Here is a 72,089-nt window from a genome sequence, read left to right as displayed (position 1 = left end):
CAAGGAGCGTATTCGTAAGCTAGAGGTGAGCTAAAACATAATGAGTTATATTTTTTGGACATTTATTTTCATTCCGATAGTGGGATGACCTAAAATGCCGTAAGCCAGACCCAAGCGTGAACTTTTCGGAGGATGACGTGGCCATCAAGAAAGTTGCCAGTACCATACGAGACTAAAAGCTAACGACGGATCCGGAGTATGAACCGAATGAGGAAGAATTGGAAACTATGATGACCAAGTATCGTGATTTGCTGCGAGTGAGGAGGAGATGTTGTTGCACTGAGGGATAAAAACAGGAGAAACTTAAGCTACTGGAAATTAACGCAGAAATTATGGAAAATCAGCGAAAACTATTTTCGGCTGAGGTTACGATAAATCCGAGTGTAGACATCCCACACTCTCTGTTTATGATATCATATATTTCTAAATTTTCAAAGAAGAACAATAGTCACTTAGAACGGCAATCTGCTACATTAGAATCATTCAAAAAATCGTCAAGTTTCTATCGACAGTTACAGTTACTGTTACAGTTCAAAATCCAAGCATAATGTTATAAGAATTATCGACAAGAAAAATGTCATCAAGATAGCCTAATAAAACGTAATTTCTGCTCAACCTGAACATATAATTAGAGTGACCCCTGAAAATAGGATGTAGACGCAAATGACTTATTCTAGACACTTTGGGGCTGGTTGACACTTGTAATAAGGCCCTTTAAGAAGGTTTTTTTTTCCCATGATTTGTTTTTCCGTCGATCTTGTTTTCCGTACTGAGTACCAATACTACCGACGCCATGGAGGCAGCTCCCACACCCGGACCCTACCACCCCTATTCTGTATTTCGTTTCGAACGAAATTCTCATACAAAAAAGCCATCAACTCATTAACCAGGGACCAACGGCCTTACATCCCTTCCGAAGGAAGGCGTAATCAGCGGATTTTATGCCTCATTTTTTTGAACCCAGGGCCTTTGGAGTGATAGGCAGTCACGCTTACCACTACATCACCGGCGTCGCAGATTTTTTCATCCCATACGACTTTGAGACCATTGTGCATTGGAGTGAACTTTTGGCTTCGTCAGTTGATTGTCGGAGCCTCAGCCTATCATGAAACTTCCGTTTCCTATCAGATTCATTCTAAGGCTCTAGTTGTGACACATAATCCATGAAGATAATAAAGGACCTGGTGCCTAATTGGAAAAGTTGAAACCAAGCGTGTTTGGTATGAACGCTTGTACGAAAAAAAATCGTTTTGTCTTGGATACATAATGTAGCCCCTGGTCTTGTTCCAATATTCTGGAATAAAAAGAAAGGACATTTCCATTCTTCTGCGTTACTATTTTACGTTTGATTTAAATATGGAAGTACATTGCTTATACTGACCTAACCTATTTATATTCTGGATACTTGTTGCGGTAGTATTGAATACCACATCAATGTCCTACCTAACAAATATTAGCACGTCTTTTAATAAATTGTACTCAAATATACAGTCAAAAGCTGTTTTACATATAATATGTATAATCCTATCTGAATCTAAAATTTGGTGGATATAAGTAGAGTTCGTCTCTTATTTTTTTCACGGTGAAGTGATTGCCGTGTAAATCAAATGGGAATCACTTCACCGTGAGTGATAAGTTGTCACTTCATCGTGAAGTGACATCGGTAATAAGGGCCAGGAGCATTTGAATTATTGATTATTTCAGTGGGTCTTACAAACATACGACGAATATACCCACCTATATCAATTTGTATCTTCGCGCGCATCAACAAGTGGTTTGGCTGCCTGGGCCTACATCACCAAGATCATCAGCAGCATCATTATGATCACCATCTGATAGCGGTCGCGTCAACAACAGTGTCACAATTCGTCGTGTTATTTAAGTATATTACATCATAGCGCAGCCTCCACAGTCACGGTTCGGGGCGTGCACCACTCCGTCTCATGCTATTTTGTCACCCCGACTTGTGTATGTACTAGGATGGGTCATCATGATCGCTTTTTTCAGAATAATGTTTTTTTTTGGTTCCATTTGGGTCTCAAACAACTATGCAAAACTTGGGGGCGATTGGCTGTAACCCGGCTTTCCGAATTGCGTTTGAAATTTGTATGAAAATTAGTATGGGAAAACCTACTTTTTTGCATCTCTATTACTAGGGACCACAAGACACGCATCTAAATACGCTAAAGTATAGCTGTTTAAAGATCACTGTTTCGAATTAAATGCCAAAAATCCCTTTTTCTGCCAACACTACCGGTGTACTAATGAAAGTCAAACTCCAAACTGAAATAATTTCGAAATTGATTATTTTATCGGTTTGAAATGTTCAGATGAAATATTCATAAACAATAGATATATCTCAAATGCGAAGTCTGCGGTATGGGGGGGGGGGGGGCGGTCATGTCACTCATATCAATAGATATAAAGTTTCAAACTGAAATAACTTCGGAGTTTCTTATCTTATCGATTTGGTATGTTCATATGTATTATTCAAAAACAGTTTTTCAATCTCATAGGTATATTAAGAGATGAGGGGGGGGGGGGGTAATTATACCCCGCCCCCTTCACTCATATAAATGGCAGTAAAGCTTCAAACTGCAATAACTTCGGTGTTTTTGATCTCGTCAAGTTGGTATGTTCAGATGTATTCAAAAGCATATAATACATTTAATAGGCATAGTTAGATATGGGGGGGGGGGGGGGAGGAGCTTACTGTACCATTTCCGCCCCTCACTTATATCAATGAAAGTAAACATAAAGAATAAAATAAATTCGGAGTTTCCCATCTCTCGAGTTATTTTGATGGGCTATTCAACAACATTTTTGCTCAACACATTTGCTCAATCTCATAAGAACAGTTTGAAAGCGAGTGCCCCCATGCCCTTCCCTACTCTTTAGGTGCAGTATACAATGTCAGATATATTCACACAAATGTAATTGGATTGTAATGATTATATTTCATTTCATTCTATTCTACGATTTCTCTTTTCGATGCTGTTCCATCCCCTGAAGCAAATATTGCTGTTGAACAGAAATTAGTTTCACACCTCATTCAGCCATATCGTTGACAACCATCAAGGAAGCAACTCGTTGTATCGCATTGAAATAATCTGTATCATTACTCCACTCGTTTGCCGGTTTTTGCATGAAGCCGGTCGAAATTTCGAAAAGGAATCAGCACTGTTAGAAATGACGTTTGACTTGGGAGCCCAACTTAAACGTAGCCCATTTAAAGTTAGCCCAACAAGTGAAATCCGACTGTACCTGTGTCTGAGACGAAACTGGTGAAGACAGTTTTTCGTTTTCTACTATTTTTTGTTTTTGACGTACGACTACTTCTGTGTTTTCTATATGCGGGTGACTCGAATGGCAGTTTAATATTTCAAATAAAAGCTTTATACAGAAATAATATGGACTAATAATTCGAACAACATGTCCTCACTAACAAATGAACGGAAAAGTGGATATTAAATCTTTACACTACAACAATTTTCGTTTTAAAATTCCTTATAGAGCACCCCCCCCCCCCCCTCCGATTTCTAACTACACTTATGAGATTAAGCAAATAAGTTTAAAGAATTCATCCTGCACACTAAGATTATTTTACCGAAATCTGTGAAATTTTACCGAAATCTCAACAGCTGAACGTTCGGTAAGCAGTTCGGTGATTTTTTGCAGATTGTCTGCGATTTTTCGCAGATTTTAGTTGAAACATTAAAGGAAAACTGTGAAAAATCACCGAACTGTTTACCGAACGTTCAGCTGTTGAGATTTCGGTAAAATTTCACAGATTTCGGTAAAATAATCTTAGTGTGTGATCGATAAGATAAGATAAGATAAGAAACTCCGAAGTTATTTCAGTTAGAGACTTTACTTCTATTGATAAGAGTGAGGGGGTTGAGGTATATTATTAACCCCCCCCCCCCCTCTCAAACTACACATATGAGATAGAGCAATTGTTTTTGAATAATTCATAAGAAACTCCGAAAATATTTCAGTTTGGAATCTGACTCCCATTGGTACACCAGCAGTGTTGGCAGAAAAAGGGATTTTTGGTGTTTAATTCAAATCATAAATATTTGAATAGTTATAACTTTTTTTTAGATACTTTATAGCCTCAAACTTCCTTTGGCAAAGTTGTTAGGCACTTCCTGGAATATATTTATACATACTTAGTTGCACGGTTCATGCCAAATTGTGTTCTCTAGAGATAACAATGCAAAAAAGTTGATTTTTCCATACTAATCTCCATACAAATTTCAAACGCAATGCGGAATGCCGAGTTACAACCAATCGACCCCAAATTTTGCACAGTTGTTTGGGATCCCAAATGAAATCAAAAAAAGGTTGTTCTCGATTGGTGAGGTAAAGTTTGCGTTTTTCCATATAACGATGACCCACTCTAGTGTGTACTCTTTATACCCGTACGTACAAGCACAAACGAAGTGACAGACGGAGCGGCTCGAAAACTTTGGTCACTAACCTGCTATTTCAATTTTTCAGTGTACCACATGGCAACACCACTACTACTGGATTGTACCACATGGCAACACTACTACTGGATTGTACTAGCATTTTCACCATGGGGGTTATTCCGAGAGTCGAAGTGACATTTGTCACTAGTAAAGTGAGAAAAGTCACGTCGTGGTGACGTGACTCTCTGTGCAAATCAAATGGAGAGTCACGTCACCACGACGTGACTTTTCTCACTTCACTAGTGACAAAAGTCACTTCGACTCTCGGAATAACCATCCATATGTATTAGAATGTTTTGGTTCTATCTCTTTCACTCTACTCAAAACTGAAATGCATAAAAAAAATGACAAAATGATACACTCTTTGCACACTGTCAAAGAATCATTGTACACAAAATCAACTTTGTTCAAATCAAAACAAAAAAACTAACCCATCTGGTGGATGATGGCACAAGCTTCCAAGAAAATTCTATTACAGTGAACCACATTATTTTAATGGATTTCTTCGCCAGTTAGTCGTCTGTCACTTCAAGAGCAAATTTTCATTATGTCGTAAGTAACATTCGCACCGATCCGAGAAAAATAAAGTTTTGTTTTGATGACCGAAAAGTTATTCCTATTTCCAATTAAACACATATAATCTCATAGTGATAGCAATGTTTAACATATTTAGCCGGGTTTTAATCATACAAAGGCAAATCGCTAGCTTTCATGCTAAGAAATGCTGGTTTTTGAGTCAAAAGTTATTATACGTCGTTTGGTGGCCCCTATTGTTACTTAAGTCAAAGTGTATTTACCAGGATATTCGAGAGAATTATCAATTACGTCTCCTTACGTGCAGCCCATTCATCATTTTAGGACCACCGAAATCATCTTAGCAACAAACAATTCGATTTATTCACTTTAATAATGAGAAAGCAAAACGACGAAAGTACACTTTTCACGGGTTTCTCAGTGCTGTTACTTAAGGCAAACGGCATCTCCATAGAAATCGGGTGACTTAAGTAACATCGGGTGATCGAAAGGTGATTACGTCAAAAAGCAATTCGACTGGTAAATAAATTTAAAAATGGGATGTGATCCTATATTCGGACAGTATATAGTGTAATAGCAGAAGCATCGATTGACACTGATAGCTCGACTTTGTTTACCTTTGTTACATTCGACGTAATGAAAATTTGCTCTTGACTTCGTTTGTGGTACAAGCCAACAGGGAACTATGCAAGATGATGATGTAGTAGAGAAGGAACATTGTCGTTGCGCTCACTCAAACATGGATTTCCTGTGCACACAACCTGGTCTATACGAGGTGTGGAGATCTAGCCCTGGCGTATGTGTTGGTAGAGGGAAAAATGTAAACTTTGCGGGAGACGATGGTGACGACGTCATAACACTAGAAAGGAAATTTCCGAATTTAGAAGTAAAACAAATCCTAGCTATTTTTGCATGATGATTTTGCTTGATTGTATTATTTTGTAAAGTCGCCGCGAAATATCAGCTGGCAATTTTTATTTTATGATAACTCCTTACTTGAAAACAAGCAAAAATTCACAAACAGGCTGCTATTTAATGGTATACAATGTATACATTCATAAATTTTGGGAACATACATAGATAATATTATTCATATTAATTTTCCTATGCAAGCGCCGATCAAAACAAACGCTATGACGTCGCTACAAGGGTGATTGAGTGAACGAAAGAAACGAATCGTGCGAAGCGGAATGAAAGCCGAGTGAAAAACGAAGCGCACCAATACATTCAGGCCTCAATTTCCACACCTTGTGTAGACCAGGTTGCAGTGCATTGATTTATCAATGTCTCCGCATAAACTAAAACAACATGTTAAGAAATAGAAGTACAGAAGTAAAAATAGAATAGCCGACAATATATTTTAATATTCTTAAGGGGAGGTTTACTTGGATTTGGCTGAAAAACAGTTGAACTTTGGAATTTTTTTTCAGGAGAATGAAAAGACATACGAACTTCCGGTTTCGATAATTATATTTGTCCACTATTCCTGAATACTTGGAAATTTTTTGAAGGTAAAAAAACAAAATGGCGGCTCAAAATGGCGGCTCGCGTAGAGGAGTGTCAGTCAGGTTTTGCTGCAGAACTTCGAGTGCACACCCTCTGGTGGTGAACTGAAATGAAAATTTTTTGTTGTGGTTAAAGTTGATATTATTCCCTATGGCTTATACCTAACTAGAACGAAATCCGGCAAAAATTGACCAAATTATGGACATTTGAAAATTTAGTGCTTTTTTTACCCCTTTTTTTCTCACCTTGACCTTGCTTAAAAATAGTAACTAACAGGTATAAGCCATACAAAAAATAGTATCCTTCAAAGTGCAATTTTCCGATTGTAAATCGGATCATTTGTTCAAGCCCTATGCTCTAAGTTGTTATAAAAAATATGGTTTCGAGAAAAATGCGTTTAAAGTTTTTGTAGCGTCCCTCAGCGCGCATGACAAAGGTTCACTCAAAGCGCCATAACTCGCTAAATATGTTTCGGATCGTAAAATCCTTTTGGCCACATATTCTACACACTTGTAGCTTTCATTTTATGCAAAAAAAATCAAATTTTTTTTTTTGAAAAAATCCAAGTAAACCTCCCCTTAAGAAAAGAAAATTTGTATATGTATTTGTGATGTAGATCGATTAATGACAATAAATAAATAAACAGTTAGATACAAAAGGAGGAACTTCACTTCAGAAGTCCCGCTAGTCTGTCTCTCATCTTCTTCAATAACGCACGAAAAACGAATAGAATCGGTACAAAAGCAATTATTATTGTTTGCACTTCGTAAATTAGGCTGGACAAGATTACTTCTTCTGTGTTTTGAAGTACGGTGCATTAGACTGATGCAAAATTTGAAATTTTCGCTCCACAGTGCTCAAACGATTCCAAATTGGGTCCTGCTTAGCCTCCCAAAATTTGAACTAAGTAAGAAACTGGCTTGGCACAAACCATTTCAAGTTTACATGGGAATTACTATGGTAAAACTTATGTTTTTGTTTATATTTATCTAACAATTCACCACATCACTGTGCTTTTAAAAATGATAGCAGTGATTGTAGAAAATTTTCTCAGCTACAACTTTGTTGAAAACCACTTTTCAATCAAATGCAGGGAACAAAAGTTATTAATGATTCAAGTCACTGATGTCTTATGATTATGCTCATTCAACTGTTCAGCAGGCAACATTGGTGTTTCTGGTGAGAAGAATAGAGCACAAATATCACGGCTACTATGTCACACTGCAGAATACCGTGTTGCTAACAGAAAAGCTTAGAAAAATTCCCGTAAGAATAGTTATAGAACTTTTCGAAAAAGCAGTATGGAAAATGGGCAGAAGACCATGAACAAAAAGTTTGGTTTTCTCATAGTAATTTCCATATAAACTTCGAATGATTTGTGCTAAGACAGTTTCTTACCAAATGAGTTTAAATTTTGGGAGCCTAATCACTGTGGAGCGAAAATTTCAAATTTTGCATCAGTCTAACGGTGCATGCTCATCATCATTCAAACATTAAAAGGGCGTCGTTAATATGCAATGGTCTCATTTATAAACGATATCCTTTCGCATCGTATTGATTTTGTAGAACTCTTATCAAAATTAAATGTTTATGTACCTTCTCGACAACTGCGCAATCGGAATATTTTGTTTTTACAAACAACCATCATACAAATTATGCTAAATTTGGACCTTTAAATCAAGTTATAGCTACTTACAACAAACATTGCGAAACTATTGACTTAACAGTGACAGAAACCTAATTAAAACATCATTTCAATTTAAGTCGTAATTTTAACACGTAACAATAGAATTTTATTAAGGTAAACACTGCTGAATTTATTTTATGTCTGTATTTATTCATTATAATTTAAAAAAAAACATAGATTGTTGTATATTATTGTAAAAAACGATCTAAATCTAATTGACGCCAATAAATAAATAAATATACAAAACCTGACAACAAAGTTCTTTCGCACCGAATAGTAAAGACTGCTAGTGGCAGCGACGAGCGACCTTTTTCAATCAATATCATGCTCATTGTTCGCACAGGTATTTTATTGCACGCAATCTGATCTGCACTCCAGACGGCGCATTTATTACGTGCAAAATTTCTGCTGACGGACGTTTATAGTGACACTGGAATGTCATTTTTAAAATCATCTCCCACCGTTCCGCAAAGACTTCTCTTTTCTAACATCTTGCAAAATAGTTTATGAATAAGATCGGGATGTGCGCGAACGCACTTCCCGGCTACCAAAAATTACACACACGAGATATCCACTTGAGGGATATTCGCAGGGGTCAACCCAGCACGGATGTGCAATGGCCGGGTCTCAACCTGGGGGAACCGCCTTGTTGATCACGGTAACCCCTGTGCCAGGTAAGTATGCTTGTCGGTGGTGCGATGGAAGAACCTCTTTCATGAGGTAGTTGTTCTTCTAACGATTCATTTCCCTCCACCTGAGTGTGCTCAATGGTGCTCAGGTAAATTCCCTTGCATATACGTCCAGTTTTATTTGAGAAGCTCTTTCCCCTTCAATTTTAGCTAAAAATTAAACACTACAAATTCTCAGACTACACGTACAAATCGAAATCAAATGGGAAGTTCTGCACGTTTTATAAACTTCTTAACAGTGTGATTATTTTCTTATATGATCAACATTTCTTGATTTCTTGATCTTGATTTCTTATTGGCCATGAATGTCTTTTACTATGAAGCTTTCAATACATTATCCCTTCTTGCCATATTTCGATAATACAAACATCACCAAACTAACGTTCCCTTTACGATTGAAATCCTTACACCGCACTACCGAAAAGTATACTTACCTGGCACAGGGGTTACCGTGATCAACAAGGCGGTTCCCCCAGGTTGAGACCCGGCCATTGCACATCCGTGCTGGGTTGACTCCTGCGAATATCCCTCAAGTGGATATCTCGTGTGTGTTATTTTTGGTATTCGGGAAGTGCGTTCGCGCACATCCCGATCTTAATCATAAACAATTAAATTAAAGTCATGGGATTATGTGGTAGGGTTGCCAAATTGATATCAGTGTTTTCACTCAGAAAAATCTTTTCATCTTCGTTTGTTCTACAAAAAATCTTTGATAATATATGTATTAATGGTGTATGGAAGAAAACAAATAAATATATTCGTACAAAATTGAATAAGGGATTTTTTATTGCACTATGCTTCTAATAAACACAAAACAGAAAAAAATATGAATTTAATATTTACGTTGCAAAAGAGAATGCGTCTCAGACAGATTTCATACTCTCTTTTTATGCCAAGGCCAAGGGGGGAAGTGACTGTCAAATACGAACAATCGTCGCCTACCTCGCATAACTGGTTCCAAACGACAACAAGCCATAAGCAACGATGGTTTGTTGATGTTTGGAACCAAATTCACATATGGAAAATCAATGAGCGTAAACAGGCGAGGCCCAGTGAATTTATCGTCTCCTTCGTTCTCCGGCTGTTTAATCGGATGACGGAGTTGGACGTTACACTCGTATAACCTTTTAAAAAGCAGGAGAATGAAAGCAAATTAACTGCGCCTTACCTATCTACAAACCGTGGATGGATGAACAGTAGGTAGATTTCACAGCACATTCCGCCCCTGGCCAAGGCAAATAAAATCGTCACACTTAGAAATAACTAATTTTACACGTGACGAAATCTGTCTTTGACATAAAGAATTAGACGTAAACAAATATGCCATGTAAAATTAAGTGCTCCAAGACTGAAAAGTTCGTTGCTCGACGAAGAGTTTGTTTGATTGAGTTGAATTTCGCGTCTGTTATGACTCAATTTTATGTCAATATTGACGCTCGTGTATTTCAGTCTCAGTCTAGGTCTCCGAGCATATTTACATTATTTTTTCGAAGTGTGTTTATTATATATATAAAAATTAATTTTTGCCTGTCTGTCTGACCCTTATAAGCTCGGAAACTACTGAACGGATCGGTGTGAAAATTTGTATGCAGGGGTTTCGGGGCCGGTAAAGGTTCTTATGATGGATCGAGACCCCTCCTCCTCTGTAAGGATGGGCTGCCATACAAATGAAACAGAAAAATATAGCATGCTTTTTTGAATCGGCGCATAAACTCAAGCGAATATTGAATCCCCAGCAAGGCCGGGCACACTCAGCTAGTAGGTATATAAGCAAAGTTGGGTAATTTATCAAATCAGGCATTGCTTTTGGAATATTTAAGCCTAATTTAAAGCTGCAACTCAAAATTTTAATAAATATCTGTATAACCTGTTCTAAACCTAAAAATATGTGAACTGTGAATACATATTCTTGGCTAGGAAAACTCCGAAAAATCTATAGAAATACAGATTATTCGATAGTTCTGGCAACCCTGGTATGTGATAAAATGGGAAAAGGTAATAAATATTGTACACCATCCCTTTTCACGGTTCTTATGTCCAACTGCAGGTAATAAATGCCCTGTCTGGCAGACCTGTACGCTGGTCTTTTCATCGGTGGCGTAGAAACCATTTGACGTGGCGGCGTGACGCCGTTGACTTTGATCGGCGGCGGCGTGCATCGCCGTATCACTATGGTGATTGTCAAAATGTCATATTTTAAAGTTGAATTTAAACCAAAATATTGTATTACTGTATATGTGACAGATAACTCCATATTGAATTTGTTACTGAAAACATCATCAAAACATTCCGGAACAGTATCGGAACTATTTCCTAAGGTAGTTTCAGTAATTAAAATCATCCCGAATTAAATAGCATATCAGCATATGCAGTAGAGATGATCAGGTACGGGTATTTTTACCCGTAACCCGAACCATAACCGTTCTTGACGGAAAGGCAAATTAATAAATTTTCGCGGTCAGGTCGGATACGGGTAACAACAAACGTGGAATCTCGCGTGGAATAGTTGGGTACGGGTATTTCTTGCATCTTATCCTATTAAGAAAGTCATGATTTTGAGTATCAAAATAAGTTTTTTGTTGAATTTATTCAACAAATAACACATCATATGCCTTGGCAAAAACAGATACCTTAAAAAAAAGTGTTCATTGAATCAGAAACCATACCCGTACCCGTCGGGAATTTAGAAAACTAAATTTTCGAGTTCTGAACACGTACCACATTTCGGGTTCGGATCGGGCACTGGTTCTCGAAAATTTTATGAATCGGGTACGAGTCGGGTTTGGGTATTAAAATTACATACCCGACCATTCATATTATTCAGTTATGACTGTTTCACCAAACCGATGATGGTTGTTTAGTCAAGAAAATATTACTGGATTGAACTTTTTTCGACTTCCATGACCATAGAGTGGAAGTGCTTGAAACTCCGGTACCTGCGGAAACAATGAACCGATTAAAAAATCAGGTCTATAATAAGGAAATAATGTCCTTTTTAGTACCGTGGACCCCCGTTAACATGAACGACGCTACGTGCAAATTACCGGAGATAATTTTTAATTTGAAGTTCTAGTAACAGTAACCCTATGACCATCAGGGAAGGTAGTCTCTGGTAGCATTATTTGCTGTTTTGTTTTGTTTCTGCCTTCCGTTTAGCATAATTTCATTTCGTTTTTCTCCATTCCATCTGCTAGATCTGCAGATAAGTACTAAGATGAAAAACGGTCATTTTACCTGGAGTCCACGGTATTATTTTTTGAAGCTTTGACCTTGTTTGTGTTTTATTATTGGTTGGCGAGAAATGTGTCTTTCAATATTTAAAAGTTAAAAAACATTACATTGACCGCGTATCAAAAACCATCACTGCGGTGCGCCGACTCAAAATTGTCGGCGGCGGCGGCATGTGAAAAGTGCAGGTGACGGCGGTGGCGGCGTGGCGGCGTGGCGGCGTTCAGGACTAGTCTAGGGCTAGAATGCTTGAAAGAAAATAAAAATAAAATTGAGAACAATGAAAGTGCTATTGAAGAGAATATCATTGTCTCCATTAGAGCTACATGGAGATTTGTAGCTCAGTGTGTAACACTTGCTTCAGCACAAATGCTTCCACTGGTTTGGAATAGGTAATCCGTTTTGGAAAGAAAAGTGATAGAACAAAAGTTGTTTGATCTATAGTTTTGGTAAGAAGCAATAGCTTTTATTGTAAACTGTTTGAAGATGAATGACAGTTGTAACCGACACGTTGTTAATAATAATTTCACCATCACCTTTGGTAGCCTAGATAGGAAAGAGCGTTCCATTGGAAACTTGAAAATCAAGGAGACGCTTGGTTCTTATCTCGACCAAAGAGTTCAAGTTAAAATAGATACAGTCAGGAATCCTTATTGCCGGGGTAACGGGGGCGTGAATAAGGAACCGCGAATAAGGATACCCACAGCTTATGGGATTTTCACTAATGGGGGCTGTAGTGGATTATCTCATTTGTTTCAATACATAAAGCTATACTGTTTTGGACAAAGTTGCTGTACTGGGTTAGACCAACAAGCCTGTGCCATTGGATTCGGTGCCTCCTCCCGACGTTGGAATGGAATGTTTCTGTACCATGGTATCGAAGATGACCTCATAAATCTCATAAACGTGTGTGATGGTAATTTCAAGTTCATCTTTTTACATTGTCCGGAAGTCCGCCTTGCTCTTGGATCAGGAAAGTAACCCGAAACGACTGCCTAGATGAAGCTTCTGATCAACGAGCTGATATCCTTATTTAATGGCAACAACTAGGCAGTTTAGAACACCGAATATGCCAGAGTTCAAACGTATCTCATTGTGGAAATATGTGCTGTCGGATTTCATACGCTAGCGAAATCCACGGCTTCAACTGCAGATTGATTTGGTACTGCATGAACATGTTATACCTATTTCGGGCATTCAAAGTTGATAAGATTGTTAAACTGACGCAAACCGGATTGAACATTTCTTGTTGGGGGGCGTTGCTGCAGCAAAATAAGAATATCTCAACTACCAACCGGTCGGCACATTCTTTGTTTGTAAGTACGTATCTATCGCTTGTAGGGACGCAGATAGGACTGCCCGAAAACTCATGCTTCAATCATCTGAATGAAACAACAGGTGGCCAAAATCGATCGATATGTTACTAGCCATCAATATTCTCATCTTAGCAACCTTTGAAATGTGTTGGTTGATGACAGGCGGTAACAAGTCAATTCAAACTTTTCAAGTGGTACAAGCAAGTCAAGCATCTGTGAAAATAACTGAAAAATCAAGTTCGTCCTTCGGAAATACTAGAGTATGGGTAAGTTTACTCAATTTGAATAGTGGTTGAACTGTTTTGTAGCATAATTATTTTTCTCAGTTATTCTTAAGGTATATAAAACTGCAAGTCCTTTCTAACTTTGTAAAATCCGTTACCATTAGGTGAAGCCCAACCCCCCTCAATATTCAAACCAATCCAAATCCGGAGCAGTGCCACTTGACTTGATGGTGGGAGAGAAGGAAACCAATCCGCTGATCATTATCCACCAGCACCCGGATATGAGCGTCGTGAACATCCTGAAGAATAGAACCACCCCAACCGTACAGCCGGGTAGATTACAGTGCCGATGGAGAGCTACTGATCTCTCAGGAATGCGATCCAGACATGCTGACCGTGTGGAACTGGCGAGATGTGGCAATAATTCTACGATGCAAATCGTTTCACCGTCGGTTGCTGGGCAGCTCACGTCCTGCGGTAAGTACCACAAATCACACGTTACTTTCACGTGTACGCATAGTTAATTAATTTTTCTTAAAAATCACGTGAAATGTTCCTTCGATTTGGCAAGTAATGCTCTCTCCTTAAATTGATCTATTCCTTACTCGATGTCTCGAAAAATTGTATGCATCGCTTCTTCTAACTGCATCTGGATGTTTCTTCCGATGTAATTTGAAAGATTCTTCAGACTTGCCCGGAAGTACTTTCTTCTGATTTTTTCAAGAAGGCTCTTCCAATATTCCTCGCAAATATTCGCCATCTTTCCAAGGATCAGTTTTAATGGATCATTGGAATTCCAGGGTGGATTTTCATTTTGAAATTCCTAGTATTTTCCCGGTTCTGATTTCAGTTTTTATTATTCAGTAAAAACGGACGAATTTAATGATCACATTGCAACAAAACATGATCAAATACACATTTCGAAGTTTTGTGTGAGACAATTTTATTTAAAATAAGTAAAACTATAGAAAGTACCTTTTATAGTAGAAAGTAAAATGAATCAGTCAGTTCGACGTTTTAGTCAACTGGAAGTGATCCTTACTATTAAAAAAAAATGTTTTACAAACTCGTAGCGTAGACAATGATAAAGTCACGCAGAAAGTTCACACAGTTTGTTCCGCGGCAAGTGTTTGCAGTTTTTGTAAACAAAACAAATAACGTTCCCAAATCGTCTGATAATATTTCCACTTATCTCTGTATATAGGATTACTTATGCTGACTAGCTTTTGTTATACATTCTTTTGTTATGAAAAAAAAAAATCCAACAGAAGATTGAGGAAAACTATATTCGAATTTACAATTCTTATAATAATTTAAAAAAAATCGAATGCGTATTCCTGCAGTGCCACCGAGCCTAATGACGAACGAAAAATGCATCCTCTTTGAATTGACACCTAACTAAGCCTTTATGAGTTGCAGAGTAGTTTTTGAATAATTCACAAATCCCCACTTTCATAATGTTGTCCAGCCTAGTGTCCAGCATCTCCAGGGGAACCAGTTATTGAAAATAAACATTATTTTTCAATGTTTCCAATAAGGGTGCAAAGGTTAAATCACAGCGAATATCCAGTTCTAAATTGACCATGACTTCAGTGCTTCCACCTTTTCTCATACCTAAAACCGAAAAAAAATAAAAACCAAATCTATTTCCTCAGGTCTGGGCCACATCAAATTCTGGAAAATGGCCGAACAATTTACAGGTTTGAAGCTTCAAGGCGAGCTTGGTCGTTTTGAAAAAAAGCAAAATCTCCGAAATAATCGACATCCTACCGATGCCCGATAAAAAATTCTGTGCGAGTGCTAGTGTGGCAACGTTCTGGTTTGGGAAGGTGGCCTGATTAAAATAGAAATTTGTCGCAAAGGACGGAAACCGTGCCATCGAGATCCCATCACGCAGATTAGTGTCCCCGACGCTGAAGTCATAGCTTGCGGAATGAATTGATGGATTCATAAGGATCTGGTTTTGCTAGACGGTGAGCTGGCTGATCTCCCGGATGGTGCAGAATGAACCAATGATGGAGTACAGGATTGGCAATAAGCCCTTCATAGCGAGTTGATGTGTCTAATCAAGAAAGAAGAACCTAGATTTTCAATATGCGAAATGACGAAATTTGGATGTGCGATATATGAGGATCCGATTCCATGCACATCAGTTTCTATCTATTCGAGTAAACCGTACCCAAGGAGATTTCCGTGATTTGAATGAATTCTTTGAAAACTATCGCCCTATCGATAGAAAATTTTTCGTGAAGTAGGGTAAATGTTGGCTTCGGCACCCATTGACTGTTTTCGGCAACCAAAATTTAAGCGTTAATTTCACTATGTTTTCCCATCAACGCACTTCCCTGAATGTGTCCAAACGATTGTTTAGCCTTTCAGCTTCAATCTGATTATATTTGAACGATCGAGCAATCCAGTAATGCTACATTTTTCTTCAAATAAAGCATACGCACTACAAAATGGGGTTGATTTCGAGTTGCCGATAATAGAACAGCTGGTTAACACGCAGTTCTAATGGGAAGGTTGCCGAAGAAAAAGAGGCTGCCGACAATAGTCACACTCACCTGAGAAGTTTGGAGCGTTGTAAAAACGCTTTCAAAACGTTTTGAAAAATTCTGTCGATTGGAATGGATAGAGAAGCAAGCAGCAGATGAATGTAAACAAACAGACACATCATATATGTGCGTGACGCTGAGAAAATGCTAGTAGAAGTGCAGACGCTGCTTAGATTGACGAGAATACGTAAATTCCCCTATGTTGAGAAAATAATGTGTAAGTTATTTCTAAGGACAGGTATTAATATAATTTTTCATTACAGAATCCCAACTTCAGTCAAGTAATTTCGGATAAGTAAACTAAATGATGAGTACCATAAGACTGTTCTTGACTTGGAGCATCGAATTGAAGAAGAGGAAGCAAGACGTAGGTAATTTTTCAATTCCGATAATCATTTCAGTAGTATGATGAGATGAGATTTTTCTAATGAATCCAAATCATTTGACCAAGAGGGATCATGGAAATGTGTAAATCGCCTGTCGATTTAAGTGACATAACGTTATTAAAAAGCAAGAACGCATGAATATTGAGATTTTGTAAATATACTGTTTGTGTTCACTGTACTTCATATGCTTGTTGACTGAATAAGATTATAGTTTCCTTTAACCTGCAGTATTCAGTAGTTTGCAATATTTTTGTTGATTCGTATTGTAATGCTTCACGATTAGAAATAAGAAATAACTAATTTTACGCATGACTGAATTCATTTTTGCAGTATAGGGCTGAGGGATTGAAATAAAAATTGTATGCTGAACCAATGGCGTGCTTGTTGAGGCGAGAGGGGGTCCACCCCGGGTGTCACTCTTAGAGGGGTGACATCCGAGCGGAAAATGTGGTTCCAATAATAAATTTCATGTGAACTTTAACTTTTACAACAAAAATAATGAAAATTGCGAAGTTTCTTTTGACTTCCGAATACTTAAATGTTGCTGGAATTGTTTTACACCTTCGACCGCCATATTCTCCCGTAGTTTTGAAGAACTTTTCTCGGCAACTCATTAGCAACGAATCATTGAAAAAAGAAGCTTGAACATCAAATCCAGAGATTTCGCAAAATTTAAAATGCATGTTGCAGTAAACTATCACGGGCAGTTTACAAAACAGATGGCGGTAGTGTGTATACTAGAGGTGGGCAAAACATCTCATCTGGCTGAGTGGATCAAACCCATCCAGCTCACTAAAGGGAGTCCATTCTTTTGAATAGCTCTTCAGCTCACATTTAAATTATAGAAATTATAACACAAATTCAAAATCGGAAAATTAATTAGAGGTTTTAGGGCTTAAAACTGCATAAAATCGTAAAAGTAGTCTAAACCAATAAATCCGTACCTTACAACATGGCTTTACTTTTCAATGGAAAACGCTACTAACGCAACATCCAGGCATGGAAAATCATTTACATTCATTTCGTGCATTCATTTACATTCATTTGCCCCTAACTTTTTTTATCAACAGAATTCCGCAAAATGATGTATGGAGCTTTTGTAGGTTTTATTATTAACTACAATTTTTGTTAAGAACTCAAATCCGTATCTCTTATGCATGACGAACCAGAGCAAAAAGAATCCACTACTGTTTTTCAGTGAATGTATTTTACATTCACTGAAAAACAGTAACGAGTTCTGCCCGCTCTAATTCATGATGCATAAGGGATACAGATTTGAGTTTTTAACTAAAGTTGTAGCTAATAACAAAACCTACAAAACTTTTATGCATTATTTTGCGAAATGCTGTTGATGAAAAAAGTTAGAGGCAAATGAATGTAAACGAATGCATGAAATGATTGTAAATGATTTTCCATGCCTGGCAACATCTGATCAACCATCGTGTAAACCAAAATGCGCGCAAAATGTGCCAACAACGTAGCAGTAAAACAAAAAAATGTATGCGAGAGAGCTACACCTATGTCACACGCGATGATATGATTGCCAACGTGGCACACGATGTTACGCCTTTTCTCAAGCTATGCAATCCAGTCTAAATTCAAATTTTATATCTGATGTTAATTCTCCAGCAGAATTTCTCTCACTATTCTCGGCATCAGCTCCAGATCATCACATACGGATCCGGAGCTGAATCGTGAAGAATGGAGAGAGAAAAAAAAGATCCGAAGAGCTGGACGGGTCCGAGAGCTGTACGGGTTCGAGAATTGTCATCCTAAACAGCTCGCAGTGAATCATTCGAGTCGATGATTCGGATCCGGAGCTGAGCTGATAAGCTGGAGAGCTGCATTTCGCTTTTCGGTTATTTGCTTTTGTGTGAATCTTCCGCTCCCCCAGAGAATGATGGGAGGAGAAGTGAGAGCACATATGCTGGAGGAATAACATCAGCAATATGAGCCGGGTACATAAATAAATTGGATAATACCAGTAGAAAATTAAGATCGTGTAGCACATGTACATATTTCTCTCTCTCCCAAACAGCCGCTTGGAAGTTTGCTTTTACCGTTGGTGCTTTTGATCAGTAGGCACATGTTGTATTACGCGCGCGTCTTGGTTTACGCGGTAACTGTTCAATGCGTAAGTGAAGTAATGTCCTTTTTTTAAAGTTCTGCTACGAGTGATGGAATGTATGGTTTAGACCTGTTTAGACTTGTGATATCAGTGAGCTGATGAGCTGCGGTTCCTTAAAAATTAACCGCGGGTCATCAGCTTACTTTAAAGAATCGGGTCTATAGAACAGCTCGGGAGCGGATCGCCCATCTCTAGTGTATACATCAAACGTAAGGAAATTGATTATGAGCGCCTCAAGCAGCGATACTATTAACTTCGAGAAAAATATAGGACATACCAGACCATTCCATTTAGTGTGCTTCAAATATTTCAGCTCTGAATTCTGGTACCGGATATCGGCGACACGAATACGACTATTTGAAGCTGGACCGAAGCCTGTGAATTCAAGCCATCAGAACAATGTTGACTGCCAAACCAGAGCACCACTTATGTAATCGGGATCTTCATTAACGAAGGTACGTCTTTATCTACTATTACAGCGCAACAGCCAAAGGTGATACGCACATCTCCAATCTGGGTATAGTTATTTGTTTGAAAGGTATGACCTCAGACCTTCGTCCATCCTTTTCTTCACGTATGAGTTACGTGCACCAGGACGGTAACGTTAAACTAACGTGATTGGGTTGACGATTTTGTCAATAAGCTCAAACGAAGTTTGTTTTTGTAACTTGAAATAAACATTCAAATTTCATAGATATATTTGAAACTAATGTGTAGAGTCAGAATGGCATGAGATCTTAACTAGATATAGCGGCAATCCATGTTTATAATATTATTCAGGAAGAATCAGATCGAAAAATAAACCGAAATTACCTCCTCAACAAGACAGGGTCAAAAACTGACACACTTACCCCTCTTGTGCTAACGGCGGATCTTATCCTATTGAATCAAGTGATTACCAAATAGTAAAAACAATACTAGTTTGCGCCAGCATCAGTGGTTTAAAAATGCTTCGCGCTAATGGCATAGTTCCCCTGCCGAAGAGCATTCCATAATGGTGTCTTGGTTAGCTTTAGTTAGGCAATACTATTTGAAGTATTCATTGGTCAATAGGATCTTTTGAAGCCTTATACACTTAATTCAACAAAATTAAGCAACACCACTTAACTGATACACTGATTTGAACATTTGCATTCATACAAAAGATGGGATGGGATTATTTTTAACCCTGAAATGCACAAATTGACAACGAAAAATGTTGCAGATCATCTCAAATGTGAGACTGCTGATTAAATTCTTCTTCTGGTCCTGGTTTCACTCAAACTATCAACTTTCTCTGACCTGAAGTCGACTATATCCTGTGTTTAATGATGAAAGGAGCACATATGTGAGAAGCCCCGTTAAAGGTACTGAACAAATAATCCAGTACCTTGAAACTCCCGTCACATACCCTGCCAATCACATATGTGCTCCTGTCCTAGCTCCTAACTGATTAAAAACGTGTCTAACGGTGACATCACATTTCCCGGAGATTCATTTTCCAAAATGGACCAGTTACCATATGCAGTCAAAACGGATATATTTAGTCAAAATTTTGCTAATGGGAATATTGTCTTTTTTATTCAAAAATCGAATTCAATAAATAACAAAAACAAGCATGAATAAAAGATAAAAAAATAATAACAATAAAACAACGTCATGAACACTCAAAGAAAAAAATATTCCCATTTTATTAAATTTTTAAACATTCCTTTCTTTAAATATTCAAAATCGAAGCTTTTGCACGAAATGTTATGCTGATAAATGACTCATTTGGAAATTAAAATCCAGGAAATGTGATAACACTCTTCTAACTATCTAGCTAATATTAGAGAACGGCAAATTTTCAGTTAGCTAACTAACAAGATAAAAGGAGCACATATGTGAGAAGCCCCGTTAAATGTACTGAAAAGTCACCTCTATTCCTTATTTCGATCTAAACAGATTTTCAACACATTTTTTATATGGGTAACCCATTTTGATCGAAATCATAAAAAGGGGTGATTTTTCAGTACCTTTAAACTCCCACCACATTCCCTGCCAATCACATATGTGCTCCTGCCCTAGCTCCTATCGATCTATCTGATTTTTATTTCTAACTACCTCTGTAACTATATTCTACATCCAAAACCTAACACTGCTACTTTAGAAGGTAACGATCGAGCTCACTATAGTGGTCCTTCAAACTTCATAAACAGTAAGATGTTCGATGAAAGCATTTAGCTACATCGATTGGTTTGCTTGGAAGGTACTTCCAATAGGGTAGAATTGGTATACCCATCCAAGCATGGTCCCTAAATGAATTTCGTTCGCCAAATGGTCCCTATTAAGTGTTGATGGGTTCCGAGGAATCTTCAGAGAAAAGGTGGTAGCTCAAAGTATTCGTACGTACCCGGCTACAACACCTATACTCTTCAGAAGACCTCGGAGAAGCTAAAAAATTTGGATGAAATTCGTTGGACCACTAGTGAGCTCGATCTAATCACACAAAAACAAGGCCAAACTGCTAAAAAAGATTTTGAATTTCCATTAAACCGAGGAAAACGGCCGAAACCATGAATACTAAGCTAACAGGTTTCCAGCCCAACAACGTTTTTACCCAAGTTGGTTTTGGGCCACTAGAATTTGTAAGCAGCATCGAAGTAGGCTGCATTGAAAACGTCAAATTTTCATCCTCGGTTTGTACACTTCGATGTTGTCTCGAGGTACAGCTCTCCCATAATCCAGCGTAAACCAGATTCATCTGGGAACGCTGCAGTTTGGGAGTTTTTGTCTGTGTAGATGAGTTGGCAGTACTCGGTGCATAAGTCAAACGTTCCAAAATGTCAAATTGTGTTTTGGCATATGCTTCGAAGACTGCTAACGTCGTCTTACAGCACTCTACCTCGGCTAACCCTGCTGTCAATATCGAATCTATATCTGTAAAATTACACTTAAAACCCTGACATGAATTTAATGGTTCCCTATCTCCTAATTCATTCAATTCTAATACCTCATTATCTTTACCCAGCCGGCGCCGGTGGTGTAGTGGTAAGCGTGACTGCTTTCTAACACCCCAATGGGTCTGGGTTCAATCCCAGCCGAGGTCGGTGGGATTTTTCTGAGGCATAAAAATCTCTGGTCACGTCTTCCTTCGGAAGGGAAGTAAAGCCGTTGGTCCCGGCCCATGTATGGTTGTGAATGGGTGCGATATCCTACGCAGGTGTGGAAGCTGCCTTCCTGCACATTCGGTTGCCGTCAATGGATGGCAATCGATGTCCGTCGGTGATTGGCACTACATTGCGGAACAGAGACCGACGTTAAATAAAGGAAAAGAAAAAAAAGAAATTATCTTTACCTAAAACTTCCTTAACAAAACCCGGGGTTGAGGCATCCGGGGTAGTATCTTTGCGGATTTTTGCAACTTCCGTCCCAAAACCCTCACCAATCAGCAGTTTGCTAGACGATGCTACAAATGGCCGGCGGATGTAGTCTGCGACCGGTGACCTAACGTTTTCATATTCGTTGGTCACAGGTAGTCTTTTCAGCATTTCCCAGCGGTCCCGCCCTTTTGACAGCTTGGGCTTTGTATATGCCGCCTTGATACGGTTATACGTAGCCGCAAGCTCGCCATCCGGGTCGGGACGCATGAAAGCTGGCAAAGACTTCGATGTACCTACATTCCGACCGGACCGGTTATTCCCGGCATCACGGCCATTTTTCACATTTTTAACAAACATGTTGACTAGCTGCGTTGTTTGGATAAATGGGATGAAGAGCAATACAAAACACGTCCGCTTGATAACCACCTCAGAAGCCTCTTGACGATTGTTAGCAGCAGCCTTACTTATATAGGCTCTAGGCATATGAAAATTTTGTTGCGTGGTGTTGCTATGGTAGCGACTGAAAGATGATGCGCAGTAGGGGAAATTCGTGAAAATCGGATTTTTTGGTCAAAGTAGGCATGTATTTTTTTTTCTTGATTGAAATGTCATTTTTTTTTCACGACGCAATACTGTGAACAGTGAACTGACAAATTAGTAACGGGTAGGCTGTTTGCGGTCTGAATGTATGAGAAATTCAACCTGGTCTATACAAGTTGTTGAATTGTAGGCCTGAATGTGTTGGTGCTCTGTTTTTAACTCGGCTTTCATTCCGCTTCGCACGATTTGTTTCTTTCGTTCACACTCAATTACCCTTGCAGTGACGTCATAACGTTTGTTTCGATCGGTGCTTTCTTAGGAAATGTAATTTATGTATGTTACCTAAATTTATTAATGGTCTGCCACTAAGGCTCTGAACCATTTGGTGGATTATTTTAACTTTTGGTTAAAATTTGACAGATGGAAAGTTATCGATTAACCCTGCTATCCGAGCGTGGTTACTTCTGACAGACAAGAAGTTAAATTTTGACAACCTTGGATCAAAAACCGGTCGATCGACAGCACGGGGATTTTCGAACATAGAAAATAACTTTCAAAATGTCACTTTTAACCACGAGTTAAATTTAACTCGCCAAATGGTTCACAGCCTTAGGCTGTGGACCATTTGCGGAGTTAAATTTAGCGCGTGGTTAAAAGTGACACTTCGAAAGTTATTTTCAATGTTCGAAAATCCCCGTGCTGTCGATCGACCGGTTTTCGAGCCACGGTTGTCAAAATTTAACTTCTTGTCTGTCAGAAATACCCATGCTCGGATAGCTGGGTAAATCTCGGGGTAAATCAATTACTTTTCATCTGTCAAATTTTAACCAAAAGTTAAAAAATTCGCCAAATGGTTCAGAGCCTTAGGCTGTGAACCATTTGATGAAGACTGCACATTGTAGTCGAAATACGTATCTGTCATGGATACCAAAATTAATTAAGTGGAATTAAATGGAAGATAAACCCTTTTGCTGTTTTATTTAGCATTCCGCTAACAACCCAATTTCATTACTTCATTATGATGGCTACCAAGCCTTTGGGATTTTCCTTATTAGAGATTTGTATAGATTTTTCTCCTTTAGCTTGCTTAAATCTTTGGTTTTTATTAGTTAGGTAGGTTCCGATTCAACACATTGTAGTTTCATTTTTATACCTATGATCTTGACTTTTTTACCTAGGGGATGAGTACTTAAGGGGGTTAGATTTTGATAAGTTCTTTAGTGGGAATGACACTGATGAAGACTGCACATTGTAGTCGAAATACGTATCTGTCATGGATACCAAAATTAATTAAGTGGAATTAAATGGAAGATAAACCCTTTTGCTGTTTTATTTAGCATTCCGCTAACAACCCAATTTCATTACTTCATTATGATGGCTACCAAGCCTTTGGGATTTTCCTTATTAGAGATTTGTATAGATTTTTCTCCTTTAGCTTGCTTAAATCTTTGGTTTTTATTAGTTAGGTAGGTTCCGATTCAACACATTGTAGTTTCATTTTTATACCTATGATCTTGACTTTTTTACCTAGGGGATGAGTACTTAAGGGGGTTAGATTTTGATAAGTTCTTTAGTGGGAATGACACTGATGAAGACTGCACATTGTAGTCGAAATACGTATCTGTCATGGATACCAAAATTAATTAAGTGGAATTAAATGGAAGATAAACCCTTTTGCTGTTTTATTTAGCATTCCGCTAACAACCCAATTTCATTACTTCATTATGATGGCTACCAAGCCTTTGGGATTTTCCTTATTAGAGATTTGTATAGATTTTTCTCCTTTAGCTTGCTTAAATCTTTGGTTTTTATTAGTTAGGTAGGTTCCGATTCAACACATTGTAGTTTCATTTTTATACCTATGATCTTGACTTTTTTACCTAGGGGATGAGTACTTAAGGGGGTTAGATTTTGATAAGTTCTTTAGTGGGAATGACACTGATGAAGACTGCACATTGTAGTCGAAATACGTATCTGTCATGGATACCAAAATTAATTAAGTGGAATTAAATGGAAGATAAACCCTTTTGCTGTTTTATTTAGCATTCCGCTAACAACCCAATTTCATTACTTCATTATGATGGCTACCAAGCCTTTGGGATTTTCCTTATTAGAGATTTGTATAGATTTTTCTCCTTTAGCTTGCTTAAATCTTTGGTTTTTATTAGTTAGGTAGGTTCCGATTCAACACATTGTAGTTTCATTTTTATACCTATGATCTTGACTTTTTTACCTAGGGGATGAGTACTTAAGGGGGTTAGATTTTGATAAGTTCTTTAGTGGGAATGACACTGATGAAGACTGCACATTGTAGTCGAAATACGTATCTGTCATGGATACCAAAATTAATTAAGTGGAATTAAATGGAAGATAAACCCTTTTGCTGTTTTATTTAGCATTCCGCTAACAACCCAATTTCATTACTTCATTACTTCAATAAAATAATCCACCAAATGGTTCTGTTCCGTCCGTTCCCAGAAGGACTGAAGTGAGGTAGCACCCAATCCTATTTCTACGGCAACACTACGAACAGCGACGCTCAATACTATCGAATCCCTACCGTGCGAGGAAGAACAGTACAAAACGAGATCAGTATTAATTCAACCTTCAAAGTGTGTACACTAGAGCAAACAGCAATAAATGTAGTTAAGTTAGTTTAGCAAAAGTGTTCTTTCCATCGAACCGATCATCCGAAAATACAGTCCACCACCTAAGATCCGTCCATCCAAGGGAATCGTCAAGGGCACTTCCAGTGTCATCCTAAGATCGTTTTCCACGGCGATTCCCTCCCGCATGTGTTATGGTTCATTGCATCGGAACATAATTTGGTCCTTCGAACCGGATCGGAATGCAGCCAAGGTTTAGCTGCCCACGAAGAGGATCGGTACCCAGTCCACGAGAGGTTTCCTGTCAGGAGAAAAGCCTAATCATCCCGAGCGAACACATCGTTGCTACACGAAACGAAACGAAAACGAGTTTCTTGCTGCTGGTGCTGTGTACACACATTCGTATGCGCCGCGTAGTTTGCGGTCCGCAATCGTCCGCCGTCGCAAAAGACAAAAAGTGAACGCCATTTTGCTAACTCCGAACGAATCGAAAACAAGTGTGTGCGTGTACAAGGTCATGTACAGTTGCGTCGTGTGTGCAACGTTGCCGAACTCATACCGAAACATTTAGTCCCGTCACGTGTGCTACGTTGCCAGATCCGTATCGAAACGATCAGTGCGTCGCGTGTGTAAGAAAAAGGCAACTAAAAAACAAAAGTGAAAAAGTGACCTTGAAGACAAACCAAAAAATGCCGGTAGAACATTCACCGTTGAAACAAGTGCAGCAAGAGGAGCAAGTACAACAATTGGATCAAGCGGAACAATCAGAAGACGTTCCAATTGTGCAACATATGGAGTTGCCGGGTCCGCCTACCGGGCACCTTTCAAGATCCAATTCATCAGGTTCATTTCACGGATTCAATTGGGAGGAGGCTATGGATTCTGAAACGATGCGGAGATTGAAGGGTCTGTTCCGGCAGAGAGGACAAATCGAGCAGAAGCTAGTGCGAATCCAGTTAACCTTGAGAGACCAGAAAAGTATGAGATTGGCCCAGCTGCAGTGCACCAAGGAAAAACTCGTAGCCATCTACACCGAGTTTAGCCACTTCCATAGCGAGATCATGGCCTTGATTCCTGACGAAGCATCGGATGAGCAGGATGACATTTACTGCTCCTTCGATAATCGTCACAGTGAGTTGTCAAATCGCGTTCAGGAATTGATCAACTTCGCTACACCACGGCAACCTGCTACTTTTTCTGTTCCCGCACCACAAGTCATCATCCAGCAACAACCACTGAAAGCGCCAATCCCTACGTTTGACGGCAATTACGCTAATTGGCCGAAATTCAAGGCGATTTTCCAAGACGTGATGGCGCAGTCTGGGGACTCGGAAGCGCTGAAGTTGTACCATCTGGACAAAGCGCTGGTTGGATCCGCTGCTGGAATACTGGATGCGAAGACGATCAATGAAGGTAATTATCAGCAAGCCTGGAAAGTGCTAACGGACCGTTATGAGAACAAGCGTGTGATTGTTGAATCGCACATCCGAGGGTTGCTGACCCTTAATAAGATGTCAAAAGCAACTTTCAAGGAACTGGACAGCCTACTGAGTGAAGCAACCGGACTCGTCGAAAGCCTTCGGTATCAGAAGCAAGAGCTGATCGGAATCTCCGAGCACATCGTGGTGTACCTCATCGTCACTGCCTTGGACGATTCGACGCGAATGGCCTGGGAGCGTACCCAGCAGAGAGGAGTGCTGCCAAAGTACGATCAGACGATTTCCTTCCTCAAGACCAGCTGTCAAATCCTGGAACAGTGTGAATCATCACGAGCATTATCCCAACCAACGATTTCCAAACCCAAAGCTACACCAACAACAAGCAAGATGCCGTCGCTGAAGACCAATGCAGCCACCACAAGCTCCAGTACATACCAAGGTTCCTGCCAATTCTGTGGCAACGGACATTTCAATTTCCAGTGTGATGAGTTTAAGCAGCTGACAGCAACCCAAAAGGCAGAGAAAGTTCGAACGACAGGTTTGTGTTTCAACTGCCTCCGAAAGGGACACCAGTCAAAACAGTGTACGTCAAGCAAAACGTGTCGAAAATGCAACAGAAGGCATCATACTCTTCTACACGATGACAACGAAAGGAACAACAGCCAGAATGGCAAAGTAATCGTCGCTTCGCCAAAGCATACAGTCGTCACCAAACAACCAGCTATTGTTGAACCTCCTGTCTCGGTAGTGGATCAATCCGTGTCCACTACATGCTCAAGCAATCATGTCCAAGCTTCGAAGACCGTTCTGCTTCTCACTGCTGTCGTTCAAGCAATAGATAAGCATAACCGAACACATCCATGCAGAATCCTACTTGACAGTGGGTCACAAGTGAATTTCGTCACCGAAGAAATGGCAAACCGCCTCGGTTCTCCTAAGATGCAAGCCAACGTCCCGATCACTGGAATCAATGCATTAAGAAGCCTAGCTCGTGATAAAGTTTTTGTAAAATTCCGATCGAGCTACGGCGACTTTCAAGCCAACATCGAGTGTCTGGTTACACCCAAGGTAACTGGAACTATTCCAAACAGCAAAATCGATTTCAGCACCTGGAAAATCCCTGACGGCATCCAACTCGCCGATCCACGTTTCTTCTGCCCCGAGAAGGTCGACATGCTGATCGGGGGAGAGCTTTTCTTCGACATTTTGAAGCCCGATCACCTGAGCCTAGGTGAAAATCTACCGCAACTTCGGGACACTCATCTTGGATGGGTGGTAGCCGGAGTGATAAACGAGCCGTACGTTTCGAACGCGGCTATCCAACACGCCAACTTTGCTTCGATCGATTACATCGAGGAATTGATGCACCAATTCTGGAAGATGGAGGAAGTACCAGCCGCTTCTCCATTTTCACCCGAACAGCTGTCCTGTGAAGCCCATTTCCTATCGACGTACGAGCGTGATTTGACCGGTAGGTTTGTTGTGAAGCTGCCATTCAAGGATAACGTGGACCAGTTGGATAACTACCGCTCTCTGGCGCTCAAGCGATTCCTCATGCTCGAAAAACGTTTGGAACGCAATCCCGAACTCAAGCAACAATACGTCGATTTCATCAAGGAGTACGAGGATCTCGGCCACTGCCGGGAAATCAAGGAAGCTGATGACCCACCGAATCTGAGTAGGTACTACCTGCCCCATCATGCGGTGCTGCGTCCTTCGAGCTCAACCACCAAGTGTCGAGTGGTATTCGACGCTAGCGCCAAGTCCGAACCATCCAAGCTGTCGCTCAACGAGGTGCTCCAAGTCGGCCCAGCAGTGCAGAATGGAATATTCTCAATTACGCTGCGATTCCGTAAGTACCCATATGCTTTTTCAGCCGATGTAGCCAAGATGTACCGTCAAGTGCTCACGGCGCTACTGGACAGGCGGTTCCTGCGATGCTTCTGGCGATCCGATCCATCGCATCCGTTGAGGGTACTTGAAATGAATACCGTTACGTACGGTACAGCTTGTGCACCATACCAAGCAACGAGGTGTTTGGTGCAGCTTGCCCAGGAAGAAGGTTCTGAGTTTCCCATCGGTGCTCGGATCCTGATAGAAGACTTCTACGTCGACGATGCTCTATCTGGAGCCAACACCCTCGAAGATGCCATCGAATGCCAACGTCAGCTGAAAGCCCTGCTTGCCAGAGGTGGATTTCATATCCACAAATGGTGCTCCAACTCGGATGAGTTTCTCGAACACATACCACCTGCAGATCGAGAAAGGAAAGTTCCGTTACACGAGTATGGACCCAACGAAGTAATCAAGGTACTCGGATTGCTCTGGGATCCGAACATCGACATTTTCATGATTGCCAATCCACCAAGCGTTTCGCAACCTGCCGATAAACCAGCCACAAAACGCATCATTTACTCCGAGGTGGCAAAGTTGTTTGATCCACTCGGATTGTTCGCTCCAGTGATCGTCACCGCGAAGTTATTGGTTCAGCAGCTTTGGAGGACATCAGCAGGATGGGACGATCCAATCGACGAGGATACTCAAGAACAATGGTCCACTCTTCAAGCATCACTACCGGAGCTTGGTCGTATTCACATTCCAAGGTGTGTCACGTTCCCGGATACTATCGCTCACGAGTTGCATGGTTTCGCTGATGCATCGAATGTGGCGTACGGTGCGTGCGTCTATTTGAGGAGTATTTTCGCCAATGGATCCGCAAGCTTACGTCTTCTGTGCAGCAAGTCAAAGGTCGCTCCATTGCACGATCTTTCCATTCCACGAAAGGAACTTTGTGCTGCGCTTCTGTTGACGCAATTGGTCGGTCAAGTGATTCCAGCGCTTCAGATGTCTTTCCGAGAAGTTGTTCTTTGGTCGGACAGTACAATCGTTCTAGCATGGCTCAAAAAACCCTTGGATCAGCTTCAAACTTTTGTGAGGAATCGGATTGCTGTAATACAAACGGAAACCAGTGAGTGTCGATGGAATTATGTTCGTTCGGCTAGCAATCCCGCCGATATCGTCTCTCGAGGCCAGCTGCCGGAAGCTTTGAGACAGAACAGTCTCTGGTGGAATGGTCCGAAGTTCCTGTCCGCATCCGAATACGACGGTGAAGACACCGAAGAGATTCCCGACAACAACCTTCCCGAACTGAAGGTCCAAGTTGCAACTCCTGCGGTAAGTTGTGAGCCTTTTCCGTTCTTCTTCAAACACAGCTCTTTTCGAAAAATTCAACGCATCATGGGCTACGTGTTGAGGTTCGTCAGCAACTGCCGAAGGCCACGGTCACCCGATCGTGTGAAGCAAGCCCATCTCACTGTCGTAGAGCTACGTCAAGCATCGGAAGCAATCGTCAAGGTGATTCAACAAGTACACCTTGGTGATGAAATTCAACGACTGGTCTCCAATCAACCATGCAAACGTCTGGGCAACCTGCGCCCGGTGTATGAAAACGGCTTGCTGCGAGTCGGAGGGCGATTGGATCGCTCGAAACTGCCGTTTGCAGCGAAGCATCAACTCATTCTTCCCGACAAGGATCCTGTAACGAGAAAGTTGATTAGTGCATTGCATTTAGAGCATCTTCACATCGGTCAAGCCAGTTTGATCAACATCATTCGGCAGAGGTACTGGCTTCTGAACGCAAAGTCTACTGTGCGACAAGTAACACGGTCATGTGTGAAATGTTTTCGCACGAATCCTGATGAAACCAAACAGCTAATGGGAAATCTACCGACATCGAGAATCGTACCATCGCCTCCGTTCGCAGTGACTGGTGTGGATTATGCCGGTCCGTTTCTGGTGAAACAAGGTTCACATCGTCCGAAGCTCGTGAAAGCGTATGTAGCAGTCTACGTATGCATGGCGACGAAGGCTGTGCATTTGGAGGTCGTATCCGATCTGTCGTCGGATGCCTTCCTAGCGTCGTTGAAGAGATTCATCAGTCGAAGAGGAATGGTCCAACAAATTCATTCGGACAATGCAACTAATTTCCATGGAGCAAACCACGAACTACACGAGTTGTATCGGCAATTCCAAGATCAACAAACTGCGAAGAAGATCCAACAGTTCTGCCAAGCACGTGAGATACAGTGGCATTTCATCCCACCGGACGCACCAGAGTTCGGTGGTCTCTGGGAAGCGGCGGTTAAGGCGACGAAAACCCACCTGAAGAGAGTCGTACGCAACGTGAAGCTGACATTCGAAGAAATGGCGACCATACTGACGGAGATAGAGGCCATCCTTAACTCGCGTCCGTTGTACAGCGTGTCCAGCGATCCTGCAGATCCACAGGTAATTACGCCAGCTCACTATCTTATAGGTCGTCCGCTGATCGCTCCAGCCGAGCCGTCCCTGGAAGATATCAACGTTAACCGACTCGATCGATGGCAACATCTGCAACTGATGCGTGAGCATTTTTGGCGAGCGTGGTCCAGGGATTACCTCAATTCTCTCCAACCACGCAAGAAGAATCTACGAACGACACCAAACCTTCGACCTGGAATGGTGGTCGTACTCCACGACAAGACTCAACCCCCGCTCAGCTGGAAGCTGGGTCGAATCACATCAGTGTATCCAGGTGATGACGGTTTAGTACGGGCCATCGATGTGTTCACCAACGGATCAACGTACCGTCGTCCTATCAACAAGGTCTCCGTACTTCCAATCGAGGACAACGTTTGCCCCTCATCGGTACCTGAAGCTGTTGATACGATGTCTCAACCGGGGGGAGAATGTTCCGTCCGTTCCCAGAAGGACTGAAGTGAGGTAGCACCCAATCCTATTTCTACGGCAACACTACGAACAGCGACGCTCAATACTATCGAATCCCTACCGTGCGAGGAAGAACAGTACAAAACGAGATCAGTATTAATTCAACCTTCAAAGTGTGTACACTAGAGCAAACAGCAATAAATGTAGTTAAGTTAGTTTAGCAAAAGTGTTCTTTCCATCGAACCGATCATCCGAAAATACAGTCCACCACCTAAGATCCGTCCATCCAAGGGAATCGTCAAGGGCACTTCCAGTGTCATCCTAAGATCGTTTTCCACGGCGATTCCCTCCCGCATGTGTTATGGTTCATTGCATCGGAACAGGTTCAGAGCCTAAATGTCGAGATATTTTTTTGATTATTGAATTATCACATTGTATTCCATGAAAGAGCAGCCTATTTGTGAGTTTTTGCAGATTAACGGAAAGACGGAACAACTCAAAATCTTGATGGTTTGAAACCAGCATTGGGGTTGCATTGAACCTGATGATTTTAATAATCAAATAAACTTACAAATATAATAGCTGACCCATTTTGCATCATGACTTATCTTGCCCCACCTTATCCCATTAAGCAATAATTTTTATCTGTGTACCCAGGATCTAGTATTGGGAAAAGTGATTTTTTGTTAAATTAGCGGATATTGTTTTTCAGGATGGCACTGCTATTTCAATGTAGACATTTTTTTAATCACGTAATTTTTAACTCTCCCCTTAACCGAAATCCTGACTGAGCTACTGAGTCTTATGCATATGAAAATTTGGATATAGTTTGTCGTTTCAAAATTCTAGAAGATTCATAACAGTTTGTACAGATCACAAAGGATCACCAGTGGTTCCTAGCTATAATTCTAGTAATGCAGGCATTAACTATGACTCTTTTTTTTTGTTCAATAAAAGAAAACATTTTCAGGATGACCAGAGCGACCGACCATGCCAAGCTGGATCATCGTGAAGACTTCCAGCTCGATAAGAAGGAATCTTTCCTGGATGGCTTAATCTAATCGACGATTGTTTTCAAGCAGGAATCAAAAATGCTCTTGGCCAAATACCGCGAGTGAAAGTCCAAGGAGCGTATTCGTAGGCTAGAGGTGAGCTAAAACGCCTTTCCATAATGAGTTATATTGATTGGACATTTACTTTCATTCCGATAGTGGGATGACCTAAAATGCCGTACGCCAGACCCAAGCGTGAACTTTTCGGAGGATGATGTGGCCATCAAGGAAGCTGCCAGTACCATACGAGACTAAAAGCTAACGACGGATCCGGAGTATGAACCGAATGAGGAAGAATTGGAAACTATGATGACCAAGTATCGTGATTTGCTGCGAGTGAGGAAGGAGATGTTGTTGCACTGAGGGATAAAAACAGGAGAAACTTAAGCTACTGGAAATTAACGGAGAAATTATGGAAAATCAGCGAAAACTGTTTGCGGCTGAGGTTACGATAAATCCGAGTGTAGACATCCCACACTCTCTGTTTATGATATAATATATTTCTAAATTTTCAAAGAAGAACAATAGTCACTTAGAACGGCAATCTGCTACATTAGAATCATTCAAAAAATCGTCAAGTTTCTATCGACAGTTACAGTTACTGTTCAAAATCCAAGCATAATGTTATAATAATTATCGACAAGAAAAATGTCATCAAGATAGCCTAATAAAACGTAATTTCTGCTCAACCTGAACATATCATTAGAGTGACCCCTGAAAATAGGATGTAGACGCAAATGACTTATTCTAGACACTTTGGGGCTGGTTGACACTCGTAATAAGGCCCTTTAAGAAGGTTTTTTTTCCATGATTTGTTTTTCCGTCGATTTTGTTTTCCGTACTGAGTACCAATACTACCGACGCCATGGAGGCAGCTCCCACACCTGGACCCTACCACCCCTATTCTGTATTTCGTTTCGAACGAAATTCTCATACAAAAAAGCCATCAACTCATTAACCAGGGACCAACGGCCTTACATCCCTTCCGAAGGAAGGCGTAATCAGCGGATTTTATGCCTCATTTTTTTGAACCCAGGGCCTTTGGAGTGATAGGCAGTCACGCTTACCACTACATCACCGGCGTCGCAGATTTTTTCATCCCATACGACTTTGAGACCATTGTGCATTGGAGTGAACTTTTGGCTTCGTCAGTTGATTGTCGGAGCCTCAGCCTATCATGAAACTTCCGTTTCCTATCAGATTCATTCTAAGGCTCTAGTTGTGACACATAATCCATGAAGATAAAAAAGGACCTGGTGCCTAATTGGGAAAGTTGAAACCAAGCGTGTTTGGTATGAACGCTTGTACGAAAAAATCGTTTTGTCTTGGATACATAATGTAGCCCCTGGTCTTGTTCTAATATTCTGGAATAAAAAGAAAGAACATTTCCATTCTTCTGCGTTACTATTTTACGTTTGATTTAAATATGGAAGAACATTGCTTATACTGACCTAACCTATTTATATTCTGGATACTTGTTGCGGTAGTATTGAATACCACATCAATGTCCTACCTAACAAATATTAATTAGCACGTCTTTTAAATAATTGTACCGTGAAGGTACCATATTGTGCGCAGTTAAGATGTTTTTGTGATTTAAACATTACATTAGACATTTTAAAGTGACATTTAAATTATTTATTTAGTAGAATGTATTGATAATATCTATAACAATCGAAACAATATATTAATATTATAGGTAAACCGATCATTGTGTCAAAATCGATCATTTTATACACCGATGTTGGGTGCCTAATTATGCGCACTTTATTGCGTATGTTCCTAACTGTGCGCACATTTGTTCCTAATTGTGCGCAGCTAAAAAATAGCAATAAATTGTTGGAATATAATGGTTATTGCTTGTAAAAGGAAAACAAAATGTAATTACACTTTATATAGAAGAATTTTACAGATTCTTTTGTGGGCACAAGTCGAATTGATGTTTCATCCATATTGAAAATTCGGGTCGGATGCTTCATGGCATCTTTCAAGGGGTACACGACGTTAGGCATACGGTTGTTAGGCATAAAGGACGTTAGGCATAATAGACGTTAGGCATAATCTACCCGTTGAATTCCAGAAGGATGATAATGGGGACCGTGTATTGATTGCTTACATCGGTGACAATAATAAAAGAGCCTTAATTTTTGGGACTCATGAAAACTTGCGACGTCTTGGACAGGCAAAGTTTTTGGTTGAAGATAGTACGTTTGCCACAGTTCCTTGTTTGTTTCGGCAACTCGTCACTGTTCATGGAAGTATCGCTCCCTCACATCAGCAGACAGTTCTGCTAGTATTAATTCTGATGGCAACAAAAACACAATCGTTGTATCGAAAAGTATGGGAGTAAATCCTGGAAGCATCAGATATGTTTTTGTTATTGAATGAAAAACCATTCTTCATTTCATGAGCTGTTCTTCGGCATCATCTTTTATTCAACCTCAGCTGTTTTTTGTTATTGAATGAAAATTCACAGAATTCACCATTCTTTATTTCATGAGCTGTTCTTTGACGAAAACCTTTTCTTCTTTGACATTTCCGGAGAACTTCGAGATTAGGGTGTAATTGCTTTTGTAAACAAACACTTCATTTGACGATTTCTCGCGAATTAAAGCTCAATCTCAAAAACTAACAACACAAACAGGCAGATGAATGGTTCCTCTATCATTTGGTATAGTTTGTACACGAGATTTTTCTTTTATTCACGATCAGCGATTGACATGTCTGTTTACAAAAGCAATTACGCCCAAATCTCAAAGTTTCCCGGACTTGCAATAGATGTGTAAGAATATATTACAACAAATGTGTGCTTTATTATTTCTATATGCGATTGATTTCAAGATGTAGTAAAAACTATGCTGAGTTTTGTTGCCAGATTACTTAACCACTATCGCTACTAATCTTGGATCTAAGTAAATATGTAGGTAGGGTTAACTACCCCATTTCCGGCCTATTAAGCACAGCTCGCACTTAGTCTTTCTTAATCTAGCGCAGTTTAGCACCAAACGGAATGTTATTATTACTGATGGCTTTCAAATTTATTTACCTTTCCGTACGTACCGTAAGATTTGATAAAGAGATACCAATCGTTGAGATATTGTCAAAAGTCTAACACTGCTTCTTGACGCCAAACTCGGCCTACGGATTCTAAACTCGGCCTAACGCATTGCAACGCCATTGAAACGCCAATGAATTCACTTCGGCCTATCGGATGAAGATAAAAATTGATTCGGTCGGAGCGCTTCTTTTGTTTTTGGGAATAATCGGTGCAAACCTTCATATCACGCGTTCTCATTGACTTCGTTCGGTAGCTTATTAACTAAAGTATCGTACCAAACGCATAATTGACTTGTTAACTCTGAAATCGGATTTACATGAAGTTGTCTGCTCGATAGGCCCAAAATGGGCGATTAGGTCGAAGTAGTTCTCTACCCTACGTCACTTATGATATATGATAAATAATGGATTACATTGTTTACCATGCTCGAAACAGTTTTCTAGAGTTGCACAGCAGCAAGGTATTTTATGCCTAACGTCCATTATGCCTAACGTATATTATGCCAAACGTCCATTTTGCCTAATGACTTTATGCCTAACGTTCATTATGCCTAACGTCCGTATGCCTAACGTATTTATGCCAAATGGGGTACACTCTCTTTCAAGATAGCTTGTTCAATATGCCGGTCGACTTCTTCAAACCAGCTCCTAATTTTACCTTCAGTGACATACGTCCGCTGTTTCGAAAGGGCACCTGGGATTCTTCGGGAAATGTTGGGATGCCGTTTCAAAAATAGTGTTAACCATTTTCGAGCATGCGTTTTATGGAATCTTGAATGTCCTGTGGATTTAAGGTAATATGCGACCAACGTTTTCAGACATTGGGAGTCCACCGGGAAGCCAGCCCTAGCCATCTCGATTATCCATTGGATGATGCGGTCCTCCTCTTGCTTATTTAAAACGGTTGGTCTTCCTGGACGCATTACTTCCGAAGTGCCAAGGGCATTTTTTTACGAAGAGTGCTCTCAGGGATTCCATGGACTTTTGCGGCTCGACGAACCGAAAATCCTCTTCTGACCATATCCATGGCCAGAACCATGTGATTTTGGTTGTACTGCACATTCTTCCGGCCACGATTCATCTTGGAGCACTCTGCGCATGATTAGGAACATAAATAAAAACAATGGTGCCTAATTCTGCGCAATAGTAAATCGTGATTTTGCACAAAAAATATGTATGTAACCGCTAGTTTTTGAGTAGGATACGATTAATGCAAATATATCTTACCAACTGCGGTTAATGTTCCAATTCTTTTACTGGGTTTCACTTCGAAATTTAAAACAACACTTCGAGCGCGGTACAAACGTTCAAGCTAACGGAGCTGATTTTTAAACGTTTTCAGTGTTGTAGATTGTGTTTTTTTTTTATTTTGTTCACTTAATTTCTGTAAAATACAAATATTATTGTGAATTCAGATATGTTATTCAACAGTGCTTCAAAGAAAAATAATATTGTGGTGATAACAATGAGTAATGTTCGTAAAATGTGGAAAGAATTTTGAAATGCGCACAATTAGGAACTGCGCACAATAAGGGGCGGTCACGGTACTCAAATATACAGTCAAAAGCTGTTTTACATATAATATGTATAATCCTATCTAAATCTAAAATTTAGTGGATATAAGTAGAGTTCGTCTCTTATTTTTTTCACGGTGAAGTGATTGCCGTGTAAATCAAATGGGAATCACTTCACCGTGAGTGATAAGTTGTCACTTCATCGTGAAGTGACATCGGTAATAAGGGCCAGGAGCATTTGAATTATTGATTATTTCAGTGGGTCTTACAAAAATACGACGAATATACCCACCTATATCAATTTGTATCTTCACGCGCATCAACAAGTGGTTTGGCTGCCTGAGCCTACATCACCAAGATCATCAGCAGTATCATTGTGATCACCATCTCCATCAAAGCGGTCGCGTCAACAACAGTGTCACAATTCGTCGTGTTATTTAAGTATACTACATCATAGCGCAGCCTCCACAGTCTCCGTTCGGGGCGTGCACCACTCCGTCTCATACTATTTTGTCACCCCGACTTGTGTATGTACTAGGATGGGTCATCATGATCATTTTTTCAGAATAATGTTTTTTTGGTTCCATTTGGGTCTCAAACAACTATGCAAAACTTGGGGACGATTGGCTGTAACCCGGCTTTCCGAATTGCGTTTGAAATTTGTATGGAAATTAGTATGGGAAAACCTACTTTTTTGCATCTCTATTACTAGGGACCACAAAACACGCATCTAAATACGTTAAAGTATAGCCCAGGAAGTGCCTAACAACTTTGCCAAAGGATGTGTTGTTCTAGAATGCTTCTAATAAAAGTTTTAGCTGTTCAAAGATCACTGTTTCGAATTAAATGTCAATGAAATTCAAACTCCAAACTGAAATAATTTCGAAGTTGATTATTTTATCGGTTTGGAATGTTCAGATGAAATGCGTAGTGAAAATTTTGAATAATATGCGTAGTCGGAGGTGGGGGGGCGTGTCACTCATATCAATAGAAATAAAGTTTCAAAATGAAATAACTTTGGAGTTTCTTATCTTATCGGTTTGGTATGTTCATAAGAATTATTCAAAAACAGTTTTCAATCTCATAGGTATTTTAAGAGATGAGGGTGGGGGGGCTAATTATACCCCACCCCCTTAACTCATATAAATGGCAATAAAGCTTCAAACTGCAATAACTTCGGTGTTTCTGATCTTGTCAAATTGGTATGTTCAGATGTATGGGGGGAGTTTACTGTACCATTTCAGCCCCTAACTTATATCAATGAAAGTAAACATAAAGACTAAAATAAATTCGGAGTTTCCCATCTCTCGAGCTATTTTGATGGGCTATTCAACAACATTTTTGCTCAACACATTTGCTCAATCTCATAAGAGCAGTTTGAAAGCAAGTACCCCCATTCCCTTCCCTACTCTTTAGGTGCAGTATACATTGTCAGATATATTCACACAATTGTAATTGGATTGTAATGATTATATTTTATTTCATTATATTCTACGATATCTCAAGGTACTCTTTTCAATGCTGTTCCATCCCCTGAAGCAAATATTGCTGTTGAATAGAAATTAGTTTCACACCTTATTCAGCCATATCGTTGACAACCATCAAGGAAGCAACTCGTTGTATCGCAATGAAATAATCTGTATCATTACTCCACTCGTTTGCCGGTTTTTGCATGAAGCCGGTCGAAATTTCGAAAAGGAAACAGCACTGTTAGAAATGACGTTTGACTTGTGAGCCCATCTGAAACGTAGCCCACTTATAGTTAGCCCAAGAAGTGAAATCCGACTTTACCTGTGTCTGAGACGAAACTGGTGAAGACAGCTTCCGTTTTCTACTATTTTTTGTTTTTGACGTACGGCTACTGCTGTGTTTTCTATATGCGTGTGGGCGAATGGTAAAGGGTGTCCACGATGAAATTGCCACACACAAAATTGATTCGCAAAATTCGAGTTTTCATCCGATTGCCATCAAATTTTCAGGGATTGAGAAATAACTATTAAACTTCATTTTACCATTTTACTCGTATTTTATTTACAGTCCATACGCAAATGCCCGCACCTTGGCCTTAACCCCGGCCATAAGATTCTGCACAACCTGTGAATCAACCGTTTTTTGCATGTAAACCCATACTTTCTTCAGTTCCTCGACTGTCTTCACTACCTTAGGTCGTTTAAGAAGGTGCTGCTTCATAATCGCCCAGTACTTCTCGATGGGGCGGAGCTCCGGAGTGTTGGGAGGGTTGAACATTTTCGGCACGAAATTGACCTTATTGTCCGCATACCACTTCAGCACGTCCTTGGAGTAGTGGCATGAGGCCAAATCCGGCCAGAAGATTGTTGGGACGTTGTGGGCCTTCAGGAGAGGAAGCAGCCGCTTCTGGAGGCACTCTTTTATGTACACCTGTCCGTTCATCGTGTCCTGGGTCACGAAAGGTGCACTTCGCTTTCCGCACGTGCAGATGGCTTGCCAAACCAGGAATTTCTTCGCAAATTTGGACATCTTCTGAGTGCGGACATGCTCTGGAACGCTGAACTTATCCTTGGCCGTGAAAAACAGGTTGCCGGGGATCTGTTTGAAGTCGGCCTTCACATATGTTTCGTCGTCCATGATGCAGCATTCAACTTTCGTCAGCATGTTGAGGTACAACTTCCTGGCACGGGTTTTGGCGGACTTGTTCTGCTTCTCGTCGCGATTGGGGGCCTTTTGTACCTTGAACGTTCGAAGCCCAGCCTTAGTTTTGGCCTTCTGGACAAAACTTCGGCTTAGGTGCAGCTTCTTAGCCACATCCCTAACGGAGGCGTTCGGATTTCGGTTGAAGGCCCCAACTACGCGGTTGTGATTTTTGGTGTTGTACGGAATACTTTTTCCTTCACTTGTGGGCTTCCGATCGGTGGTCAACCGTTCCTCAAACCGCTTAGTCACTCGCGACACCGTGGAATTCGCGATTCCCAACGTTTTAAGCGATGGAACGATGCGAGAGATCCTTGTTCTCGTGATGAATGCGCAAGATTTTATCACGCACGAGCTGTTATTTCGACTCCATTTCCGCGAGTTTTGATCACAGGACTTTAAAACTTGCAGGATGTAAATAATGCACTATGAACTAAATCCACCCACATTTTCATTAAATTCTACCCAACAGTTAAAAAGTTAGAGCAATTTCATAGTGTGGCAATTTCATCGTGGACACCCTTTAGTTTAATATTTCAAATAAAAGCTTTCTATAGAAATAATATAGCAGCTGGACTAATAATTCAAACAACATCTCCTCACTAACAAATGAACGGAAAAAGTGGATATTAAATATTTATACTACAACAATTTTTGTTTAAAATTTCATATAGAGTACCCTCCCCCCGATTTCTAACTATGCTTATGAGATTGAGCAAATATGTTTGAAGAATTCATCCTGAACATACCAAATCGATAAGATAAGAAACTCCGAAGTTATTTCAGTTAGAGACTTTACTTCTATTGATAAGAGTGAGGGGGTTGGGGTATATTATTAACCCCCCCCCCCTCTCAAACTACACATATGAGATAGAGCAATTGTTTTTGAATAATTCATAAGAAACTCCGAAAATATTTCAGTTTGGAATCTGACTCCCATTGGTACACCAGCAGTGTTGGCAGAAAAAGGGATTTTTGGTGTTTAATTCAAATCATAAATATTTGAATAGTTATAACTTTTTTTTAGATACATTATAGCCTCAAACTTCCTTTGGCAAAGTTGTTAGGCACTTCCTGGAATATATTTATACATACTTAGTTGCACGGTTCATGCCAAATTGTGTTCTCTAGAGATAACAATGCAAAAAAGTTGATTTTTCCATACTAATCTCCATACAAATTTCAAACGCAATGCGGAATGCCGAGTTACAACCAATCGACCCCAAATTTTGCACAGTTGTTTGGGATCCCAAATGAAATCAAAAAAAGGTTGTTCTCGATTGGTGAGGTAAAGTTTGCGTTTTTCCATATAACGATGACCCACTCTAGTGTGTACTCTTTATACCCGTACGTACAAGCACAAACGAAGTGACAGACGGAGCGGCTCGAAAACTTTGGTCACTAAACTGCTATTTCAATTTTTCAGTGTACCACATGGCAACACCACTACTACTGGATTGTACTAGCATTTTCACCATATGTATTAGAATGTTTTGGTTCTATCTCTTTCACTCTACTCAAAACTGAAATGCATAAAAAAAATGACAAAATGATACACTCTTTGCACACTGTCAAAGAATCATTGTACACAAAATCAACTTTGTTCAAATCAAAACAAAAAAACTAACCCATCTGGTGGATGATGGCACAAGCTTCCAAGAAAATTCTATTACAGTGAACCACATTATTTTAATGGATTTCTTCGCCAGTTAGTCGTCTGTCACTTCGTTTGTGGTACAAGCCAACAGGGAACTATGCAAGATGATGATGTAGTAGAGAAGGAACATTGTCGTTGTGCTCACTCAAACATGGATTTCCTGTGCACACAACCTGGTCTATACGAGGTGTGGAGATCTAGCCCTGGCGTATGTGTTGGTAGAGGGAAAAATGTAAACTTTGCGGGAGATGATGGTGATGACGTCATAACACTAGAAAGGAAATTTCCGAATTTAGAAGTAAAACAAATCCTAGCTATTTTTGCATGATGATTTTGCTTGATTGTATTCTTTTGTAAAGTCGCCGCGAAATATCAGCTGGCAATTTTTATTTTATGATAACTCCTTACTTGAAAACAAGCAAAAATTCACAAACAGGCTGCTATTTAATGGTATACATTCATAAATTTTGGGAACATACATAGATAATATTATTCATATTAATTTTCCTATGCAAGCGCCAATCAAAACAAACGCTATGACGTCGCTACAAGGGTGATTGAGTGAACGAAATAAACGAATCGTGCGAAGCGGAATGAAAGCCGAGTGAAAAACGAAGCGCACCAATACATTCAGGCCTCAATTTCCACACCTTGTGTAGACCAGGTTGCAGTGCATTGATTTTTCAATGTCTCCGCATAAACTGAAACAACAGTTTAAGAAATAGAAGTACAGAAGTAAAAATAGAATAGCAGACAATATTTTTTAATATTCTTAAGAAAAGAAAATTTGTATATGTATTTGTGATGTAGATCGATTAATGAAAATAAATAAATAAACAGTTAGATACAAAGGGAGGAAATAGAATCCCATTCAAATCACTTCAGGAGTCCGGCAAGTCTGTCTCTCATCTAGGTCCCCTTTTGTTTATACTATTTGTAAATGACATATCCTTCATTCTTGAAAACATAAAAGTTTCAGTTTATACCGACAACATGACGCTCTTTTTTGAAATAAGGAACAAGGAAGACATCAGGACATTCCAGAATGAAATACACATGTTCTATATTTGGTGCAACAAAAGCATTTTACAGTTGAACGTAAAAAATAGTTATTAGTAGAAATTAAAAGCACACCATATATTACAATCTTTTTAGGAAATCAGCAGGATGAAAAGTGTGAAAGAGATAGGGATTTAGGAGTTATCATAGATTCCAAACTAACATTCAGTGATCATTATAATACAATCATCAACAGAGCATACAACATGCTTGTCTTTATTAAACGATTTAGCTATAATTTTCATGATCCGGACACAATAAAAAGCGCTGTACATTGCCTATGTGATATCAATACATGTACTGGAATATCGCAGCATAGTTTAGTCACCTTCTTCAATAACGCACGAAAAACGAATAGAATCGGTACAAAAGCCATTCTTATTGTTTGCACTTCGTAAATTAGGCTGGACAAGATTACTTCTTCTGTGTTTTGAAGTACGGTGCAATGCAGAATGATGCAAAATTTGAAATTTTCGCTCCACAGTGCTCAAACGGTTCCAAATTGGGTCCTGCTTAGCCTCCCAAAATTTGAACTACTTTAGTAAGAAACTGACTTGGCACAAACCATTCCAAGTTTATACGGGAATTACTATGGTAAAACTTATGTTTTTGTTTATATTTATCTAACAATTCACCACATCACTGTGCTTTTAAAAATGATAGCAGTAATTGTAGCAAATTTTCTCAGCTACAACTTTGTTCTAAACCACTTTTCAATCAAATGCAGGGAACAAAAGTTATTATTGATTCAAGTCACTGATGTCTTATGATTATGCTCATTCAACTGTTCAGCATGCAACATTGGTGTTTCTGGTGAGAAGAATAGGGCACAAATATCACGGCTACTATGTCACACTGCAGAATACAGTGTTGCCTGCAGAACAGCTGCTTGATCATGCCATAAGATTATCAATCTCTTAAACAATATTTAATTTGACATTTAGGGCCTGTTCATAAACTACGTAGACAGTTTTTTTGGGATTATTGACCCCCCCCCCTCCCCCTGCGTAGACAATTGTCCATACAAAAAAATTAAAATTTGTATGGGCCGTGGATAATTCTCAACCCCCCCCCCCCTAAACTGTCTACGTAGTTTATGGACAGCCCCTTAGCTGAAAAACGATGTTCCGCAAAGTTGTAGCTTAGAAAAATTCCTGTAAGAATAGTTATAGAACTTTTTGAAAAAGCAATATGGAAAATGGGTAGAAGACAATGAACAAAAAGTTTGGTTTTCTCATAGTAATTTCCATATAAACTCCGAATGATTTGTGCCAAGACAGTTTCTTACCAAATGAGTTTAAATTTTGGGAGCCTAATCAGGACTTGATTTGAAGCCGTTTGAGCACTGTGGAGCGAAAATTTCAAATATTGCATCAGTCTAACGGTGCATGCTCATCATCATTCAAACATTAAAAGGGCGTCGTGAATATGCAATGGTCTCATTTATAAACGATATCCTTTCGCATCGTATTGATTCTGTAGAACTCTTATCAAAATTAAATGTTTATGTACCTTCTCGAGAACTGCGCAATCGGGATATTTTGTTTTTACAAACCACCATCATACAAATTATGCTAAATTTGGACCTTTAAATCAAGTTATAGCTTCTTACAACAAGCATTGCGAAACTATTGACTTTACAGTGACAGAAACCTAATTAAAACATCATTTCAATTTAAGTCGTAATTTTAACACGTATCACGCTGAATTTATTTAATGTCTGTATTTATTAATTATAATTTAAAAAAAAAACATAGATTGTAAATATTATTGTAAAAAACGATCTAAATCTAATTGACGCCAATAAATAAATAAATATACAAAACCTGACAACAAAGTTCTTTCGCACCGAATAGTAAATACTGCTAGTGGCAGTGACGAGCGACCTTTTTCAATCAATATCATGCTCATTGTTCGCACAGGTATTTTATTGCACGCAATCTGATCTGCACTCCAGACGGCGCATTTATTACGTGCAAAATCTTATGCTGACGGACGTTTATAGTGACACTGGAATGTCATTTTTAAAACCATCTCCCACCGTTCCGCAAAGACTTCTCTTTTCTAGCATCTTGCAAAATAGTTTATGAATAAGATCGGGATGTGCGCGAACGCACTTCCCGGCTACCAAAAATTACACACACGAGATATCCACTTGAGGGATATTCGCAGGGGTCAACCCAGCACGGATGTGCAATGGCCGGGTCTCAACCTGGGGGAACCGCCTTGTTGATCACGGTAACCCCTGTGCCAGGTAAGTATGCTTTTCGGTGGTGCGATAGAAGGACCTCTTTCATGAGGTAGTTGTTCTTCTAACGATTCATTTCCCTCCACCTGAGTGTGCTCATTGGTGCTCAGGTAATTCCCTTGCATATACGTCCAGTTTTATTTGAGAAGCTCCTTCCCCTTCAATTTTAGCTAAAAATTAAACACTACAAATTCTCAGACTACAGGTACAAATCGAAATCAAATGGGAAGTTCTGCTCGTTTTATAAACTTCTTAACAGTGTGATTATTTTCTTATATGATCAACATTTCTTGATTTCTTGATCTTGATTTCTTATTGGCCATGAATGTCTTTTACTATGAAGCTTTCAATACATTATCCCTTCTTGCCATATTTCGATAATACAAACATCACCAAACTAACGTTCCCTTTACGATTGAAATCTTTACACCGCACTACCGAAAAGCATACTTACCTGGCACAGGGGTTACCGTGATCAACAAGGCGGTTCCTCCAGGTTGAGACCCGGCCATTGCACATCCGTGCTGGGTTGACCCCTGCGAATATCCCTCAAGTGGATATCTTGTGTGTGTTATTTTTGGTAGTCGGGAAGTGCGTTCGCGCGCATCCCGATCGTAATCACACAATTAAATAAAAGTACATGGTATTATGTGGTAGGGTTGCCAAATTGATATCAGTGTTCACTCAGAAAAATCTTTTCATCTTCGTTTGTTCTACAAAAAATCTTTGATAATATATGTATTAATGGTGTATGGAAGAAAACAAATAAATATATTCGTACAAAATTGATTAAGGGATTTTTTATTGCACTATGCTTCTAATAAAAAGAAAACAGAAAAAAATATGAATTTAATATTAACGTTGCAAAAGAGAATGCGTCTCAGACAGATTTCATACTCCCTTTTTATGCCAAGGCCAAGGGGGGAAGTGACTGTCAAATACGAACAATCGTCCCCTACCTCGCATAACTGGTTCCAAACGACAACAAGCCATAAGCAACGATAGTTTGTTGATGTTTGGAACCAAATTCACATATGAAAAATCAATGAGCGTAAACAGGCGAGGCCCAGTGAATTTATCGTCTCTTTCGTTCTCCGGCTGTTTAAACGGATGACGGAGTTGGACGTTACACTCGTATAACCTTTTAAAAAGCAGGAGAATGAAAGAGGCCAAGGCAAATAAAATCGTCACACTTAGAAATAACTAATTTTACACGTGACGAAATCTATCTTTGACAGAAAGAATTAGACGTAAACAAATATGCCATGTAAAATTAAGTGCTCCAAGACTGAAAAGTTCGTTGCTCGACGAAGAGTTTGTTTGATTGAGTTAAATTTCGCGTCTGTTATGACTCAATTTTATGTCAATATTGACGCTCGTGTATTTCAGTCTCAGACTAGGTCTCCGAGCATATTTACATTATTTTTTCGAAGTGTGTTTATTATATATATAAAAAATAATTTTTGTCTGTCTGTCTGACCCTTATAAGCTCGGAAACTACTGAACGGATCGGCGTGAAAATTTTTATGCAGGGGTTTCGGGGCCGGTAAAGGTTCTTATGATGGATCAAGACCCCTCCTCCTCTGTAAGGATGGGCTCCCATACAAATGAAACAGAAAAATATAGCATGCTTTTTTTAATCGGCGCATAAACTCAAGCGAATATTGAATCCCCAGCAAGGCCGGGCACACTCAGCTAGTAGGTATATAAGCAAAGTTGGGTAATTTATCAAATCAGGCATTGCTTTTGGAATATTTAAGCCTAATTTAAAGCTGCAAGTCAAAATTTTAATAAATATATGTATAACCTGTTCTAAACCTAAAAATATGTGAACTGTGAATACATATTCTTGGCTAGGAAAACTCCGAAAAATCTATAGAAATACAGATTATTCTATAGTTCTGGCAACCCTGGTATGTGGTAAAATGGGAAAAGGTAATAAATATTGTACACCATCCCTTTTCACGGTTCTTATGTCCGACTGCAGGTAATAAATGCCCTGTCTGGGGTAGACCTGTAAGCTGGTCCTTTCATCGGCGGCGGCGGCGGCGGCGTAGAAACCATTTGACGTGGTGGCGTGATGCCGTTGACTTTGATCGGCGGTGGCGTGCATCGCCGTATCACCAACAATCAATTCGAAACTAACGATTTTATATTGGCTCACTACTTGACTAGCCTATTGGTCCCAAGCATATCGATTAACGTATCCCATTCTAGTATAAATTCCAGTACTACACTATGTTTGTTTTGATTCGCTATGAAAGTTTGACAGACAAAATGAGGGGTTTGTGGATTTTCCAATGTTTCGAGAAGTGCATCGATTAGCTTGGGACCGAAGATAGTACCAGAGCTGAGCCAACAATTTAACCCCTTTTTTTCGGAACCTTCTGGTCTTATACCCCGTTCACATTACAGCGTATATCACGTGATATACGCTGTCTTGCAATGAGCACTCATACATCTAGTTTTCACTGGAAATCCTATGTATGAGTGCTCATTGCAAGACAGCCTATATTACGTGATATAAGCTGTAATGTGAACGGGGTATTAGAGTTACCTCTATGGTATCACTATGGTGATTGTCAAAATGTCTTATTTTAAAGTTGAATTTAAACCAAAATATTGTATTACTGTATGTGTGACTTGTAACAGATAACTCCATATTGAATTTGTTACTGAAAACATCATCAAAACATTCTGGAACAGTATCGGAACTATTTCCTAAGGTAGTTAAAATCATCGCGGATTAAATAGCATATCAGCATATAGCAGTAGAGATGATCAGGTACGGGTATTTTTACCCGTAACCCGAACCATAACCGTTTTTGACGGAAAGGCAAATTAATAAATTTTCGCGGTCGGGTCGGATACGGGTAACAACACACGTGGAATCTCGCGTGGAATAGTCGGGTACGGGTATTTCTTGCATCTTATCCTTTTAAGAAAGTCATGATTTTGAGTATCAAAATAAGTTTTTTGTTGAATTTATTCAACAAATAACACATCATATGCCTTGGCAAAAACAGATACCTTAAAAAAAAGTGTTCATTGAATCAGAAACCATACCCGTACCCGTCAGGAATTTAGAAAACTAAATTTTCGAGTTCTGAACACGTACCACATTTCGGGTTCGGATCGGGCACTGGTTCTCGAAAATTTTATGAATCGGGTACGAGTCGGGTTTGGGTATTAAAATTACATACCCGACCATTCATATTATTCAGTTATGACTGTTTCACCAAACCGATGATGGTTGTTTAGTCAAGAAAATCTTACTGGATTGAATTTTTTTCGACTTCCATGACCATAGAGTGGAAGTGCTTGAAACTTCGGTACCTGCGGAAACAATGAACCGATTAAAAACATCAGGTCTATAATAAGAAAATAATGTCCTTTTTAGTACCGTGGACCCCCGTTAACATGAACGACGCTACGTGCAAATTACCGGAAATTATTTTTAATTTGAAGTTCTAGTAACAGTAACCCTATGACCATCAGGGAAGGTAGTCTCTGGTAGCATTATTTGCTGTTTTGTTTTGTTTCTGCCTTCCGTTTAGCATAATTTCATTTCGTTTTTCTCCATTCCATCTGCTAGATCTGCAGATTAGTACTAAGATTAGAAACGGTCATTGTACCGGGAGTCCACGGTATTATTTTTTGAAGCTTTGACCTTGTTTGTGTTTTATTATTGGTTGGCGAGAAATGTGTCTTTCAAAATTTAAAAGTTAAAAAAACATTACATTGACGGCGTATCAAAAACCATCACGACGCTATCAAAATTGTCGGCGGCGGCGGCATGTGAAAGGTGCAGGCGACGGCGGTGGCGGCGTGGCGGCGTTCAGGACTAGTCTAGGGCAAGTATGCTTGAAAGAAAATAAAAATAAAATTGAGAACAATGAAAGTGCTATTGAAGAGAATACGGGCTGTTGGGTATCATTGCCTCCAATAGAGCTATGCAGATTTGTAGCTCAGTGTGTAACCCTTGCTTCAGCACAAATGATTCCACTGGTTTGGAATAGGTAATCCGTTTTGGAAAGAAAAGTGATAGAACAAAAGTTGTTTGATCTATAGTTTTGGTAAGAAGCAATAGCTTTTATTGTAAACTGTTTGAAGATGAATGACAGTTGTAACCGACACGATGTTAATAATAATTTCACCATCACCTTTGGTAGCCTAGATAGGAAAGAGCGTTCCATTGGAAACTTGAAAATCAAGGAGACGCTTGGTTCTTGTCTCGACCAAAGAGTTCAAGTTAAAATAGATACAATTGCAACACAGCAGCAGGTATCAATCATGTTGAAAGAGCTGTGATTTTCAGGATGTACATTAAAGGTTTTGATTTTGACGTAGGATTACGTCTTTAGGCAACATATTGGGGGTGCAATTTCAAATAATAAAATTGACCGCGTCACGAAAAGTGGTCAGGATTTGACCACTTATAGCTCTGTCAATAGCGGATGGATATTAATTCTAAACAAGCCAATCGATTGAACACTTTATCAATTTTCAAAAGGTCACTATTGCAAATTGCACGAATGTGCAACTGTTGCTATAATAATGAAAATTATTACCGATGACTGCGAAAAGCGCTTTCCCTAACACAGATTTAAAAATCGAATTCACTCCAGTCTCACCGAACGGTGTTTATTCAATCAACGCGTGTGGTGTGTGGTGGTGTCCAGTGGTCATCATAAGCAGCAGCAGCAGTGCTTTCGGCACGTGGCGTTGTAGATTGTTCTCCAATACACGACGAAAAGCTGTCCGCAAGCGTGCGCTGCAGCCCACTGAGCGGTCCATTCGCCAAAGAAGGAGAAAGAAGTTGCACCGCTACCCGAGCAAAGCTGAAGATCAAATTGAAATCAAAATTTGCTGTTATGATGTAACTTATTTTGAATACTCCAGTTGATCTCATTTTGGTTGACTTAACGGTTAACACAGCAAAAATGAGAGCAAAATTTTACACTGTTGAAGCAAACGGAAAACTAATCCTGCTTTCAATGAAATCAATTTGATGACTGATTTTGCATTCATAATGTTTAACTGAATACGGGCCTGGAGTGAATGGTTACCATTCATGTTTCTCAAGCTGAAAGACTTGGGCTCCAATATCACCCCGGGCAAGTCACGAATGACCTAAAATGTGTCAAACAAATCAAATAAACAATAATCATTAGTTCAACGACAGATGAATTTCAATTAAATTTTAAACAAGACGTAAAAAGCGGAACTTCAAGTTATGTTGCTTTCATTTAAAAAGTCTTGACTGCATAATGAAAGCACAATATGATATCAGACTTATGTCGCAACATTTGAAATCAAAATGAGTTTTCATTATGATAGGAACTGCACACTTGCTCGTCCAAGCTCATGACACATCGATCTCAGAACCGAAGGACATCGCCGACGAATTAGGAAAATATTTTGCCGGCCTGTCTGCTGTCAGTGGGTACGACAGCGATTTCGTCCAGCGCGTCAAACCTTCCACAAGCAGCATTCGCGACTTGCGAATTCCACCCGATGTTCCTGCTCTCCAGATCAACGAAGCTCTTACATTCCGGGAATGTACTTAAGGAAGCCCAGGACAACGGTCACCATGCGAAGTTAGTCTCCCTTGATATTTAAAGGCGTTCAACAGGACATGGACAAGTGGTGTTATCAGGCAGCTCATCGGCTGGGGCCTGGAAGGTCACATCACACATTTTGTACGGAATTTCCTCCTTGATCGTACCTTCCAGGTGACCGTCGGGAACACTCGCTCGGATCCGTTCCCCGAAGAAACTGGAGTGCCTCAGGGGTCCGTCATAGGGGTAACGCTATTCCTGGTGGCAATCAACGGGGTATTCAGCCGATAGCCCGAGAACGTACACGTAATCGTTTATACTGACGACATACTCATCGTCGTAACGGGACGAACGACTAAGTGGACCAGGAACATAGCTCAAAGCTCTGGACATTAATAAAAACTTAAATAATTCCATGCAACATGATGAAAATTTCATAACTATCATACATGTGTTGGTGCCCAGACCACTGAGAATGTGTGCGAAAACTCTGATATAAGTTACCTTCTCTTTAAGGTAGGTACTTTGAGTCGTGCAGATCAACATGCACGTGCAATGATAACTGATAGAGAAAGGAAATTATTTGGTCAAATTCTATAAGTCCAGTGTCATTCCGGAGGAGTTGGGGTGTACTCTGAAAGCGGTGCCCCGCGACGTTAGAATGGAATGCTTCTGTACCATGGTATGGAAGATGACCTCATAAATCTCTACTTATGTGATGGTAATTACAATTTCATCTTTTTACATTGTCGGGAAGTCCGCCTTGCTCTTGGATCAGGAAAGCAACCCGAAACGACTGCCTAGATGAAGCTTCTGATCAACGAGCTGATATCCTTCTTCAATAGCAACAGTGTCAACTGGGCAGTTTAGAACACCGAATATGCCAGAGTTCGAACGATTTCGGGCCTTCAAAGCAAACCGGATTGAACATTTAATGTTGGGGGGCGTTGCTGCAGCAAAATAAGAATATCTCAACTACCAACCGGTCGGCACATTCTTTGTTTGTAAGTACGTATCTATCGCTTGTAGGGACGCAGATAGGACTACCCGAAAACTCATGCTCAATCACCGAATGAAACAACAGATGGCCAAAATCGATCGATATGTTGCTAGCCATCAATATTCTCAACTTAGCAACCTTTGAAATGTGTTGGTTGATGACAGGCGGTAACAAGTCAATTCAAACTTTGCAAGTGGCACAAGCAAATCAATTATCTGATAAAATAGCTGATAAATCAAGTTCGTCCTGTGCAAATCCTTCGGAAATACTAGAGTATGGGTAAGTTTACTCAATTTGAATAGTGGTTGAACTGTTTTGTTGCATAATTATTTTTCTCAGTTATTCTTAAGGTATATAAAACTGTAAGTCCGTTCTAACTTTGTAAAATCCGTTACCACTAGGTGAAGCCCAACCCCCCTCAATATTCAAACCAATCCAAATCCGGAGCAGTGCCACTTGACGGTGGGAGAGAAGGAAACCAATCCGCTGATCATTATTTACCAGCACCCGGATATGAGCGTCGTGAACATCCTGAAGAATAGAACCACCCCAAGCGTACAGCCGGGTAGATTACAGTGCCGATGGAGAGCTACTGATCTCTCAGGAATGCGATCCAGACATGCTGATCGTGTGGAACTGGCGAGATGTGGCAATAATTCTACGATGCAAATCGTTTCACCGTCGGTTGCTGGGCAGCTCACGTCCTGCGGTAAGTACCACAAATCACACGTTACTTTCACGTGTACGCATAGTTAATTAATTTTTCTTCAAAATCACGTGAAATGTTCCTTCGATTTGGCAAGTAATGCTCTCTCCTTAAATTGATCTATTCCTTACTCGATGTCTCCAAAAATTGTATGCATCGCTTCTTCTAACTGCATCTGGATGTTTCTTCCGATGTAATTTGAAAGATTCTTCAGACTTGCCCGGAAGTACTTTCTTCTGATTTTTTCAAGAAGGCTCTTCCAATATTCCTCGCAAATATTCGCCATCTTTCCAAGGATCAGTTTTAATGGATCATTGGAATTCCAGGGTGGATTTTCATTTTGAAATTCCTAGTATTTTCCCGGTTCTGATTTCAGTTTTTATTATTCAGTAAAAACGGACGAATTTAATGATCACATTGCAACAAAACATGATCAAATACACATTTCGAAGTTTTGTGTGAGACAATTTTATTTAAAATAAGTAAAACTATAGAAAGTACCTTTTATAGTAGAAAGTAAAATGAATCAGTCAGTTCGACGTTTTAGTCAACTGGAAGTGATCCTTACTATTAAAAAAAAATGTTTTACAAACTCGTAGCGTAGACAATGATAAAGTCACGCAGAAAGTTCACACAGTTTGTTCCGCGGCAAGTGTTTGCAGTTTTTGTAAACAAAACAAATAACGTTCCCAAATCGTCTGATAATATTTCCACTTATCTCTGTATATAGGATTACTTATGCTGACTAGCTTTTGTTATACATTCTTTTGTTATGAAAAAAAAAATCCAACAGAAGATTGAGGAAAACTATTTTTGAATTTACAATTCTTATAATAATTAAAAAAAAAATCGAATGCGTATTCCTGCAGTGCCATCGAGCCTAATGACGAACGAAAAATGCATCCTCTTTGAATTGACACCTAACTAAGCCTTTATGAGTTGCAGAGTAGTTTTTGAATAATTCACAAATCCCCACTTTCATAATGTTGTCCAGCCTAGTGTCCAGCATCTCCAGGGGAACCAGTTATTGAAAATAAACATTATTTTTCAATGTTTCCAATAAGGGTGCAAAGGTTAAATCACAGCGAATATCCAGTTCTAAATTGACCATGACTTCAGTGCTTCCACCTTTTCTCATACCTAAAACCGAAAAAAAATAAAAACCAAATCTATTTCCTCAGGTCTGGGCCACATCAAATTCTGGAAAATGGCCGAACAATTTACAGGTTTGAAGCTTCAAGGCGAGCTTGGTCGTTTTGAAAAAAAGCAAAATCTCCGAAATAATCGACATCCTACCGATGCCCGATAAAAAATTCTGTGCGAGTGCTAGTGTGGCAACGTTCTGGTTTGGGAAGGTGGCCTGATTAAAATAGAAATTTGTCGCAAAGGACGGAAACCGTGCCATCGAGATCCCATCACGCAGATTAGTGTCCCCGACGCTGAAGTCATAGCTTGCGGAATGAATTGATGGATTCATAAGGATCTGGTTTTGCTAGACGGTGAGCTGGCTGATCTCCCGGATGGTGCAGAATGAACCAATGATGGAGTACAGGATTGGCAATAAGCCCTTCATAGCGAGTTGATGTGTCTAATCAAGAAAGAAGAACCTAGATTTTCAATATGCGAAATGACGAAATTTGGATGTGCGATATATGAGGATCCGATTCCATGCACATCAGTTTCTATCTATTCGAGTAAACCGTACCCAAGGAGATTTCCGTGATTTGAATGAATTCTTTGAAAACTATCGCCCTATCGATAGAAAATTTTTCGTGAAGTATGTTGAGAAAATAATGTGTAAGTTATTTCTAAGGACAGGTATTAATATAATTTTTCATTACAGAATCCCAACTTCAGTCAAGTAATTTCGGATAAGTAAACTAAATGATGAGTACCATAAGACTGTTCTTGACTTGGAGCATCGAATTGAAGAAGAGGAAGCAAGACGTAGGTAATTTTTCAATTCCGATAATCATTTCAGTAGTATGATGAGATGAGATTTTTCTAATGAATCCAAATCATTTGACCAAGAGGGATCATGGAAATGTGTAAATCGCCTGTCGATTTAAGTGACATAACGTTATTAAAAAGCAAGAACGCATGAATATTGAGATTTTGTAAATATACTGTTTGTGTTCACTGTACTTCATATGCTTGTTGACTGAATAAGATTATAGTTTCCTTTAACCTGCAGTATTCAGTAGTTTGCAATATTTTTGTTGATTCGTATTGTAATGCTTCACGATTAGAAATAAGAAATAACTAATTTTACGCATGACTGAATTCATTTTTGCCGTATAGGGCTGAGGGATTGAAATAAAAATTGTATGCTGAACCAATGGCGTGCTTGTTGAGGCGAGAGGGGGTCCACCCCGGGTGTCACTCTTAGAGGGGTGACATCCGAGCGGAAAATGTGGTTCCAATAATAAATTTCATGTGAACTTTAACTTTTACAACAAAAATAATGAAAATTGCTTCTTTTTTGTTTCTTTTGACTTCCTAATAATTAAATGTTGCTGGAATTGTTTTACACCTTCGACCGCCATATTCTCCCGTAGTTTTGAAGAACTTTTCTCGGCAACTCATTAGCAACGAATCATTGAAAAAAGAAGCTTGAACATCAAATCCAGAGATTTCGCAAAATTTAAAATGCATGTTGCAGTAAACTATCACGGGCAGTTTACAAAACAGATGGCGGTAGTGTGTATACTAGAGGTGGGCAAAACATCTCATCTGGCTGAGTGGATCAAACCCATCCAGCTCACTAAAGGGAGTCGATTCTTTTGAACAGCTCTTCAGCTCACATAAACTGCATAAAATCGTAAAAGTAGTCTAAACCAATAAATCCGTACCTTACAACATGGCTTTACTTTTCAATGGAAAACGCTACTAACGCAACATCTGATCAACCATCGTGTAAACCAAAATGCGCGCAAAATGTGCCAACAACATAGCAGTAAAACAAAAAAAAAAAAAAATGTATGCGAGAGAGCTACACCTATGTCACACGCGATGATATGATTGCCAACGTGGCACACGATGTTACGCCTTTTCTCAAGCTATGCAATCCAGTCTAAATTCAAATTTTATTTCTGATGTTAATTCTCCAGCAGAATTTCTCTCACTATTCTCGGCATCAGCTCCAGATCATCAGATACGGATCCGGAGCTGAATCGTGAAGAATGGAGAGAGAAAAAAAAGATCCGAAGAGCTGGACGGGTCCGAGAGCTGTACGGGTCCGAGAATTGTCATCCTAAACAGCTCGCAGTGAATCATTCGAGTCGATGATTCGGATCCGGAGCTGAGCTGATAAGCTGGAGAGCTGCATTTCGCTTTTCGGTTATTTGCTTTTGTGTGAATCTTCCGCTCCCCCAGAGAATGATGGGAGGAGAGGTGAGAGCACATATGCTGGAGGAATAACATCAGCAATATGAGCCGGGTACATAAATAAATTGGATAATACCAGTAGAAAATTAAGATCGTGTAGCACATGTACATATTTCTCTCTCTCCCAAACAGCCGCTTGGAAGTTTGCTTTTACCGTTGGTGCTTTTGATCAGTAGGCACATGTTGTATTACGCGCGCGTCTTGGTTTACGCGGTAACTGTTCAATGCGTAAGTAAAGTAATGTCCTTTTTTAAAAGTTCCGCTACGAGTGATGGAATGTATGGTTTAGACCTGTTTAGACTTGTGATATCAGTGAGCTGATGAGCTGCGGTTCCTTAAAAATTAACCGCGGGTCATCAGCTTACTTTAGAGAATCGGGTCTATAGAACAGCTCGGGAGCGGATCGCCCATCTCTAGTGTATATATCAAACGTAAGGGAATTGATTATGAGCGCCTCAAGCAGCGATACTATTAACTTCGAGAAAAATATAGGACATACCAGACCATTCCATTCATGTGTGCTTCAAATATTTCAGCTCTGAATTCTGGTACCGGATATCGGCGACACGAATACGACTATTTGAAGCTGGACCGAAGCCTGTGAATTCAAGCCATCAGAACAATGTTGACTGCCAAACCAGAGCACCACCTATGTAATCGGGATCTTGATTGACGAAGGTACGTCTTTATCTACTATTACAGCGCAACAGCCAAAGGTGATACGCACATCTCCAATCTGGGTATAGTTATTTGTTTGAAAGGTATGACCTCAGACCTTCGTCCATCCTTTTCTTCACGTATGAGTTACGTGCACCAGGACGGTAACGTTAAACTAACGTGATTGGGTTGACGATTTTGTCAATAAGCTCAAACGAAGTTTGTTTTTGTAACTTGAAATAAACATTCAAATTTCATAGATATATTTGAAACTAATGTGTAGAGTCAGAATGGCATGAGATCTTAACTAGATATAGCGGCAATCCATGTTTATAATATTATTCAGGAAGAATCAGATCGAAAAATAAACCGAAATTACCTCCTCAACAAGACAGGGTCAAAAACTGACACACTTACCCCTCTTGTGCTAACGGCGGATCTTATCCTATTGAATCAAGTGATTACCAAATAGTAAAAACAATACTAGTTTGCGCCAGCATCAGTGGTTTAAAAATGCTTCGCGCTAATGGCATAGTTCCCCTGCCGAAGAGCATTCCATAATGGTGTCTTGGTTAGCTTTAGTTAGGCAATACTATTTGAAGTATTCATTGGTCAACAGGATCTTTTGAAGCCTTATACACTTAATTCAACAAAATTAAGCAACACCACTTAACTGATACACTGATTTGAACATTTGCATTCATACAAAAGATGGGATGGGATTATTTTTAACCCTGAAATGCACAAATTGACAACGAAAAATGTTGCAGATCATCTCAAATGTGAGACTGCTGATTAAATTCTTCTTCTGGTCCTGGTTTCACTCAAACTATCAACTTTCTCTGACCTGAAGTCGACTATATCCTGTGTTTAATGATGAAAGGAGCACATATGTGAGAAGCCCCGTTAAAGGTACTGAACAAATAATCCAGTACCTTGAAACTCCCGTCACATACCCTGCCAATCACATATGTGCTCCTGTCCTAGCTCCTAACTGATTAAAAACGTGTCTAACGGTGACATCACATTTCCCGGAGATTCATTTTCCAAAATGGACCAGTTACCATATGCAGTCAAAACGGATATATTTAGTCAAAATTTTGCTAATGGGAATATTGTCTTTTTTATTCAAAAATCGAATTCAATAAATAACAAAAACAAGCATGAATAAAAGATAAAAAAATAATAACAATAAAACAACGTCATGAACACTCAAAGAAAAAAATATTCCCATTTTATTAAATTTTTAAACATTCCTTTCTTTAAATATTCAAAATCGAAGCTTTTGCACGAAATGTTATGCTGATAAATGACTCATTTGGAAATTAAAATCCAGGAAATGTGATAACACTCTTCTAACTATCTAGCTAATATTAGAGAACGGCAAATTTTCAGTTAGCTAACTAACAAGATAAAAGGAGCACATATGTGAGAAGCCCCGTTAAATGTACTGAAAAGTCACCTCTATTCCTTATTTCGATCTAAACAGATTTTCAACACATTTTTTATATGGGTAACCCATTTTGATCGAAATCATAAAAAGGGGTGATTTTTCAGTACCTTTAAACTCCCACCACATTCCCTGCCAATCACATATGTGCTCCTGCCCTAGCTCCTATCGATCTATCTGATTTTTATTTCTAACTACCTCTGTAACTATATTCTACATCCAAAACCTAACACTGCTACTTTAGAAGGTAACGATCGAGCTCACTATAGTGGTCCTTCAAACTTCATAAACAGTAAGATGTTCGATGAAAGCATTTAGCTACATCGATTGGTTTGCTTGGAAGGTACTTCCAATAGGGCAGAATTGGTATACCCATCCAAGCATGGTCCCTAAATGAATTTCGGTCGCCAAATGGTCCCTATTAAGTGTTGATGGGTTCCGAGGAATCTTCAGAGAAAAGGTGGTAGCTCAAAGTATTCGTACGTACCCGGCTACAACACCTATAAATACTCTTCAGAAGACCTCGGAGAAGCTAAAAAATTTGGATGAAATTCGTTGGACCACTAGTGAGCTCGATCTAATCACACAAAAACAAGGCCAAACTGCTAAAAAAGATTTTGAATTTCCATTAAACCGAGGAAAACGGCCGAAACCATGAATACTAAGCTAACAGGTTTCCAGCCTAACAACGTTTTTACCCAAGTTGGTTTTGGGTTACTAGAATTTGTAAGCAGCATCGAAGTAGGCTGCATTGAAAATGTCAAATTTTCATCCTCGGTTTGTACACTTCGATGTTGTCTCGAGGTACAGCTCTCCCATAATCCAGCGTAAACCAGATTCATCTGGGAACGCTGCAATTTGGGAGTTTTTGTCTGTGTAGATGAGTTGGCAGTACTTGCTGTATAAGTCAAACGTTCCAAAATGTCAAATTGTGTTTTGGCATATGTTTCGAATACTGCTAACGTCGTCTTACAGCACTCTACCTCGGCTAACCCTGCTGTCAAAATCGAATCTATATCTGAAAAACTACACTTAAAACCCTGACATAAATTTAATGGTTCCCTATCTCCTAATTCATTAAATTCTAATACCTCATTATCTTTACCTAAAACTTCCTTAACAAAACCCGGGGTTGAGGCATCCGGGGTAGTATCTTTGCGAATTTTTGCAACTTCCGTCCCAAAACCCTCACCAATCAGCAGTTTGCTAGACGATGCTACAAATGGCCGGCGGATGTAGTCTGCGACCGGTGACCTAACGTTTTCATATTCGTTGGTCACAGGTAGTCTTTTCAGCATTTCCCAGCGGTCCCGCCCTTTGGACAGCTTGGGCTTTGTATATGCCGCCTTGATGCGGTTATACGTAGCCGCAAGCTCGCCATCCGGGTCGGGACGCATGAAAGCCGGCAAAGACTTCGATGTACCTACATTCCGACAGGACCGGTTATTCCCGGCATCACGGCCATTTTTCACATTTTTAGCAAACATGTTGACTAGCTGCGACTGTTTGGATAAATGGGATGAAGAGCAATACAAAACACGTCCGCTTGATAACCACCTCAGAAGCCTCTTGACGATTGTTAGCAGCAGCCTTACTTATATAGGCTCTAGGCATATGAAAATTTTGTTGCGCGGTGTTGCTATGGTAGTGACTGAAAGATGATGCGCAGAGGGGGAAAGTCGTGTAAATCGGATGTTTTGGTCAAAGTAGGCATGTATTTTTTCTTCTTGATTGAAATGTCATTTTTTTTTCACGACGCAGTACTGTGAACAGTGAACTGAAAAATTTGTAACGGGTAGGCTGTTTGCGGTCTGATTGTATGAGAAATTCAACCTGGTCTATACAAGTTGTTGAATTGTAGGCCTGAATGTGTTGGTGCTCTTTGTTTTTAACTCGGCTTTTATTCCGCTTCGCACGATTTGTTTCTTTCTTGCTCACTTAATTACCGTTGCAGTGACGTGTTTGCAGTGTTTCGATCGGTGCTTTCTTAGGAAATGTAATTTATGTATGTTACCTAAATTTATTAATGGTCTGCCACTAAATGTCGAGATATTTTTTTGATTATTGAATTATCACACTGTATTCCATGAAAGAGCAGCCTATTTGTGAGTTTTTGCAGATTAACGGAAAGACGGAACAACTCAAAATCTTGATGGTTTGAAACTAGCATTGGGGTTGCATTGAACCTGATGATTTTAATAATCAAATAAACTTACAAATATAATAGCTGACCCATTTTGCATCATGACTTATCTTGCCCCACCTTATCCCATTAAGCAATAATTGTTATCTGTGTACCCAGGAGCTAGTATTGGGAAAAGTGATTTTTTGTTAAATTAGCGGGTATTGATTTTCAGGATGGCACTGCTATTTCAACGTAGAATTTTTTTTAATCACGTAATTTTTACAAACCCCCCTCCTCTCCCCTTAATCGAAATCCTGACTGCGCTACTGGGTCTAATGCATATGAATTCTTGGATATAGTTTGTCGTTTCAAAATTCTAGAAGATTCATAACAGTTTGTTCAGATCACAAAGGATCACCAGTGGTTCCTAGCTCTAATTCTAGTAGTGCAGGCATTAACTATGACTCTTTTTTTGTTCAATAAAAGAAAACATTTTCAGGATGACCAGAGCGACCGACCATGCCAAGCTGGATCATCGTGAAGACTCCCAGCTCGATAAGAAGGAATCTTTCCTGGATGGCTCTTAATATATTCGACGATTGTTTTCAAGCAGGAATCAAAAATGCTCTTGGCCAAATACCGCGAGTGAAAGCCCAAGGAGCGTATTCGTAAGCTAGAGGTGAGCTAAAACGCCTTTCCATAATGAGTTATATTGATTGGACATTTACTTTCATTCCGATAGTGGGATGATCTAAAATGCTGTAAGCCAGACCCAAGCGTGAACTTTTCGGAGGATTATGTGGCCATCAAGGAAGCTGCCAGTACCATACGAGACTAAAAGCTAACGACGGATCCGGAGTATGAACCGAATGAGGAAGAATTGGAAACTATGATGACCAAGTATCGTGATTTGCTGCGAGTGAGGAATGAGATGTTGTTGCACTGAGGGATAAAAACAGGAGAAACTCAAGCTACTGGAAATTACCGGAGAAATTCTGGAAAATCAGCGAAAACTGTTTGCGGCTGAGGTTACGATAAATCCGAGTGTAGACATCCCACACTCTCTGTTTATGATATCATATATTTCTAAATTTTCAAAAAAGAACAATAGTCACTTAGAACGGCAATCTGCTACTTTAGAATCATTCAAAAAATCGTCAAGTTTCTATCGACACCCTAAACGCCCTGCTGTTACATTTCGAAATCCAAACATAATGTTATAATAATTATCGACAAGAAAAATGTCATCAAATTAGCCTAATAAAATGTTATTTCTGCTCAACCTGAACATATCATTAGGGTGACCCCTGAAAATAGGATGTAGATACAAATTACTTATTCTAGACACTTTAAGAAGGTTTTTTTCCCCTGATTTGTTTTTCCGTCGATCTTGTTTTCCGTACTGAGTACCAATACTACCGACGCCAGGGAGACAGCTTTCACACCCTGATCTTTTTCAGTGATAAAGAATCAATAATACTATCAAGAAAGATTTGGGAATGTATAGTAAAGTAAATGTTCAATACGGTGTGGGTACACCCTTCGCATTTAGAACCGCTTGAACCCGTCTGGAAATAGAATCGTACAGATTTTGGGCAGTTTCAATAGCAATTTTATCCCACTCCTAAATCAAAAACTTTTCCCATTCTTTAAGTGATGATGGTCGTTGGAACACACTCCTAATTCGGGCCTCAAGGGTTGACCAGAGTGGTTTGATTATGTTTAAGTCCGGTCACTGCACTGGCCATGGAAGATGATGGAAATCATGTTCATGCTATGCGTACCAGCATTTGATGGTACGCGCAGTGGGGATTGGAGCATTGTCATCTTGGAATATTCCGTCCCCATCAGGAAAGACGGTCTTCATAATAGGCAATACCTCATGGAAAATTGGTCGAAATATACATCATTAGCAAAATATTTTCTTTATATTATTTTTTTTTGCTCGTTCAATATTATTTCATAATCCTTGGCCATTATGTTGCCCCCTCTCCTTGGCTAGTTTTTGCACCTTACTGTTGGTGGGCGGGCTTAATTTCATGCTTTATTGGGGGGAGTGTTGGAGACGGTAGGTTTATGGCCGGCGTTGCTGGCTCATGCCGTGATAGAATGGCACCATAGGCAGGCAATGGGGATTACTAAGCTTCCCCTCTCTGATAAACCACTGCAGGAGAGCCAAAGATCTAGTCTAGCAGTGATAGTATCACACTTGTTACTCCTTTGATTGAGAGCCGCGTCGGAGTACGCTTACGTATAGGCACTGACGTTGGGTGCGATACTGGCGGGTTTTGCCGCAAATCACTCTCCTTTTTTTTACGCAGATAGATTTATTTGGGTTTGCAAGGGAATTATACTATTGAAATATTTCAGAAAGTGCCCAACAGTGCTCCTTCTACTTGCGTGACAAGCTTTCATTGTTGTTATAGGTTAGAATCAAAAGTACTTGAAACACGTTTAATTTTAGATTGCAAGCACAAGTGCAGGTACTTAATAAAGCATGGGTTATGATTGATTAGGTGATTTAGAGACAACAATAATTTATTAAATTAGAATAATGAGATATCATCATCAAGCGAACTTAAATATGAAAATTCAGAAACTCTAATAACATTAGGTAAATTAACAAAAGAATTATGATGCGGGGGGTCCGCTTAGGGAGACAACTTACCTTTAAAGTTGTAGAATAAATCTTCCTATTTAGTCTTGAACTTCAATAACCTATTTAATCTTGTTGAAGTACAAGATTAAATAGGTTATAAATAGGTTATATATATACCAATAGCATCTAGCAAATTAACAAGGAGAGGAATAGCTTAGGAAATAAGTAAAAGTAGAGGTATGTGACAATTGATAACTTTTAATCTTTTGTTGGTATTGTTTTCCCCTGAGTTTATTGTACTTGATAACTAAATTATTCTCTCAATACGCGAAATCTCTGATATATGCGGTTAATGTGCAAATGTGTGCAAGATTGTGAGTGACTCTCTTGAAATATCGATTGGTAGTTGTAGCAAAAATCAATACGAAACTAACGATTTTAAATTGGCTCACTACTTAACTAGCCTATTGGTCCGAAGCAAATCGACTAAAGTACCCCATTCTAGTATAAATTCCACACTACACTATGTTTGTTTTGATTCGCTATGAAAGTTTGACAGATAAAATGAGGTGTTATTGGTTTTTCCTATGTTTCGAGGGATGAATCGATTAGCTTGGGACCGAAGAGAGTACCAGAGCTGAGCCAAAAAGTTGAGCACGTTATTTCGGGACCTTCTAGTCTTAGAGTTACCTCTATGGTTGTAGTCTGTTGTAGTTCGTTGTTATTGTCGGTCGCGTTTGACACCGGAAAACCCCATAACCCGACTTTCGATTTTACTCTCGTTCTGTACAACAACAAAGCGTCGGACATGGTGTGCATTATGGCGCATCATTGTACAAATAAAGCGCACTATGTCCGACGTTATGTTTTATGTACAGATTGAGAGTAGAATCGATTGGCGTGCGTCGAATTTTCCGGTTTTCTACTGTGTCAATAATATTTGGTTTTCATAAAAGTTCCTAAGCAGTTAAAATGCGATGTTACGCAAAGTTTTGCAGCTACACTGCAAGTGCACCGGTGAAGAGATGGATCGTTTCTTGCGCCGCGCGTGGTTGATTTTTTGCGAGATTGATAAATATTGATATTGATAAATATTGCACGCAATCTGATCTGCACTCCAGAAGGCGCATTTATTACGTGCAAAATTTCTGCTGACGGACGTTTATAGTGACACTGGAATGTCATTTTTAAAATCATCTCCCACCGTTCCGCAATGTCTTCTGTTTTCTAGAGTCTTGCAAAATAGTTTATGAATAAGATCGGGATGTGCGCGAACGCACTTCCCGGCTACCAAAAATAACACACACGAGATATCCACTTGAGGGATATTCGCAGGGGTCAACCCAGCACGGATGTGCAATGGCCGGGTCTCAACCTGGGGGAACCGCCTTGTTGATCACGGTAACCCCTGTGCCAGGTAAGTATACTTTTCGGTAGTGCGGTGTAAGGATTTCAATCGTAAAGGGAACGTTAGTTTGGTGATGCTTGTATAATCGAAATATGGCAAAAAGGGATAATGTATTGAAAGCTTCATGGGTAAAACAAATTCATGGCCAATAAGAAATCAAAACCAGGTGAAAATGTTGATCATATAAGAAAATAATCACACTGTTAAGAAGTTTATAAAACGTGCAGAACTTCCCATTTGTTTTCGATTTGTACCTGTAGTCTGAGAATTTGTAGTGTTTAAATTTTTAGCTAAAATTGAAGGGGAAGTAGCTTCTCAAATAAAACTGGACGTATATACAAGGGAATTTACCTGAGCAGCATTGAGCACGCTAAGGTGGAGGGAAATGAATCGTTAGAAGAACAACTATCTCATGATAGAGGTCCTTCCATCGCACCACCGAAAAGCATACTTACCTGGCACAGGGGTTACCGTGATCAACAAGGCGGTTCCCCCAGGTTGAGACCCGGCCATTGCACATTCGTGCTGGTTTGACTCCTGCGAATATCCCTCAAGTGGATATCTCGTGTGTGTTATTTTTGGTAGTCGGGAAGTGCGTTCGCGCACATCCCGATCTTAATCATACACAATTTAATAAAAGTACCGTAAAACGGGGTATTTTTGATAATGCGGGTAACTTTGATAGTATAATATAAAGAATAAATTTACTCGCTGTGGGGAATCTGCTTCCAGACACCTGAGAAGATAACTCAGGGTGTGGGGATGGGAGAAGTAGCGCTTCCGACCCACTAAACCTTACCCAGTGCTCTAGGCCTTTGCCATCCCCGGAACCGCCCGAAAGCATTACATCATAAGAGGGGGCCGGTTGCGCTATGGCGCATCACTAGTGGTGTGTCAGACGTGACACTCGCTACTGCCCAGTGAGCAGCTGTGCAGGGCTTTCCTCTTGTTGTTCGCTGTTAATTGTTCGCCTGGGTTCTAGAGCAGACGTGATAGCCAGCCAACTGTCCAGGGCCAAACAGGACAGATGTGACCGCTTACCAGCTGCGTGTGCTAAGCACTCTAAGAACCCGGTGTCACTCCTGCCTTTGCACAACGAGGGTTTGTGCAGGGCTTATCGACCTCCTGGGATGAGCGGGATGGGGCTTCAGCGTCCTTACTCTGCTGTAGTTCGTTTAGCCGCAATATCTCTCCCTTGGGTTCGATAATTAACGTTTCTAGGGCACACCACGAGGAGGCGAACTACTTCATGCCCCCATATTGTAGCTTAGGACATTTCCGTGGAAATGGTATATAGTTTTTTTGTTGTATGTGTTTCATATTTTACAAAAATATTAAAAAACCATTTACGTGTTTTTCGCCTTTTTGAAAAAGCACTCAAACCATCACTTATGAAGTGTATTTCCGATACAGCCGTCACAAATTCAATGTTGTATTCTTATTGCTTATGAAGTTTTCTGATTATATACTCATTCAAAGTTTCATATTTAAAGAACTAAATTGTTTGAGTTTCACTCATTTTTTTCTACATTCATCGAGCATTATCAAAGCAACCCCAAATCAAAATACTGAAGTTCGGTCACAAAACTAAAAAATATTGCAAATACTTTAATTTTCGATCAACATATTACTAACAAATTAACTCTTGGATCCTCAGTACTTGTTTTAAAAATATAAAATTTGAAAAACAGTCATTGCTGTAAAAAATATTTAGAACATACTTTAAAAAACTATCAATGTTACCCCGTTTACGGTACCTGGGATTATGTGGTAGGATTGCCAAATTGAAATCAGTGTTTTTACTCAGAAAACTCTTGTCATCTTCGTTTGTTCTACACGGTAAGAAAAAAGTACCCAACGACCAGTTCACTTTTACCTACTTTTGACATTTTATCCTTCTAATGTTGTCAAAAATGGAGGAGCAAAATCACCCAACAGGGGTAGTAAAGTGTGGGAACCCAACGTTGAGTATAATGATAGTTACCTACTTTTGGATAGAAAGCTTGTTGGAAATTCCTTAAGAATTGCACACAAGTAAATAAAAACTACTTTACCTACTTTTGGGTTCCTGCACTACACAGAAAAAATCCTGAATTTTAACTATCGCGTAAAATCTCTCTTCGTTTAATTTTGTGCTATACTTGGCATAAACAGTGAAATCGTTTATAAGCTTGCATACAATATTGTTAATTTATGCGGTATTGCACTTGAATTTTTGCCAAATTTAGCGTTAATTTAGTGTGCGCCATATCTCGCAGAACTTTACATGAATTTTTTGAACGGTGTATACTGCCTAGATGAGTGAAAAGATCTTACTTTTGGATACTTTTTTCTTACCGTGTACAGAAAATCTGTGATGATATCTGTATTACTGAAGTATGAAAGAAACCACTGCTGATAAACATTAAACCGAAAAAAAATATGAAATTAATATTTACGTTGCAAAGGAGAATGCGTGTCTCAGACAAATTTCATAATGTAACAGATTATAATTTAAACCAAAATATTGTATTACTGTATATGTGAATTGTAACAGATTACTCCATATTTAATTTGTTACTGAATACACCATCAAACATTTCACCCTGGGCTTTGGCAAAACCTTGAGGTAGTTTAATTAGGCTACCAGGTCCCAGGGCTGATCTGGATCTTTACCACATTAGAAAGATGCACACTAGTGTTGCCAGATCAGTGTTGATGCTTACCAAAAGTGCATTTGAACCCGCTTATAAAAGCATATTAACAGATTAATCATCACCGTACATTGTTTATTGCTCTGTACTAATATTAATAAATGATTAAGCACAGCATTTGATATTTTAGTAGAAATGCTGGATTTAGTCGTAGTGGAAATCATTTGTTTTTTAATCCATCCTTTATTGAATTGGATTTATTTCTATAGGTATGCACGTTTGGAAAGTATCATCACAAAGATTCTGCACTCGGTCTACAGCTTGTGGGTGGGAAGCGTTGTGTTTGTTTTTTTTTTATCTATTTATAGAGTCAATTCTTAGAAATACGAAGCGACAGACAAATCAAGCATTAAGCACAAGACCTTCAAGAAAACTAACAACACGAAGTCTGGAAATGGCAATGGTTCATTCAAAATGTCAAGTTTTTCAAGAATATCGCGTGAGACCAATCGGACCGAGCGCTCTTTCGGTCATCTGGAAGAGTTTTGTACGAGGAGCGATTTTAATCTCCCCAGTTTTATCCAGAAACACAATACAATACACAACAAGAGAAGGAAGTAGGATTAAAGGTAAACAGGGAGTACATGGGAACGTCGAAAACTGTAAGTATACTCCGATCTATTCTAGTACTCTTGTATAACACCTATTGTAAACCGGCTAGATCGTAGTCGTCGTCACCGGGACGCATAGTCATGTGAAGATTGCCAGATCCGTGACCACTCATGATAAAGCACACAAGGCTCTCAACATTAAATACATTGCATGGGTTGGGTCGCACAGAGGATTGATTAGATGTAAATTGCTTTGAAACACCCGCATGAACGATAACCATAAGGAGTGCCTAACAACCTATTCGGGTTATCATCCCACAATATGTGGTACGGTGGCACGATTTGTGATATCGTTCATGTATGGTGCTCCCCCCACCCTTTAGGGTCGCTGACGCTCATTGAACGCTCTTTCGTACTCCGGTTGATAAAACGGATGACGGAGTTTGACGTCACACTCCTTCAGACGTTTAGGCGGCGGGTGGGCGAGAGGGATGGCTGTTCAGTACACGGAGACAATTTTACAAATGTATTTCTAATAGGTAAATCACAGTTTAAAACTCACTAATAATCTCTTTCAATCTCTTTTAATTTCTTTTTCATTGACGGTGTGATGTAATCGATGCGCTATGTGACGAGAGCGCAAACTAAACGAGGCCACTTTTCAACGATACGATAATAACTTATGCGCTTTTCACACAAAACCTACCCAACCCTTTCCTTTCTACAATCCCTGAGCAGCTGGTTTACCATAAGTATACCTCGAAGAACTTTTTATCCCCCATGGGTAAAGATGCTGTGTTGCTCACTCCTCTCCCCTTCCCTGGTGTATTATGGATGGTGTGAATATTCACATCGGTGACATGGCCCCTGACCCCCTTGTACATCATAAAATGAAAATGAAAATGAAAATGAATACACCATCAAACATTTCGGAACAGTATTGGAACTATTTCTTAAGGTAGTTTTTTTCAGTAATTAAAATCATCCCGGATTAAATAGCACATCAGCATATAGAAGTAGAGATGATAAGGTACAGGTATTTTTACCCGAAACCCGACCCATACCCGTTCTTGAAGTGAGTATTATCTGGACACTTCTCGCGTTAACTTTCAAATAGATCAATCTAAATTCATCGACTTCCATCATCAATTTCATGGGTAACAATTTCGATTGGAAGGAGCTAGGTAGAAAACTGGTTTCTGAAGCCTGCTTCAGATGCTACTCTCGGACGGTTGACCAAATCCTGGCTGGACAGGGGCAAGTAACACAGAAACAGGAGGATAATAAGACTGGTACGCAATGGCTGGACATTGTTTGGAAAGGAGGGGATGGTCACATCAAACTCTAACATCAGACAAACAAAGTAGTTCGTAGATCGCCTGCATGTAGGGAAGATCACGGGTTCCCAATACATCTCTTACTTCACGGAAGGGTTGTCTACCACGGGCCACTAGGGTATCCAACAGTCGTGCTCTGCAGGCGTCATTACCCCAGCAATACCAAATTGCGTGATCGATGTCATCATAACCGGTTCTACACCTACATACATTGCTGTCAAGGAGGTTTATTCTGTAGCGAATGGCGTCTAGCGAGTAGTGGTCGAACATAAGTCTTGACATCACGCAAATGAAGCCCCGACTTACATCCAGACCTTTGATCCACGCTCTCGAAGAAACATTTGGAATAATGGAATGTAACTACCAACAATCAATACGAAACTAACGATTTTAAATTGGCTCACTACTTGACTAGCCTATTGGTCCCAAGCAAATGATTAACGTACCTCATTCTAGTCGTAATTCTAGTACAACGCAATGTTTGTTTTGATTCGCTATGAAAGTTTGACAGATAAAATGAGGGGTTATTGGTTTTTCCTATGTTTCGAGGGGTGAATCGATTAGCTTGGGACCGAAGATAGTACCAGAGTTGAGCCAAAAAGTTGAGCACGTTATTTCGGGACCTTCTAGTCTTAGAGTTACCTCTATGTAACTACCGCCCAAGAGAATTACTTGTCCAATCGTTTTGCCAACCTAAAAGAGAACTCTGACGTACTAATGGGAAAAATTCATCATGTGAAATTCTTTTATCATAAATCTCGCCTAGTTGTGCGCCCACCCAGATAGTCTGCCTTCTCATTGCCTGGGATTGAGCAATGTGAGGGGGCCCCTTCAAAGGTAATCATATATGATCTTTCGACCAGCAAACTCATCTGCTCCCTTACCTTTGAAAGAAAATAAGATGAGTGCCTACCTTGTTTCATCGACCGAATAGCCTTAATCGAACTGAGACTATCCGAGAAGATAAAGTAATGGTCTATGAGCATATCGGAAATCATCCCCAATGCGAAGTTGATTGCTGCTAGCTCAGCAACTTAAACAGAACAAAGTTCCTGAAGCTTCCGAAAGGCGGTTGAGTATTCATTGAAGACGCCGAAGCCAGTGGATCCATCAATGCGTGATCCATCAGTGAAAAATCTTCTATTGCAATTGACTTGTTGGTATTTTTCGGCAAAAATATGGGGAACTTAGATAGAAGGTAGAATTGTTTAAACCATGAATTTCGGAAAGGGTGTATGCGTGATCCAGTTTGAAGACATTGTTGGCTGTTTTCAGGGACGTTGCTTCATTTGAATAGCGTTTTGTTAAGTTGGTCGTAGGTTGTGGTAATGTAAGTGGCACGGTGTTTATAGAGCAACCGTTTTTGCATATTACGGAGTTGATCTATCCAGGCCTCTATTGCAGAAAATCGTTAATAATAGAAATCGGTGGAACGATTCGAAAAAAGTAATACGTATATCTAGACAAATGTGACGTATGCATGATCCTGTTAAGAAGACATTGCTAACTACTTTCGGGGATTTTAGTTCATTGTAATAGCTTCTTATAACTTATAATGAACGATCTTTGGTCGTAGTTTGATGTGATGTAAGTGGAACGGTGGCCTTAGAGCGACCGTTTTTGCTTACTGAGCAGAAGATCGTAGGTCAGAACAAAAGCCCCTTATACTTACACCAGCGTAATGAAATTTGGTTAATAAAATGGGTACACACAAACAACGAAAATTGTATTAATAAAAATAATGCATTTTCAAATTATAAGTTTCTTAAAATTAGTAGTTTTAACAACAAAAATATTAAAAATAAAAGTTAGCTTTTTAAATTGAAAGTTTTTCTTTTACTTTTGAATAGTGGTTTTAAAAGTAAAATATTTTTAAACAAAAGTTGTACAACTATCAAAAATATCCCTTCAGCGATGTTTTACTGCCTGCACTGACGTCTCATATGCCGCCTTTTCTGCTAATCTGAATGACATGACATGACATTACATGAACATGACATCCAAATCAGAAGTTACAAAAAGAGTCATGATTATTTTGTGGGATACCAGAAACTGAACTTTTCTTCGTTGGATATTCCGACATTATTTGCTGCTACGTAGAGACCCACTTGGAATTGGCATTCCAAATTGAGTTCCAAATGGCAAGTACATTATTTTCATTGTTATTGTTATTGGATTTTTAGTTTCTTTTTTATATCATACTATGAAATCAACCAGGACGACGTCGTGACAGTTTTCGGTATCGACCGTATCAAATTCAAGCCCTACCGAGAGCCCTGCAGCATAATAACGAGAATCCGTCACCAGTTGATACATTCTGATGTTGCGGCATAGGATTTTATACGTCTGTAGCGCTCAGTGCTGGATTAATCGGATTACGAAATGTAAAACAATACCAAGCTTGCCTTGCCAGTGTCCGGATTATGTGTTCCTCGTATCGACCTTCACTTGCCGGAATATCTATCTGTGTCGCTCCGTGAATCTCGTTGCAAAATGCTTAATTAGTTGTAAAGAAAATTAGTAATAAACAAATATATTTTTTGAAGTTTCAAAACCTCAAATTAAATATTATTCAGAACTTAAAATGAATACAAGATGTTATTACGGTGAAAAAGCGTATTTTTTAATTTTAAAATTTTGTTTTCCTATCCAAAATGTTACTTATTGTTTTAATTATATCATATTTTCAAATCAAAACTTTGTTTTGAATTGAAAAGAAACCAATTTTAATGCCATCACTGCCGTGCTTTTAATTTGACAGTGATACAATTTATTTTGAAAGTTTTAGCTTTTAAAAGTAGTGAGCGGACAACTTTTGATTTAACAGTTGTCTGACTTTTGGTTTGAAAGCTAACCGCTTTCTTGAGCTTGAGCTTGAGCTTGATTGACCGCCCACGGTTGCTACTCTGTTATTGCCAGATCAGCTGTAATTACACAGAGAACCAATAGACGATGCTTGGGACTAGCAATCATCCTCAATGTGTAAAAACTGGTGATCTTAAATTAGGCAATACCAGCGCCGGCCGCGCCCGAACACAGGTCAAGAAAGGAATGGGAAGGATTGTGTTGACATGACACTCGCTTTGATGGAAACCGAGAACACCTCTGCACTTCCACGAGGAATCACTGGGATGTTGGATAAGAGGGTTGGGTTTGCAGTAGGGTTCGTTTTGGTAAACGATAAGCTGAATTGATGTCCTAACGATCATATAACGCAAAGGAGCTTGGGACTAAACCCACGGTCTTCTGCTCAGTAAGCAAAAACGTTTGCCACTAGGCAGACGAGCACCTTTTTAATCACCGAGTTGCTGTTATTACCATGTAGTCATATTAAGAAATAAAACGATTGACGAATCTTGAATGTGGATGGGCCTGAGATTAGACTCATGATGTTCTGCTCAGTAAGCAAAAACGGTTGCTCTAAGGCCACCGAGCCCCTCATATCACATAATACCGTTGCTCAAATTTGTGTATCCATTCAAACCCGGAACCAACGACAACAACGAGTTTCGCAAAATACACGATACACAAGCGATTTTACCATAAATTTCTTTGATATTTAAGGACCTGGGACCGCGTTTTTCTGCTAAGTAAGCAGGCCACTGTAACCGACGATCTTTCAAATCCGAAAACTAAAAACCACGAAAAAGTACTTAGGACTTCATTAAGTTCCACTTTCACGCGACGTTCAATGACAGGGTCCTATCCAGGATTACATCTGAAAAATCCAAATCTGGCCAACGCCCACCTAAACCTGTTCTAATCCACCTGAAATGACTAACGAATAGAAGACTTTGACTACCCAGCCATGCAATAGTATCATTCCGTGCCTTATGGCAACTTGATGATTATATTGCGCTCATCTTTTGGCACCACCCAGGGGAGACTTGGTCCTGTACCCAATGCTTAACTTATCTCCATTCCACTCAGCTACTCGCAATTTCTTGTGATATAGTGGGCGGAATATTATTATATGAGACAATTCAATGCAGACGTC

The 72,089-nt window shown here is 39.6% G+C and overlaps 6 non-coding genes across 6 annotated transcripts; 3 read left to right on the top strand and 3 right to left on the bottom strand.

Moving 5' to 3' along the window:
• Nucleotides 1-8,718: 8,718 nt before the first annotated feature.
• On the bottom strand, nucleotides 8,719-8,884 carry LOC135707649 (U1 spliceosomal RNA). The gene has a single exon (XR_010518251.1). It is a non-coding gene; the product is annotated as a U1 spliceosomal RNA (small nuclear RNA).
• Nucleotides 8,885-9,317: 433 nt separating this feature from the next.
• Nucleotides 9,318-9,483, top strand: LOC135707639 (U1 spliceosomal RNA). The gene has a single exon (XR_010518242.1). It is a non-coding gene; the product is annotated as a U1 spliceosomal RNA (small nuclear RNA).
• A 34,983-nt stretch (nucleotides 9,484-44,466) lies between these two features.
• On the bottom strand, nucleotides 44,467-44,632 carry LOC135707648 (U1 spliceosomal RNA). Its single transcript, XR_010518250.1, has one exon. It is a non-coding gene; the product is annotated as a U1 spliceosomal RNA (small nuclear RNA).
• Nucleotides 44,633-45,064: 432 nt separating this feature from the next.
• On the top strand, nucleotides 45,065-45,230 carry LOC135707641 (U1 spliceosomal RNA). Its single transcript, XR_010518244.1, has one exon. It is a non-coding gene; the product is annotated as a U1 spliceosomal RNA (small nuclear RNA).
• An 18,132-nt stretch (nucleotides 45,231-63,362) lies between these two features.
• Nucleotides 63,363-63,528, bottom strand: LOC135707638 (U1 spliceosomal RNA). Its single transcript, XR_010518241.1, has one exon. It is a non-coding gene; the product is annotated as a U1 spliceosomal RNA (small nuclear RNA).
• A 430-nt stretch (nucleotides 63,529-63,958) lies between these two features.
• LOC135707640 (U1 spliceosomal RNA) lies at nucleotides 63,959-64,124 on the top strand. The gene has a single exon (XR_010518243.1). It is a non-coding gene; the product is annotated as a U1 spliceosomal RNA (small nuclear RNA).
• The last annotated feature ends 7,965 nt before the right edge of the window (nucleotides 64,125-72,089 follow it).

This window comes from Ochlerotatus camptorhynchus, unplaced genomic scaffold, assembly GCF_037179485.1.
Source record: "Ochlerotatus camptorhynchus isolate MF236.1 unplaced genomic scaffold, CSIRO-AGI_Acam_v1.1 ptg000314l, whole genome shotgun sequence".
Classification (NCBI taxonomy): Eukaryota; Metazoa; Arthropoda; class Insecta; order Diptera; family Culicidae; genus Ochlerotatus; species Ochlerotatus camptorhynchus.
This window is presented reverse-complemented; position numbering and strand designations above follow the sequence as displayed.